We start from the raw sequence: 72089 nt of genomic DNA on the forward strand, positions 1-72089 counted from the left end.
TGTGTTAGGAAAACCAAATACTCATTACTATGGACTATATTGGCAGTGGCTAGAAAGATCATAACAAAAAATTGGATTTCAAAACATCCTCCTACATTCTCTGAGTTTACTAATTTATTAAAAGAAGTTAGTCATTTACAGATAAGAACCATAACCTCTAGAACATCTAGAAAGACATAGGAATATCATGTATGGGTTAACTTACAAAATATGTTGGAAAAAATGATCATTTTGCATAAAGGTAATTGACTTTCCTTGTCATTCATGAGAACAAGTTACAAAAGGAGGGTTATAGTGTATGTTAATGTATAAATACTGGATGCCTATGTACATATTTTAGTTTGTTTACTTTGTTATTCGTACATTCATACTTAAATGCTATAAATACATGTTATTAATTTGTAAATCTATAATGTAAATTATCTTATATATGTCTATGTGATTGTTTTCATTATAATCAAAATCAATAAAACTGTTTAAAAAAAAAAAAGACTGACATTTCAGAATGTTGACTCTTAAATGGTCAAAACTATATGGCCAACATTATAAAACCTCAAATGTAAAGTAGGACAGGAAGGCTATTTTTGCAGAGATCACAATAAAGCCGGGACCAGGGAATTTGTCCTTTTCCCCACTGTAGTGCAGTCTTAGAATTGGTATGTATGATTAGCAGGGAGTGTGGGGGAGAAATCACAGTTTTTTTTTTGTTTCTTGCAGTTTTGACATTTCGGAATATCGACCATATGATCTCAACCTTTTAAGATCTGACATTCTAAAACATTGATTTTCTCATATAAATCTGATGCAAATATACACGGATACAATAAATCCAAACAATGTAACCTGTCTGCTCATGTTAACTTCAAAATAAACACCAGTGTGATATTTCTTTACACTAAATAAAAACACATCTCCATAAGCAAGAAGCTTTATGAAGTAAAACATTTGCTGTTTTCTCAATAAAATTTTGAAATACCTAATTCCCTGAGTCCTGAGAACATATACATGGTTGTTTTATTCTAAAACTATGTTTCAGCATATATTTTGGTGACCCAACCTGATGTTTGCAGTGAGACAGATAGGTGAGTAGAAGCTAGAGATGAGGAAAGAGTCCAATTAGGCATTCCTAAACGTGGAGAAAGCATATGACAAGGTTCCAAGAAAGCTGATGTAGACAGTCCTGAGGTGGTTCAAAGTCCCAGAAACACTGGCAGAATCAGTGCAGGCTATGTACAAGGAACCAATGACTCAAGCATAAACAGTGTACAGTGTCACAGAGGGTTTCCCAATGGGAGTGGATATGCATCAGTGTTCAGCTCTGAGCCCACTGCTGTTCATACTGGTGACAGACTACATTAGCAAAGAGGTTGGAGGGGATAGGTCAACAAAGTTGCTATATGCAGATGATGTGGCATTTCAGGCAAGAACTTCAGAAAAGGATGGGGGAATGGAAAGCAAAATTGAAGAAACGTGAGATGAAACTTTGTGAAGACAAGACTATTGTAATAGCAGCAAATGGGGGAAATCAGAAGAAGATGAGAAATGAGATAGAAGAGAAAACAGTGGAACAGGTCAATATGGTCAAGTGTCTGGGAAAGGTGGTTGAGGAGAAGGGAAATCTGAATGAGGAGGTCAAAGCTAGAATCTAGAGGCTACAGCCAACTGCCACAGAGCGTCAGGGGTACTGTATGGTGAAAACCAGTAGTACTGTATGGTAAAGAAACCTGGGCAGTAAAGGCAGAGCAATTGGGGAAGTTAGAGGTGATGGAAATTAAGTGCCTGAGATGAGTGGTAGGATGCACACTTTGGGACAGACAAAGAAATGAGGACATAAGAACAGAAAGTAAGTAGCTCCAATTGCAGAAAAGGTCAAATATAACTGTTTACAGAGGTTTGGGCATGTTTAGCAAAGCAGAACCGGGTGAAGAAGCTTTGGGGCATACAGGAAGAAGGCAAGAGGAAATGAGGGTGTCCAGCAAAGAGCTGACTGGATTGTATGAGAGAAGACTTGTGACAGTCAGGCATGCGTGTTGAAGAGGAGAGTGACATTCAATAGAGACAGATGCCGACAGTTGACATGACACCCTAACAACATGTAGAAAATCCATGTTCACACACAGCTTCTCCATACACAATAAAAACATTTTACTGAGATTGTTATTATACATATTACCTACAATTGCATATACATGTGTGAATTCATACATCCCTGACACTGTACGAGTTTAATGTTTGAAAATCAAGTAAATGTAAGTATCAACTGCAGTTCTGGTGTTATATATTTATGTAACAAAAATATGGTATGATGTTAAGTTGCTAAAAAGTCAAGTAATTGATGATGAAGTCATAACCATGTGTGAAGAAACATTTTCAAAACTCTAGTATGCAAAATCTGCATAAAGAGAAGAGAAGAGCCAATCAGAAATGAAAACCAGCACAGCAGGTAAGTTGAATCATGTGCTAGTGAGAAGATAAATTGAAAAGTACATAGGATTTTTGCAAAACAGAGGATACTCAGTGATTACATGAAGAAACAAGGTATACAGTGACATATAGGAAAGGTATTTATTTAAATTAAGTGCATGATTTTTTGCATAACACAGCAACTAAGTAATGAGTAGTAGAACAATTCATATAGACATAATAGATTATTTGAAGGCAATATAAGGTAACTGTTTTTTATGGTGTTGGTGATAGTTACAGCTCACTTCATATAGACATGTTGCTTAGCAAATAAACTGATCAACAGTTAAATAAAGAGACCATCACCAAATGAAAGTGGAAACAAACCTTGTGTAGGATGTCTTACTACTTTTTATGCTGTTGCAGAAGGGTTGACTTGTATAAAGATAATGGAAGTTCACTGTATTGTTAATGGCACTAAAAATGAAAAGAAGCTTTCAATGTTGTTGTGTCTTTCAGCTTTTCCCGGTTAGGGGTCGCCACAGCGGAACTCCGGTCCGCTAATGATTGGCAGTACATTTTTGCGTACCGAGTTGCCGGCTCTGACACACAACCTTCAACGAAGGTACGCCCATTCACGTATGTCTCCACACAGAAGACGCTCTAGCTGAGAATCGAACAAAGCTTTCAATGTAATAGTGCTAAAATATATTCGCTGTTGTATAAGTTTACTAGCACTAGAAAAATGTGCAAAGAAAACAAAAAAAACTGCGGTGGTGGTGCTGCGGTAGCGTTGTCGCCTCACAGTAAGACGTTGTGCTGTTCGATTCTCAGCTAAACCGTCTTCTGTGTTGAGACATGCGTGAATGGGCGTACCTTCATTGAAGGTTGTGCGTCAGAGCTAGCAACTCGGCACGTAAAAATCTACTGCCAATCATTAGCGGATCGGAGTTCCGCTGTGGCGACCCCTAACCGGGAAAAGCCAAAAGACACAACATACAGACACTGGAAAATAAACATTAAAGCTCAAAAAGCTCTGCAGTCAACAGAATGCTTTTGATTATGCAACAAAAACAAATTAGTGTTGAACGCATGTTGCAGTATATGGTGAAATTATTTTGCACTGTCAGGCAGATGAGAATGTATAAGGCATGTATTCTAAAAGTACATGAGAAAAGCCGCTTTTTATACACATTAATTACTAGAGACGGCGTTAACAACTGGAGCCACCACTAGTCCTAGAAACACCTTAGTATGTATTGCATTTGTTCGGCAGCATTTAGTCATAACTGATTGACTAAGGAAAAGCTCACAATATATATAGTCAAGCCTGACAAACTACAAGTAAATGAAACTGTAAAATAGACTAAAAAATTATTCTGCAGAGGCCTAACTCTTGTACACCTACATTATTATTCTCATTCTGAGATCGGTGTAGTTCAGAGGAACAGTGATCACTGACTGGAAATAATAATCTGTCTTGCTCTTTCTCTGAGAGGCTGCAAGATAGAAATACCAAAAAATATAGTACAATTGACACTTCAAGATAAAATGCTCAGGCAACAGTGTAATGAGCAGATGTTGTGAGGTCCTCACTATAAGCTCTGAGAATTACAGTGTCTGTGGCAGCTATAAGGGGTGCATCTGAACTGTAAACTAGTAATTAAGTGTATGAGCAATAAGGTAGCTTTCTTGCCCACAAAATCAATCATGTCACCAATGTGGAAAATTACACATGATGTCAGTGAATGTCAGTTTAAGAGAAAACATTATACAAACTGCTATAACAGACGCCATGTTAAATGAGCATGCAGATGGAAATGTACTAAAAAAGGAAGTTATAGTGGTGCCTACGGACAGAAATAATGAGGCAGTGAAATTAAAGAGTGCCTGAGGTGCTTAAAGACAAAATACACTGTGTTTGGAGTTATATATCACAGAAACATAAGAATGATCCCAAGAGTAGCGCGGTAGAGTTGAGAACAAAGAAACAGAGGCAGCATTGTTTATTATTTCTGCTTTGGAATATAAGAAATGCTTTCAAAGATACCAGTGTAAATGTCAATGTATTATTAGAAACACTTACAGGTGAAACCGGATCCCTTGTGGGCAAAATTATTGTGTCATTGACCTTTAATCATATAATTCACGTTAAAGTAGTATGTGCTGAACACAGGAACACAATGTTAGAAAATGAATGAGAAAAATGAACTGGTTTGCAGCCATTGACATTAAATGTAGCTCTACAAAATGTAACAATGTGACTTAGTCATTAAAGTCTCTGCCTCACTTCTCCAGTGTTCAAGGTTCAGTCCCAACCTCTAATCACTGTCTGTGCAGAGTCTGCATTGATTTTCTCCTGGTACTTCACTTTCCTCTTACCTCTCAAAAACATGCAGATTGATTGTCTACTCTAAACTGTCCAAGTATTTTGTATTTACCCTTACCCTTGTGGTCTGGGTCATGACTACAAAGGGTCCATAATGGCCAGTTCGCTTATCTGGTCAACAAATGAATAAATAAAATGGTGGTTGCCAAACAGGTTTTTTCCTTATGAAATTCCAAAGGGCATTCAAGCTAGGACTGAGCTGGATGAAAATACTAGTCCAAAATTCCATATGTCCCATAGTGCACTGTATGCACTCTGCCCTTCAGCAATAGCTAAAGAGTTAAAGAGGTGCTGGAATATTGTCTAAGGTGCAAGGCAGTGAGTGGGTCAAGCTCTCAGTTGTTATACTGAAAGGAAACAGGGCTGAAGAAGAAGTTAATTATTTTGGAAATGTTAAAGTCATCATTGTATACTGAGCATTGTATCATAGTTGGGAAATCCCCCAAAATCTGTCTGGCTAAACTGCTTGTCCACATAAAAGGTTTCTTTATCAATGGCATAAAAAATATCAGCAATCCCATTGTTTAAAAAATAATTAGTTTGCAGTGACAAGCAGTGTCCCCAGAGTTGCAAACCAAATACTCCTGACGTTGCTTTATATTCTCACTCCAACTGTCTAATCAATAATAAAGGGTCTGTTGTCAAGGATATAAACTTTCCCACTATTTCCATTACCGGCTTGGTGAATATGAGCATCCTGAGGAAATGTAGAAATTGCCTCATGTTTACTGACAACCAGTTAATTCTAAAACTGATATGGTATGTGAAAGATGTATTGACACAATGTCACTGGAGGCAAAGCTCTCACATAAAAGTACTCCTAATGTCAATAAGGTTGCCAGTAGTGCACACTCTGCACCTACCACACACAATTCAAAGCAGACATATAGACCCACATAAGCTGAGGCACTTAACTGTAACCCTCCTAAACCCCAAAGACCTCCTAGATGAAGTACACATAACAAATACCCTCAGCAGCCTCAAACGCACTCTTTCAAAACAACACCCACATCAACAAATGCAGCCGTATCTCATGGAGCCTCTATTTCTAAGCCCATAAGGCAAGCCACCACACAATCCAACATTCTGGTCATTGGAGGCTCCATCCTGAGGCACAATGATGTCCCTCTCACCAGACTGAGTAAGGAGAAAGTCACGGTCAGTTGCTTATCAGGGGGTAGGATCTGCCACATTATGCACACACACACACACACACACACACACACACACACACACACACACACACACACACACACACACACACACACACGCACACACACGCACACACACGCACACACACACACACACACGCACGCACACACGCACACACACACACACACACACACACACACACACACACACACACACACAGACACACACAGGTCACTGGACCACAAGTACCTGAATGACTCAGTCATATTCCATGTGGGTGCAAATGACCTGAGACATGCCTCCCTAATCTGTATGAAGAGAAACACCATGGAGCTTTCGGAATATCAGAATATGTGTCCTAGGCTGGTGCAAGCCTAGCATTGAGCATCATTTTACCTTCTCCAAGGATGATGCCACAATACGAACAAAAAGATGAATATAATTGACTTAATTTCTGGTGTCATTCTAAGGGAGTGCAATATTTGTCAGCATGGAAGGAGATGGTCTACAGACCATGCTGCTTTGCCAGGGATGGTTTGCACCTCTCTACTCTAGGCTTTTGAATATTTGATAAAACATAAGTGGTTTCATTAAGGGCAGGCAATTCGGGTCTATATTAGATAATCGAACTTTCAAAAATTCGAGTATCATATGGTCGACACCATATGATCAAACTTTTGAAAGTTTGAAAATCTAATAAAAAAAATAAACTACACAAATAACCTACCTGAACATTTTAAGTAGGGAGACAAGCCCCCCCCCCCGCATCCCCCACACCCCCGTTCTTTAAATATGCCAACTCCAAGATCGAACTACAGTGCAAAAAAGGGACTTTTTCCCATTCCGCGCTGTACATTCGAACTTTCAAAAATTTTACAGTTGAACTTTTGAAAGTTTGATCATCTAATATAGTCCCGATAATTCCTACTTAAACTGGTGGACTTCTTTGAGAAGGTCACCAAAACAATGGATGATGGCAAAATGGTTCACACTGCCTACCTTGACCTGACCAAGACATTTGACACAATACCCCACTGGCATTGTTGACAAACTCAGGAGGTTAAGTACAAACCCTTATGTCACCCAGTGGATAATCAACTAGCTCAAGACAGGACCCAGGAAGTTTGAACTGGGGAGTCTACCTCTAGAAAGAGGCCAGTCACAAGTGGAGTCCATCAAGGATCTGTCCTTAGACCACTCCTTTTTAGCATATACTTCTCTGAAGTCAAGGCCAATGTCAATGGTCTCTGACTGACTTAATTTGCAGATGATTGCAATTTAGGAGCTGTCATTGAATCCCACACTGACACAAATGTTCTCCAGGAAGGGCTGGCATAGACAAACAACTGGTGCCATGGACTAAAACTAAATGTCAATAAATGCATAATAGTATCCTTCAGGAAGTCATCCATTCCCCTAGTAACTATAATATTGACAACGCACACCTTAGAGATGACCCAGTAGTCAGGGACTTAGGGATACACATAGATCGTAATCTAGCCTTTGACCCAGTAGTCAGGGTCTTAGGGACACACATAGTAATCTGGTTTACTATTAAAATGTCGCAGTGCAATTGCACGGCTATGAAATAGTTGAACAACAGATGTTCGAATACTTCATATGTTTGCAGGTTACATGAGCGAACGTCTAATTTGTGAATGGACTGTGCATTCGCAAATATAACGTTCGCTCATGTAAAGGGATCACAGTACAGTGCGGTTAGGGAAATACATCCCTTTTCTCACTGTAGTATGATCTCGGAGTTAGAATATTAAGTTGGGGGTGTGGGGGGAGCAGGGGGGCTTGCCCCCCTGCATAAATGGGATGTTAAGTGTAGGGATTAGGTAGTTACGGTAAGGGTGGCATTGTTATTAATGCCATAAAATGTTGTTGTCGACATTTTCGGCATTAACAGCTGTTTTTCGACAATAGGGCCGTTAGGTTAGTTGTAGTTTTGGTAAAACACTTCGGTTATTCGAACCACTTTTATTTTCGATATATTGATAGTAAACCCAGTAATCTAGCCTTTGACTATCATGTGTCTACAGTAGTGAGGAAATCATTCTATGTTGCACACCTTATAAACCGATGTATGGCATCTAGGTCCAAGGAAGTTATTGTTCCACTGTATTCAGCATTCATCAGACCTGTCATTGAGTACAATGCCCCCTTTGGTATGTACCTAACCAGACATATCCAACAAATCCACGAATCTGCTTGAGGACATGCACATAACTTAAATGCAGTCCATTACCATTCCCATTTACAGCAGTAATGTTATAAACAATATACAGTGACAGGCACAAAATGGTATTTGAAAGGTCAGAGCGCAGAACATTCTAACATTTCCTTTCTCCATCATTATATATACAGTTTAAGAACAGTTGCCACTAATTTTGTTAAAAAAAAAAAACTTAACCTAAAACCTCAGTTTATTTCAGGCATGGTTCTATTGTATTCAAAGCAGGAACAATCAAGTTTCACACTGACAGGTACAAATAATGTTGCATTAAAATTTCAGGTCTTAATATTAATTACAGACTCCAAGATAAACTGCATACTTTTGTAACCAAATCATATTTTTTTTATATTCAGAACTATGTTTGAAGTTGGCAGCTGGGGCAGAGGTTACAGTTGCAAGCTATAGCTCCTGTGGTGCAGGGTTTGATCCCTCAACCCCTTGTTTGCCTACTGTGTGACCTTGAGCAAGTCACTTAACCAGCCATTGGTCCTGAAAAGGGACTGTGTGTCCAGTGGGCCTACCTGGTTAAAAAATATGATTATCATTATGTATAGAAAAAAAATGTAAGTGCATCAGTTCTATGCAAATGTATTTCTTTTTGGTATAAATAAAAGGCAGTTAATCCTATTACTTAAAAAATCACATCAACAAAATTATAGTTGTAACCATGCATTATGAGTGGCTATGTGCATTCACTTAACTATTTAGAAATGAAATGGAGACTACTTTTCTTTACTGCAAAAATACCATAAAAATAAAATCATTAAAAAAACCTTTAAAAATAGCTGTTATATTACAGCTTTATATCATGCTGTTGGATATGAGTTAGAGTGGAATTTACTTGTATCTAGCTTGAAGTTTGGTCAAAAAGACTTTGTCTCATGGCTAAACTTCAGGACAGTTGAGAGTAAATCCCAGCCTAACCCATACTCAAATAGGTTCATAGGTTCATACTAGGCTATCTGCCCTAGGGCATTTATAAGCCTAGCCAGAGTGTGTTTGGCTTTTGCCACCCATTTTAAATTAATTTTGCTATGCCCTTTTTCGAGGTTAGTATACTGTGCCTCTGTCTAACAGTGACACAGAAGTGATACCCGGGGTAAACCTACGATCTCCCATCCACTCATCAAGATTCTTCTTGAAGGGAGTCAATGAGGGACTCTGCCTAACCTGGACGGTGATTTTATTTTAGAGTGAAGGGAGCCTCTGGGTTATGAATCTGTCCCTCCAGCATGTCCTATTTATTTCAGTGCTGAGGTTCAGGTCTCTCGAGCGCGTAGCTCAATGGGATTTGGATTTTCTGAGGTGCAGCATGTCCATTAATTCCGGGTTGGACATGGCTTTATACGTCAGGCACAGATCGTCTCTGAGCAGGCGGTATGCCACTGAGTAGAGCTGGAGTTTCTTTAACCAGGCAGCATATGGCATCTGTTTGAGCCCTTTGATCCTCTTGGTGAGGTACTTTTGGGGTCTTTCCAGTTGCTGCAGGTGTCTGGTAAGGTACATCCCAAAAGGGGCATTGTACTCAATTATGGGCCTGATGAGGGATGAGTAAAGAGGCACAATGACCTCCCCTGATCTAGATGTGAATCCCTTCATGATTAGGTGGGCTATATAAAATGTTCTTCTAACCACTTTGGCCACGTGGTTGTCAAATGAGAGATTGCTATCAACTTGGGTCCCCAGGTCCCTAATTACTTCTTCTGTACTTAATGGATTACCACCTATGTGGTAATTTGTGGGCACTTTGTTTTTGCCACAGGGGATGACTATACACTTTTTGGCGTTTAGCTTGAGGCCATGGCTCTAGCACCAGTTGTCTGTTTCTATGAGGCCCTTTTGGAGGATGCTTGTGTCAGCTGGAGAGTCGATTATGGCGCCCAGTTTGCAGTCATCTGCGAACTTGGTCAGCCACAGTCCTTCCGTGTTGGCCTGTACCTCCGAGAAATATATACCGAACAAGAGAGGTCCCAGGACTGAGCCTTGTGGGACGCCACTTGTAACTGGTTTGGAGTCTGACATGGCTCCAGCAATTCTAACCATGTGGGTTCTGTCCTTGAGCCAGTTTGCAACCCATCTAGTGACATAGGGGTTTATATTTAAGCTGGTGAGCTTATCTATAATGCCCGAGTGGGGTATTATATCGAAGGCTTTTGCGAGGTCCAGGTAGGCTGTGTGGACCACCTTCCCCTTGTCAATGGCCTTGGTGACTGTTTCAAAGAAATTGACCAGGTTTAAGAGGCAGGATCTGCCCTTAACAAAGCCGAACTGGGTAGGATCCAGTGTCTGTAGGTCCCCAATATCTTTATTTATGAGGTCCATGATGATCCTTTCCATAGCTTTGTAGACCAAGCTAGTCAGGCTTATGGGGCAATAGTTTCCAGGATCCGTTGAGGCGCCAACTTTGTGGAGAGGGACCACTGTTGCTGTACGCCACTCTTTGGGTACATATCCTGTAGTAAAGCTGAGATTGAACAGTAGTTTTATGTTTGGAATTAGCTCTTCTTGGAGTTCATGTAGGACGCAGCCCGGGACACTGTCTGGTCCCATTGATTCTGTGTTTTTTACTTTGGAGAGGGCGGCTCTTACCTGAGCATCTGAGATGTCAGGGGGCCAGCACTCTGCTGGGATAGATATTTGCCCTTTTGGTGAGGAGAAGTTTGCGCTGAACCTGTCAGCTAGGATGTTGGCAATGTCTGTGGGTTCGGTGTATTTTTTTGTCATTTTGGACTAATTCTGAGCATATCTGGGAATTCCCACCCAGGTTTCTAACATAACTAAAGAAAGCCTTGTGATTATCCTTAGTGTTCTGTGCAATTTTTCTCTCGAAGCTGGCCTTAGACGATTTTATGAGTGCCCGTAGTTTTTTGCTAATACTGATCAGAGATGCCTTCCCTTTTTGGGATTTTGCCCGATCATGTAGTAGCTTCCTCCTTCTATTGTATAGTTTGTTTATGGCTGGGGTCCACCAGACAGGACGTCTGCCTTTGGAGGATTGGGTCTTGGTTTTATTTGAGATTGCATGATCCATGCATTCCTGAAGGTGTTCATAGAATGCATTTATAAAGGATTCTGCGGTCTGGGCCGTATTTTCCACAGGCCCGGGGGCTTTGAAGGATTCCACCTCAGTTTTGAGGAGTGTGAAATTTGCTTTAGAGAAGTTTTTCACTGTGGTTTTATGGGCAGGAGGTGGGGTTGGGATGTGAATATCCAGTGAGATTAGTTTATGGTCTGATCTTACCAGTGAGGGATACACTTCTGGTCTGGAGCATAGAGTCCCCATGTTGGTGATGATCAGGTCCAGTATGTTTTCCCCTCTTGTGAGAGTGGTAACAAGTTGTTCCATAGCATTTGAGTTTATAAATTCTAGGAACCTTTGGGCTAGGGTGTTGGAGCTAGAGAAATGCTCCCAGTCTATGTTTCGGTAGTTGAAGTCGCCCAATATAATGGTGTTTGGAGAGAACTTCATATTTTCCAGTGTTCTCAGGAAGGCCGAGTGGGGTTCCTGGGTTTGGGAGGGTGGTCTGTAGCAGGCTATAAACCGGAAGGCAGTTTTACCCACTGTTAGTTGCACATGGATAGTCTCTGATGCTTCGTGCTGTGCCACCAACCTGGAGGTGTGGGTATCTTTGACGAATATTGATACTCCCCCTCCTTTTGTGGTTCGGTCCAAGTTTTGGGGCCAAAAAGCATGGTATGAGGTATAACCTGGTAGTGCTGGGGTGCTCTCAGGAGCCTTAAACCAGGTTTCTGTTACTGCACAGATATTGATGCTCTCCATGCTAAGGAGAGTTTCGAGTGCGTGCATCTTGAGGTTTAGACTTCTGGCGTTGAGTAGCATTACTCTTAGTTTCTTATCCCTTGTGATACCTATGGAGGTGGGTTTGTCTTTTGAGCCTTGCCTAAAAAAGGCACTATGGGGGTAGCAAGAGCCTTTTCCAATATCCGAAAGCCCAGGGGTGACAGGTGCAAGCCGTCCCTAGTGAAGCATCGTGGCTTGTCGAGCATGTCATCCCAGGCTGACAGGCATTGGATCCCCTTTGAATGACACCAATACTTAAGCCAATTGTTGAAATTGATCATCTTGTCTTCATATTGTGGTATCATTCTTGGTGAGGGTAAGATGCTACTCATGGTCAGGGTCATACCGGCCTGGGCTACATGCTCAGAGAGCTCCTCTATGTCTCTTTTCATGTAGTCCAGGGAGGTATGTCTCAGGTCATTCACACCAGCATGGACAATGACTGAGTCATATTTGTACTTGCCTTGGAGTGACCTGAGTGCTTGTGTTATGTGGCGGATCCTAGCGCCCAACAGGCAGCTCACCATGACCTTCTCCTTGTTCAGCCTGGTGAGTGGGACGTCAGTGTGCCTGACGATAGAGTCACCTATTACAAGTGTATCAGGTGTGTTGTTTAGCCTTAAGGGCTGTGACTGTTCGGCACACTGGCTTTGTGAGATATGTGTTGCACGTGTTTTGTTTTGGGGTAGCGGTTGCTTGGGTGTCTGCTTTGGAGGTCTCTGCTGCTTAGGCAGATTTTTATTTAGAGCCTCCGAGTATGTTTTTGTGTGTTTATGTGTTTGGTTTGCTGTCGTGGTAGGTCTATGTGAGTCTGGAATTGTAGTGAGTGTGGTTTCCTTCTCCTCCTGACTGGTTATGCCAGTACTGAGTTGAGAGAGCTTAGCCTCCAGTTTGGCTATATGGTTGCATCTCTCACATGTGTTGGAATTTGTTGGGAAGAGGAGAGGGTTGTCTGTGTACATGAGGCAGTTGTAACATTGCCTCAAGATTCCCAGATTCACCAGCTGGACCGGAGAGGAGATTGACAACTGACCTTTGGACATGCTAGAATAGTATTGGGAATTCCTTTATAATTGAAAAAAAGGGCCAATGGGGAACAAGGTACTCAAGGGGAGTTTGTAAGGGTGTAGTGCTTTTAATTTTTTAGTGCTGACTTAGTGAGCAAGTGCCAGGTAACTTAAATGCAATGTGTTACAGGTAACTTAAACACAAAAACGACAAACAGTAACTTTCTTTCAAGTGAAACAAGGAAATAAGTACAGTAAGCAATGCAGATATCACTAGGGATCCACAGAAGCGCTGAAAAGCCACGTTTTAGGTGAAATTAGCATTTCAGGGAAATAACAAGCAAACAAACAACAAGCAGACAAACAAAGCTAGATTCAGCAGGCCTGGATCTAGTCTATGCTACAGCAAACAAGGTGTACCAATTTCAGTAAGAAACAGTTCAAATATGCAGGCACTATAAGCCTTTAACCAGAAATTCCCAGCTCAGAAGGGTAGAGTCCAGCCTCTCCTCCCACAAGAGTGCAGACCACGAACCTTCTTAATGTAAAATAACTGGCCTGAAGCCCAAAGTGCTTAAACCAGAACTAATACACTTTTAGAATAACAGACACTGAGCCCTCAATCAGCAGTTCCCAACTTAGAAGGATGTAAGCTACCTGTCCTGCCACCACAGTGCAGGCCACAAACCTTCCTAATGTAAAATAACTGGTCTGAAGCCCAAGTGCTTAATCCAAAAGACTTAGAATGATAGCTACACTTTAATCAAGTTACTACCAAGCAGTAATAAATACAATTGAATACTTTAAAGAATGCCTGGATTAGTGCTCAAGTTATACAAACAAAGCTAGATTCAGCAGGCCTGGATCTAGTCTATGCTACAGCAAACAAGGTGTACCAATTTCAGTAAGAAGCAGTTCAGATATGCAGGCACTATAAGCCTTTAAATTCCCAGCTCAGAAGGGCAGAGTCCAGCCTCTCCTCCCACAAGAGTGCAGACCACGAACCCTCTTAATGTAAAATAACTGGCCTGAAGCCCAAGTGCTTAAACCAGAATTACTACACTTTTAGAATAACAGACACTGAGCCCTCAATCAGCAGTTCCCAACTTAGAAGGATGTAAGCTACCTGTTCTGCCACTACAGTGCAGACCACAAACCTTCTTAATGTAAAACAACTGGTCTGAAGCCCAAGTGCTTAAACTAAAAGGCTTAGAATGAGTTACACCAAGCAGTAATAAATACAATTGAGTACTTTTAAGATGACGCAAAAGCAAAATAAAGTAGGAAGAAACACAAATACAGTAAAAGCAGATACATTTTTTTTTTAAGTAGAAAGAGTGAAAGGAAAGAGAGAAAGGAGTAGCAGAAACTAAGCTGATTGGCCTTCTCAAATGTTCTCCCTGCACTGGGTAGAATGAGGTAATGACACTAGACTGGGAGGAGGGTCCCAGATCAAATGTACACTAGGAGAGGGCAACTGCAAAGCCACCAACTATAAAAACACTATACCAACAAGGAGGGAGGGTGGGAAACAAACTGCAGAAATGTTTCTCACAGCTGAAAAGCAGCAGTGAGCCTTTAAATGAAAGTTTTAAACAGCTAAAGGAGCCTCTAGAAAAAAGAGTTTAACTGCAACAAGTTATTAGAAACAAACAACCCAACAGATGCGTAATAAAAGTGGACAATTTCCAGTTAATACCTCACACACAGTGAAACTAGCTAGAAGAATACACAGTACACAAAGTGCTATAAATAACAAAGAAATAAAGAACAAAATAAACAAAAAACAGGATACTTAATGTTATATATTATAGCTCCAAGTTTCCTCAGTGTCCTTCTTTCGATCAAGCTCAGTGTGAAATGGCAGAACACTCACAAATGAACTTCTTAGGTAACAGAAAGTTGAAACCTGAGACAGTTTTTAAGAAAGAAATCTCAAAAGAACCAATGAGGTGCTTAGTCTAAGCTGTAGTCCAGGTGACCTCAGTCAGCCAATGACCTCAAACAATTCTCTCTCACTGAAATGCCTGATGGCTTTGGCTAAACCAAGATGTCCCTGAATATGTGCTCAGACACACAGCCTCCACAAACACTAGGCCCATATACAAGCCTGAATATGGAAATGCTACAAATATCTCCACTACTTAGAACAAACTGCAGAAATGTTTCTCACAGCTGAAAAGCAGCAGTGAGCCTTTAAATGAAAGTTTTAAACAGCTAAAGGAGCCTCTAGAAAAAAGAGTTTAACTGCAACAAGTTATTAGAAACAAACAACCCAACAGATGCTTAGTAAAAGTGGACAATTTCCAGTTAATACATGTGGTACATTGTTATACTGTCATCTGCCGAGCCTAACCCATACCCAAATGTGGCACATTGTTATATTGTTTTTCCCAGCCTAACCGATACCCAAATGTAGTACATTGTTATATTGGCTTCTGCCCAGCCTAACGCATACTCAGATGTGGTACATTGTTATATTGGCTTCTGCCCAGCCTAACGCATACCCAGATGTGGTACATTGTTGTATTGCCTTCTGCCCAGCCTAACCCATACCCAAATGTGGTACATTATTATATTGTCTTCTGCCCAGCCTAACCCATACCCAGATGTGGTACATTGTTATATTGGCTTCTGCCCAGCCTAACGCATACCCAGATGTGGTACATTGTTATATTGTCTTCTGCCCAGCCTAACCCATACCCAGATGTGGTACATTGTTATATTGTCTTCTGCCCAGCCTAACCCATACCCAAATGTGGTACATTGTTTTATTGTCTTCTGTGTTGAAATAATGAGAATTGTTCATCTTACTGTGAAAATATCTTTGAAACATTGAGTACAAATGAAGATAGAAAAATCTTTCAAGCAGTTCTTGACTAATAACATGCATAAGGGATTATTCCTGTACAGTTCTCTTCTTGTTGGTATAGCATCCATACCAGCCACTTGGCAAAAGGTGATGGATCAAATACTCCAGGTAATTCATGGTATTGTTTGTTACCTTGACAGACTCTTAATTGAATGCCAAAGATGATGATCGCTTGAATAATTAAAACAGTTACTTAAACTGGGTTAATGTGCATGGGCTTTGAATTAAGAGAAACAAATCTGAATTATTCAAAGAGTAGGTTTCCTATTGTGGGCTTTTGATTGACAAAGATAACTTTAGAAAACTCTTAAAACAGAGGCTAAAGAAATTTTACTGTGCTTCATATAGCTGGATATCTCATAGGTTCATAGGTTCATGGGTGTATACTAGTCTAGCGACCACTAGGGCCCTTATAAGCTTAGACATGGAACCCAAATGTTACTCACAAATTTGATTTATGTAGGGGGTGATTTACTGACTGCCTCTGTCCATCAGAAACATGGGCACTAAACAAGGGGTGAATTTCTAATTACTATCCATTGGTCTAAGTTGTGCTTAAATAGGGATAGAGAGGAACTCTGGTTCAAATGGATGGGGGGCCTGTTCCAGAGAATGTGAATTCTCTGAGAAAAATATATGTCTTTCCAACATGTCCTATTTATGTCACAAGCAAAAATTTGCTTTAGTCTAGTAGTTCTGATGTTGTTTGCTTTGCAGATGTGCAAAATGTTCATCAAAACAGGATCCAGTGATGCCTTGTATGCCAGGCAAAGATCACCTCTCAGAAGTCTGTTTGATACTGAATGAAGAGACAGAGCTTTGAGGCAGTCAGCACAGGGCATTATGTTTACTCCCTGTATTCATTTTGTAAGGAACCTTTGTGGATTTTCCAGTTGCTGCATGTGTCTGGTCAGGTACATACTGAAGGGGGCATTATACTCTATGATGTGTCTGATGAGGGATGAGTACAGTGGTATGATGACCTGTCTGGACCTAAATGCCATACCCTTGCTTATAAGTTGAGCAACATAAAAGGATTTTTTTATTACCTTGGATAAATGTTGGCCAAAGGCTACATTACAATCTACATGAGTTCCAGATCCCTGACTAATGAATCCACATTTGGGGTGTTTTATTGATGACATAGTTACCTAGGGCAGCTGACTTCCCAAAAGGTACTATAATGCATTTCTTAGTATTGAGTTTTAAGCCATGGCTTTGGTACCAAGTGTTTGTCTGTGTTAGACTTTCCTCAAGGGTGTTCTCATCTTGGGGGGATTCAATGACTGCTCCCAGTTTGCAATCATCTGTGAACTTTGTTAACCAGAGGTATTTGGCATTGCTTTAACATCCAAGAAGTAGATGCCAAAGAGAAGTGGGCCTAACACAGATCCCTTGGGGACTCCACTAGTGACTGGCTTCTTTGTGGAGGTAGCCTCACTGATTCTAACTTCCTGGGTCCTATCAGTGAGCTAGCTAGCTGTCCAGTGTGTTATAAAGGAGTTTATACCTAGTTCCATAAGTTTGTTGACAATACCAGAGGTGGATATTGTATCAAATGCTTTAGTTAGACCTAGGTAGGCAGTGTGCACCATCTTCCCCTCATCCATCTCCTTAGTGTCCTTTTCAAAGAAGTTCACCAGATTCAGTAAGCATGACTTTCCTTTGACAAAGCCAAACTGAAACGGATCCAATGTCTGGAGGTCTCCTATATTCTTGTCGATAATTTCCATGATAATTCTTTCCATATCTTTGCAAATAAGACTAGTCAGACTTATGGGTCTGTAGGTTCCAGGGTCTGTTGAAATCATACCTCTCAATGTCTTAGGACAAGAAATCTGGACAAAGCCTGACAAAGTGGGTGGACAAAGGACCAAAAATAGGGACAGATTTTAAATATTGTTCCTATAAACTTAGAAAGTTGCTAGAGTAACAGGGTTTGTGTTAACATGCATTTTCTGAAGAATTTGAAGTCTGAAACGCAAATCTATGTCATTATTTGGTGACTTCAGTCTTTGGATCATCCCAGTGATTTGCCAGAAAACCACAAATTTTATGAGGGATAGACCAAAAATATGAGGCAAATATATGGACATTCTGTGAAAATCTGGACAGGTGAGAGGTATGGTTGAAGGTCCCCTCTTATGAAGGGGGATGGCCATTGCACTCCTCCATTCACATGTCACAAGACCTGCTTTAAGACTACAGTACACTATAGTATAAGTCTCTTTCCTTCACCTTACGTGCAAAGATATAAATAAATTAGCTTTTTTTGGTAAATTTGAAGGCCAGCAGCATTTTAAAGGGTCATGACCAGCACAATGATAGCAGATTTGAGAAAAGGTGAAGAAATTATTTTGGAGAAAAAAATGGAAAGTGAGGTAGAATATGAGGGTATAGCCTAAATATGAAATTCTGGCAAAGGTAAGAAGGCAATGATAATGGCCATGATAATTTAATAAAGGTGTTTCTTGTTAAAAAAACATGTTGACGTTGCCTTAGAAGAGTTTATGCATGGCAAAAGACATTTATCTAAATTGCTAGTTGGATATTCCAGAGAACTGGACTTGAGTGAAGCCAGATGTTCTGTGCCAGTGCAGAACCAATACAATGACATTTTTCCTCTGAAACATGAATCTGGGGAAGTATGCCTCCCAGAGTTATAGAAAGCAAAAACTACTTAGGCAAAAATCCCCAAGTTCAAGTTAGATACTCTTCTTAAATGTTGGTACTATTATCTTATAACTTCTCAAAAACTGTCTAATTTAGAAGGGATAGAGCATAAGCTTGACACTAAATTAGAAGTGTCATCCCAAAATCTGATCAGTTGAGAGGTATGCAAAGAATTTCAAGATAAGGCAAATGAAATCTATAGGCAAATGGTGAACAAAGATCAGCAATTACATTCACTAGGAGATAAAGTGAGAAGGAGAAGGAGAAATCGAAGTCTGAATGGTGTGTCAGAAGAGGAAGAAGGCACAGACTGTTCATACTTTCTTAAAAGCAAGATGATGGCCTGGACTGGATTTTCTAGAAAGTGATTGTGAATATACGTGATTTACCATCTGTCTTTGCCTCTGGTTTATAAAAGGTATGGTAAAGCCAGGATAACCTTAGGAAACTTTGCTTTATGTAATGAAAATAAACAGGTATTGAGGGAATTACGGCAACCTGGAAAGAGGGGAGTAGTAAAAAGATTATTTTTTATGGATCAATACTTTTCAGAAAAGTTTTCAGAGGTGAATGAGGAATGTATAAACAGACTCCTCTGGCAGTTTTGTAACTGCATTTTTTTTCATCTGTAGGGCAATTAATCAGCAATGAAAAACCGTCAATGGCAAGGCTAAAAGAGTCACCATAGTCAATGGAGTTTGACCTGGAAGAAATGGAATATTTAAACCCTCCCAGATCTGCTGAGTCCAGCATAAGGGGTGCTTGTTAGTAGGTTTGATATTGATTTTATGAAGTTCTTGTTAAAGGTGTCGGCTATTTGTGATGGAGGGGTATCAGGTGATGGGTTGTGCTGTCAGTTTGTACCAAGGTTAAGTGCTAGGGTATTAAGTATGTGAAGGAAGGTGTTATTAAAGTATAGTACAGCATCATTAAGGGGTAATTGTTTAAGGGGTGCCCAGTCTATTTTACATAGGAAATAGTGAATTTATGCTGTCAAAAATTAGTTGAGTTCCTAACCGATTTTACAGTGTGTACTCTTAGTTGTTGGGAGTTTAAGTGAATAAGCTGGCACATGATCACTCAGGGAGCTAAACAGTGTACCAGAAGAGGGGTAATTGGCGGGGTGGGATATTAGGATCCAGTCAAGAGTGGACTGGCAGGTAAGATATTTGCTGTATCTGGTTGGAGTGTTGATAAGCTGAGAATAACCATTTGGAAGCTATGGTTTTCCAATCAATATTTACATCTCCTAAGATTATTGTTTTGAGGTATATTGTTTGGGATATCCAGGATAAAATATTTTCCAACACTGGTATATTTTGACCTGGTGGGATATATATTACTATTATGCAAATTATTTTTGATGTGTTGAGGTTTAAAAAAGAAATTAGTACCTCAGCATTAGAAAATATGGGTATATTACTGGTGCAGGGTGTGATGTTGAGTGTAGAGAGATATAGAAGGGCTATCCCACCCCCCTTTTTTAGATCTATCTCTTCTGGCTATTGCAAGGTTTGGAGGTATAATGTCTATGTCTTTTACACTGGGATGTAGCCATGTTCCGGTAAGGGCTAGTATGTCAGGATTATTTTGATAAATCCAGGCATGCAGTGGGGTTATTTTATTACATATACTTCTAAGGTTCAGTGTAAGTATGTTTAAATCTTTGGGGTAATAATGGTAGTTTGGGCACATGTGCAGAAAAGCAGAAGACAATTTGATGAAGAAAATGTGGCAGACAGGAAGAAGGAAAGAGGAAATTAGGTCATCCAGCAAAGAGAAGACTGGATTGCGTGAGAATGGAGAAAGATGGCAACAGTTGACACACCGCCCCAAGTTTATATAGAAAATGGGACAAGTGGTTTGATAATAATGATAATGATGTGCATGTTAAGATATTTTAGCTTTTCGTATCTTAAATTTTCACATCCATGGATGCCCTTGGAATATTTCTGCTGTTTTCTTTTCAATTTACTCATGCTTGTTTTCTTATGAGGTTTCCATATTGTAATTCCATACTCAAGTTTGGGCTTACTGCAACTAACAAACAATGATTTCATAATTTCTGATTTTCCAAACTTTATAAATCTTTTTACACAGCCTATAGTTCTATAACTATGATTAACCAAGTGAATGATGTGATTTAAAATACTCAAAGTTGGATCTACCCAGATAACCAGGTCCTTAAATGGCATATTGTTTGCCTGTTATAAATGTTTGTGAAAAAGATTTGCATGTTAAATTAGCTCATGTATCACTGAAATAGTTTTGAATGCAGTAAATAATATAAGGTAAATATTTTTACAATATTTATTTTGGAACTAGTTTATGACCATTAATAGATATTTATCCATTGATGAAATAAGGTTCCGTTCTATGGGCAAATAAAGATGACTATATAATATTTGCCTTATGAAGACTTTATAAGATAGGAAGCAAGAGGGGCTTACTTTATTCATGAGTGTGCACAATCTGAACTGTAACTTTACTGTTGTAGTATGGCTGTTTTCCAAAAATCTAAATGATATCACAATTTTTGATGATGTTCGTGTCCTAGACAATGCAATATCTATGACATTTTTTTTTTGGAAACAGCACATTGTCATTAAAATAAGAATCCTTTCTATAGGGCAACAAATGTATAACATTTGCTTATAAAGCAGACTATATTACATAAGAAACAGGAGGGTTTGCTGTATAATATGATTGTTATCTATTTGCACAGTTTTATAGTTACTCATACTGAAGAATTTATTAGATGAGAAGCATGTTGGTTTTTCCTGCTATTAATTTATTCACATTATAATAACTATGTTATTCCACAGGAAGATTATAATTTATATGCAATAACTGCAAATGAATGGTGAATTGTAAAGCATCCGACAAGACAGTGCACTTTTTTAGTAAGTCATTTGCAGGGATTTAGAAATGTCACACGAGGATCATGGCCAAGGCAACACTGTTTACTATGCATGTGAAATGAGCCCTGAGGCTAATTAACAATGCATGCAGCCAGGAAAATGTGTGTGACAAACAGATTCTTGGTGCAGCTACATTAGGGACCAGGGGGAGTTCATGTAGGAGTTGGGAATGCTTGTAAGCTGATCTGTTTTTGTAGCTCAAGGATACATATATGCACAGAAGATTCTTGTGGAAGGTTGTAAGGAAAACATGCATTAGATAGGAGGTGAGAGGTGGTAGTTAGGCCACAGAAACAAGCAAATATTGGATCCAAGACTGCAAAAGGAAGAGGAGATGACAAAGCCAGGGTTGTAGAAGACAATGAAGAAGGGGAATGAGTAACACAAAGATAACAAGTTCAAGATTATTGTGGAAGGTAGTAAGGGAAGCATGCATAAGATAGGAGGATAGAGGTGATAGCTACTCCAGAGAAACATGCATATAATAGATCCAAGACTGCAAAAAAGTCAGGGATGCAGAAGACAATGAAGAAGGGGGAATGACATTGGATTTGCTGTGACCTAACATCGGGTGGCATGATGCTAGGGCACTTCTATGGGCTAGGCTTGTAAAGGCTCCAGGGCCATTAGCCTAGCATACACCTATGAACACACACAGAGATAACAATCTCATGTAACAAAAGTTAAAAAAGAAGTTAAAAAATGTTAATATCAAACAGGATAGGTGGGGTACAAAAAAGTAACAGGATTTACTGACCAAAACCACTTATGATATCAGTAGAGCCTGATCACTGTACCTGGGCTATCATGCAAATGTCATGTCAAAGACACCAATCCAAAACTGACGAGATTTGATACCAGTAACCTCTTCACTGCCATATTACCACTTTATTTAGAAAGTAATCCGTAGAATCAGTTATACTAAAGATGAGAATGAAGCATACAGCCGGTAATTGGTACACATTCATAGAATGGAAGCATAAAATACTGGAAAAAAGCATACAGCCCTCAGTGGATTTGAACTGTCAACTCTCTTCACACAGACTTTAGTAAGCACTTCATTTACAAGCTGAGCAATAGAAGCAGAGTCACTGTAGGTGTCAGTGACGCAAATAACAGGTGACTGTTACACATTCACAGAATAGAAGCAAAAAACACAGAAAAGACATACAGCCATCATGGGATATGAACCCTCAACTCTCTTCACTTAAGCAGAAGGTGTAAGTTTTACCTCTATTTGCAAACTGCCACATGATGATACTTAGCACATCTGTGCAACTGATGGCAGCTGAGGTCAATACACATAGTAGGTGACAGTGACTGGGCTTAATCTTTGCTCTATAAAGAGTAGTGACATTCTGTTCTGGTAAACATGACCACCAGTGTGCACAGTACAACCACAGAATGATAAATTATTTAGAAATCCTTTTTGGGCATCAGTGGGACTCTTCATGAGCCATTGTGCACAGTACAACCACAGAATGATAAGTGATTTAGAAATCCTTTTGGGGCAGCAGTGGGACTTTTCATGATCCAGTGTGCACAGTACAACCACAGAATGATACGTGATTTAGAAATCCTTTTTGGGCATCAGTGGGACTCTTTATGATCCAGTGTGCACAGTACAACCACAGAATGATAAGTGATTTAGAAATCCTTTTTGGGCTTGTGTGCTGTTTATCTATTTTTTTTACTAGATTAAAGGTTGAATGTGGGAGTAAAGGACAGAGATGAAAAGGGGAAGCAAGCAGAGGGTAGAAAAGAAAGTGAGCAGATAAGAGATGAGCAGGATCAAAGTGTGGTAGGAGAGAAATAATTTTTTGTGGGACAGTTGCCCTTTTTATAGATAGATAGATAGATAGATAGATAGATAGATAGATAGATAGATAGACAGATATTAAGAGAAGGGCAAGGGCTAAGTGAAGAATGATGTAAGGGAAATAAGAGAAAGGTAAGAGGATTAGGTTTGGGTAGGTAACAGAAGAAGACAGACAAGGCTGACAGAGTGTGTATTAACTCCATGAGGGAGGGGAACACAGTGGTGAAGGACATCAGAAAAACAAAAGGAAGACTATGGTGAGCGCAAGACTGAATGACCAACAGGGTTAGGCATAGACACAGAACAGAGGGTAACACCAGGTTTAGCAAATATGACTGGGTTCTCACATCTGCAGTCTCTGTCAGAGAGAGAGAAAGGGTGGGAGATTACTCACCTCTCTGGGTACTGTCACCACTGAATCCTGGCAAAGATGGCCGACAAGCAGGTGGCTGAATAAGTTGACAGAGCAAGTTCTCCATTTGGCTTATTCAGACAGCCAGTCTTCATCTATAATATCCCTCACAATGTCTTCCAGCTGTCAATGAGTGAGAAAGGTGTCACCTTCACTCACACTGCTACTAGCAGGTACAGCTTGTACCAGCTTCCCCTGCAGGGCTAACTACAGCAGGTGGTGCAGTCAGGACTGGAGATGTGAGGGCCATTGTGGCAGGCTGGGACCAAAATGTGCTGGGTGATAATGCTGGTAGTAGCTCTACTGCTGCCACCTGTAGGTGGATGTCAGGCCTTGCTGTTGAGATGGGTACAAGTTGTACAAGTCAATATTAAAAAACAGACAGAAACAAAAAAAAAAGAAAAAAGAAAAATAAATGCATGTAAGAGAGAGGATATCATGGTCCTTACTATGTTGATACTGATACAGTTAAACATAATATAGGTATTAGACCAAAAAAAAGTATAAATTTATCAAGCCTTTTACTAAACTATTATAAATGCAGGAGGTAACAGCCATCATCATGTGCTGTCTGACAGATAGAGGATTAACGTAATGGGCTATTTAGACAGAAAGGCAGTCAATTGTAGTCATAGATACAATACTGATGTCTGAGACTATTATACATATACAAAGAAAACATGCTCAGACATGCATATTTCACTCACAGGTGATAAGCAAAGGAAACAACTTCCATTTTATATTGAAACATGTCCATTCAATTAACAATTATTTTCTTACATAGCTGGCCCATGTAATGGTACAGTTATACTAATGAGACAGAAAAATAAACTTGAAATATTTTTCAGGATAACACAACTATAGGGTGGGGGACTGAACTCACAGGCATCCTCCCATTGTGAGAACAAGCCTTATCATCCTGACCCACTGGTCTACCTATTCAAAAGAATGCATGCATAAACACACTAATAACATTCAACAGTCATACTGTTACTTTTGAGTTATGGCAGTCACGACAGAACTGGCACTGTTTGTCAGTACTTGAAAATGTGGTAGCTCAAGTGTATCAGTTATCATCCTGCAGGATTATTAAGAAGGATGTGAGACATACTGCTGAGCTCGTATTCTGATTATTGTTCAATACAGTTTTAGTGTTGTATGCTTTGCACATATGTCATTAGCCAAAATATTTGTAACAGTGATAGTTAACAGTCACTTGTCCTTGGCCAATTGCAATCCTGTATTCGTTTAGCAGGGTGATATGTGCTCAGTAAACCTAGGTGCCTGGCATTTACTTAAAGAGTGTGGATACATATATCCAATTGCCAAGCACTAATGCAGAATACTCTATGGCCTAGGAGGATAGTAGTAGTGTTAGGATTTGTAAGGACCATGTAGAAACAAGGATGTCAGTTCTACTGTTTTTTTCCATATCAACAGAGCAATGCCTGAAAAACATGGCACCCAGAAAAAAGTAATGCATCTGCTGGGCAATTGAACCTACCTGTAAGTGCAAATTCTCTAATGTTGAGAATGAGGTGGTACTCTAGGCCCTTCATCTCCACAGCTGATGACTCATTGACATGCATGCAGTTGACCAAGTCTATCATGACTGTGCCTGGGCTGAGATAGTCACCAGCATGGATGCAGTTGGTGGGTAGGACCACAGTTATGAAATGGGGCATCACAGAGCCACCAATATGATCCATAGTGCCACCCACAGAAGATAGGTTGTGGCATGGGAACAAGGGCAACAAGTGGGAGCCATCAAGTGTATCCCCACTCACAGAGATGCAGGAGTTCCTTGCCTTTCATAAAGGCAGTATCACATCCACAGAGCCCCATAGTTCAGTGCTGCAAGTTGGGGCAGAGCTGGACAGGCCCCAGAGAGTATCCACTGCAGATGGCCAAGTTATATCATACTATTTCAGTGTATCAGTACCTGCAACTCCTCTGTACTCCTTAGTCACTACAAATCTTAATGAATCTGACTTACACTATACAGGTACAATGGGGATTTAGCTGCCACAACCATCTGCACAAGGTATGGCCATGGGTGTTAACTTTCATCATGTTTATAGCTGTATAGGTATCAGTTAAATGCATAATTGTGCTACTGAATATTTTGGGATGTGATTCTTTATCTGGCACCAGCACTGTGGAACTGCACCCGTCTAATGTTGAAGGATCTGCAACCTCTGATAATGGTGGTGGGATGAGCTGGCACAGTAAAGGGGTGCAGAATGGGCGCTGGACACAGGAAATGTGACCACTTTAACCCCAACACAGACCAAAGACGCAAACTCTGTGCCTGAAAGTTCTCAGGAAATCCAGACATCAGAGAGATGACAGGTTGATGGGGACACTATCAATCAGAGAATTGTGCTGGAGTCCAGTAGAGAGATGTCTGAATCTGTGCCTAGCACTCAGGGACAAAAAAGGCTACATGGGGGGAGTAATGGTGCTTTCTATACATATGGTTACTGCTCTACCCCCCAGGTTGGTGTGTCAGTGGCTGCAGCTCAACGTATGTGCAATGCTATCAGGAAGTACATGCTAGTGCTACCACAGCCATGACATAGATAATTAGAATGATCCAGGGTCATACTAATGTATGTGAGCTCATGCCCCTTATGTGTGATTCATTGAGTAGACTGAATCGCATACTGAAACATACAATGTCTTCTCTGTCTCAAATGCCAGAGATGAGGGGCTGTCTTTGGAGATGGTTATCTGCTATATCCACAGATATTAGCCAACATAACTGTGAATGAGTGAGATCCCACTCCCATAGAGCTAACACATCCATAGCAACATCTATTGTGGAAGTGTCTACTCCCAGGAGAGGATGTCTCAATGGTCATGGCTATTGCCATGCTGGCATATCTCTCAGCAGATGTTGCTCTAGGTCATGCAGCACACTGGCATCTCGACAGGGTCATGGTCCATCTTATGCAATTCCTGGCAAAGACAGCTGTTGTGGGTGGGAGTACACAGAAAATGCTGACCCCTCTGCCAAGCACTCCCTGGCCCCATCCAGTAGGCCAAGCCACAGTGCTGTAACTACTTATGAGGCTGTGTCTCTTGCAGATCCACACTCGTACCACCACAACTCCCAACACATCAAACACCTCCACTGACCCTGGCCCTTCTCAACAGTAAACCCCCATACCAGTGATGAGACTTCACATAAAAGCTTTATCCACACATAGCTCCAACAATTCTAGGTTTGTTCACCCTGTCAAAAAAACGATCCAAAAATGAACCAGCACAAGGTAGAATACGGCTATATTATCATTTATTAATCCAAAAACATGCCAGTTTCGGCTACATTGAGCCTTCATCAGTGTAAATAATTACAATAATGAACAACGGCTCCATCCTGGTATGGTCTTTATATAGAAAAATGTATTGATATACAAGATGTCTTAAAGGCATATCCCCTAAATTGAAACACATTCAATATGCATATATCAAAAGCATGAGTTATGTTAAAATAATATTATAATTCACAATTTGTACTGAAAACAGTATTATATTCATATAGAATGATATATGCGATGTTAGATATGTGATAATATCCATATTATAATACATAAAAGATGCATTCTATAATATATAGGAAATATGCATATTATAATGCCTAGAAAAGTAGGCTGACGCTTATTCCAATTCATTTAATACAGGTTTGAAAAGAGTCCCTAACCTGGTAATCCAAGTTGATTCCATATTGTTAAGTCTATCGTGCCAGCCTGCTTTAAAGTTTCTATGCATAGAAATCTTGTCAATAATAATAAATTTAAATTGTGAAGTGGGGTGACTGATAGTATGTTTGTATAAAGCATTGGACAACCTGCAATTTCTGATAGCACTAAGATGTTCACTAATCCTCAATTTTAAAGGTCTAGATGTCTGACCAACATAAAATGAAGAACAGGTACATGTTGCTAAATAGATGACCCAATCTGAACTGCAGTTGCCAAAAAATGTATGTAAAAGATTCCATGGCACTTATCAAAAAGAGTAGAAGCTCACCATTGTCCTGTCCAAATTTCCCCATAGTTAGTATGAACACTACCTTGGGTCTCCTCAGAAAAGAGGCCCCTGACCTAGTGGGACTAACCTGATCAACAAAGTATAAATAAATGAAGTCTACAAGTCTCTCCATGATTCATCTTATGACAACCTGAAGGATTCATTTGTGATTTAAATGTAAGGTTTTCTTTTGTAAATGGTGAATGTGAAAATGAACATTTGCACCTAAATAGGACTAAGATGCCACTGTTGGAAGAATAAAGTTGGTGTAGCAGGCTAAATTAGGTAGCAGCTATGACTTCCGATACACAAGTAGCTGACATGAAGAACTAATGCTTCAAAACACTATAACGTACTGTACAGCATAATAGATAAGGGAACAAAGCTTTCCGATACAAGAAAAGTGTAGGAGAGGAAGACCTGTGGTGATGCTGGCCAGTGAATTTTGACCATTTGATATATTGGATAAATGTAAAACTGCACATAAGCTCTGTATCTGGTGTTATGTAAAAACATTAGCAGAGAAATTAAATGGCATAAACTAAATCGCTAAGAATAGGAAATAACTCAGCATTAATAATTACAATAAATAGAGAGAGAAACCTTAGCATAATTATCCCTGTGCTGTTAGACTTTAATACTGACGAGTACTACTTAGCTTTATTTAATTAGGACTTCATTACTTCTTTGATAGTCAGGAACAAACCATGTAGAAGAATAAAATATATCTAAAATTAAACTGGCCTCTTTTATTTCCTACAGAGAATTCAAAAATAAATTATATTTTGTTAATTTGTTATTCAAGTAGCACTTCAAGGCAAAATGGCCCTGTAAAAGGTAGGCCAGGAATACTGTCTAATTAAGTGAGTTGCTTTAAGTCCTACTATCCGTGGTGGTGCAGCAGTAGTGTTGTTGCCTCACAGCAAGAGGTTCTCCCATTCGATTCTCGGCTGGAGTGCGGGGAGTGCCTTCTATCTGGAGTCTGCATGTCCTCCCATGGTTGGGTGGGAGTTCGAAGGACATGCCTTCGTTGAAGGTTGAACGTCGAGCTGGCACCTCGGCATTCGTTAAAATCTACTGCCAATCATTAGCAGACCAGAGTTCCGCTGTGGCGACCCCTAACCGGGAAAAGCCGAAAGACAACAACATGTACAAATGAAGACTAAGAGAAACAAACCAAGTGCTATTTAATAATTGTCATTAGTAACTTACAGTCTTAACCCTTTGTGCTATATTGTCAGACAAGTTAAAGGAGTAACAGACTACAGGAACACTGCTTTTACTTGTGGATTAATGGCTCAAGCTCTGGATTCTTGCTTTCAGTGATCTGAAGATGCTATTTTATTTATAAAAATATATATGTGTAACAGGATATAAAGCTTGTCATTAAGTATTAAATTGCTACTGGCTTAAAGACACCTCTAAACTTCAATAAATACCCGCTTTATTCATGCAACAGATTCTACTAGCCATACTCACTGGCTGTTGCTGTTGTCCTGATATACATTTTCAGTTCTCATCTTTAAAATCATGGGCGATAACCACAAATTCTACATGTTTTAATAGTTTTTTGACAAACCTTTGCACTCAGATCACAGCCAGCTGTTGAATGAAATTAAATTATGTACATGCCCACAATCATACGTGATACATTGTAATATATGCTGCAGCTGGTAATTGAGATGAGCAGAGAACTGTGACTGTAACACAATACAGAATTGTGAAAGGGTGGAAACATGGGTTGAGTGACATGTTTATTTATTTAATTAACATTTGTTGACCAGGAAAGTCCGACTAGGTTCCACAGAGCCTATTTTCAGCAGAGGCCCGGGAAGAAATGCTCCAGATGCATGTTTGGAATGTGGGAGGAAACCAGAGTACCCAGAGGAAACCCATGCAAACACAGGGAGAACATGCAAACTCCACACAGAAGGCACCCCAGCTGAGAATCGAACTGGAGAACCTCTCGCTGTGAGGTGACAACGTTAACCGCTGCACCACTGTGCCGCCCATGTTTATGAGGTTGGGAATGGAACCTCTGTGGTGTTAACAATTTCATCTAAATCTAACACAGATTAATTGAACCTCTTTATTTAATGCATATAGTAAGCAAGGTCAACATGACCTCATTCAGTCATACATATCTTAATTTCCATTGTAGCACCTGGCAAAAAGCAAGTTTCGTATACTGTGGTTTATTTTTTAAGTATTAATAACTAGCAAAGAAGCTTGACCTTCCACACCAGAAAGACCACATACCATTTTTGTTTAAAAAATAACAAAAACAGTGTGATTTACTAGTTGTGGCAACAAGAAAAAGATATGACATCAGTCAATGGAATGGGCATTCAGATATACTAGGATCATTCATTTTAGATACACGAATACCACAAAATGTATTTTATTTTATATTTTGATTTTATTTTATTGATTTTTAGATTATAGCAGTTGAGTCAGAAGCTAATTTACAAATGAATCATGTCAAAAAGATACAAATGATTATATAGCAAGGATACAGGCAATGAAATTACGTAAAGTAATAGGCATGGATTGATGGGATTAAACAGGTAGTAATTTCCAAGCACTAAAAAGTGCATATTAAATTCTACTAGACAGTGAATAACAGGACTGAACAGGTAGTAATTTCAGTTTATTGCAAAGTGCATAATAAATTCAGGTCCGTTTATAAATCACATTCAAAGAGCCCTCAGTTGGCAAGATGTACATCTGGGAAATAGCTTGCTGTTGTCATAGAAAAGGCATAATTGACAGAACATATTATCATTGAGACAGAAGTAGAAATCAGAAGTAGAGATCTGACTTTTAGCAAAAATTCTTGAAGTAGTTCTGAGAAAGCCTGAAGGTCAGTAGGACATTTTATCCTACTGGTCAAGCTGTTATTGCAATGAAAATGTTTTATAAGGAAAAGGACTCTGGTACAAACATTACAGAAGGGAAGTACTGGTCACTGTGTGTGTGTGTTTGTGTGTGTGTGTGTGTGTGTGTGTGTGTGTGTGTGTGTGTGTGGTGTGTGTGTGTGTGTGTGTGTGTGTGTGTGTGTGTGTGTGTGTGTGGTGTGTGTGTGTGTGTGTGTGTGTGTGTGTGTGTGTGTGTGTGTGTGTGTGTGTGTGTGTGTGTGTGTGTGTGTGTATTGTCTGCAGAACTATATAATGAAGTGGTGGGGATAAGAGATTCTTTTCAGCAGTAGAAATAATCTCTCAAATAGTGCAAGCTGCTTTAGCTCAGAGTATGGCAAATGTTTTCATAGGTGGTTATTAGGCATGCAGTTCAGTAGACCATTGAAGAGCTTAGCCTATCAGTTCATAGGTAGTTACTAGATATGCAGTCCAGGAGACCATTAATGAGCTTATCACAAATTCCCAAATCCCCCACGCACTGTTTGGTTAAGTGATTTGCTCGAGGTCACAATACAGGCTCATTAACAACTTACAGGTTCAGTCCCCTTCACTGGCTGCAATACCATTTCAGGATCTTGTTACGCACATAGACAGTAGCCTTGCCTTAGACCATCAAGTGGCCACACTGGTTAGGAAATAATTTTCTGTTGTACAACTTATAAGTAAGAGCATGGCATCTAGGTCCAAAGAGGTCATTATCCTACTCTACTCCGCCCATATCAGACCAATCATAGAGTACAATGCTTCCTTTGGTATGTACCTGACCAGGCATATGCAGCAACTAGAATGACTTCAAAGGTTCCTTACAAAAAGAATACAAGGCATAACAAAACTGCCTTATGCAGAGTGCCTTAAAGCCCTTTCCCTCTTATCAGTCTCCTAGAGAATGCTGAGGGGTGATCTATGCCTAGCTTACAAGGCATCCAAAACCTCTACACTAACAAATTTCCTACATATTCGTAAGACAAAAAGTACTAGAAATGCAAGGTCTAGTGACAGGAATTTTGTCTGTGACTTAAACAGAGCATGCTGAAGAGACAGATGTGTGCCACAGAGACTGCCCCTCCTATGGAGCAGGCTTCCCATCCATGTGAAGCTGAGTTCATCTATTACCCATTTTAAGTGCAACCTAGACCAGTGGATGGGGAACAGGAAATTTACACTGGGCCTGGCACCCATGTCCCCTTTGGGCAGAGGTAGATTATAAATGTCTGTCTCTCAATGTCCTGTTTGGATCCAGGACATCGTTATTCTTTCGGAAAAACTTTTCTGGGCTTAGAAAGGCCCCCCACATGTCATTAGCCTAACAACAATCTATGAATCAATGAAACTAGGAATCTATCACTTCCCTGCTTAGTTTAGCAGAAGCATATCAGTGTCAAGCAAGAACTGAAATCAAACTAGAAGCAGATAAAAATCAGGCAGCAAATGAATGCACCAAAAAACAAAAGAAATAATATAAGGTGAAGGATCAGATGAGAAGGTAAGACCTGTGGAAAATGCATAAATATATTTATTTACAGAAAACTCCTGGAGCAACCTCATGTCAGTCAGGATCGAATACACGCATCATTAAGGAGAGGTAATTTTAAACCAGAAGATGAAAGGTTAATATTGGTGGCCCAGAATAGTGGACTACATACACGTTGGTTTACAAAGTCCACTGAACATGTCGGACAAACAGACAAACTCAGGTTTTGCAAAACAGAATGGGAAACAGTTGCACATCTTGTTGCTGGGTGAGATACACTAATAACAGAAGGCCTGTATAAAAGGCATAATAATGCAGCATGACTGTCGCATTGGGGATTGTGGAAACATTATCATACCGAAGTAGCTGAGAAGCATTGGAAATGAGCCACAAAACATAGAAAATGATGAAGTTTATATCACATGGGATTACCCATTACCAACAGTTCAAAATATAGATGTGAGAAAACCAGATACAGTAATCCATGAAAAGAAGAGAAAAGTAGCATTGATCATATAAAATGCTACACCCAGCAAGTAAATAAGCCAACATATGCACTTCTGTCTAGCCTGGAAAAGAAGGTAAAGCAACCACCAAACGTATTCATAAAAGTACATGAATCCAGCAAAGATCAAGCCATAATGTCAGAAAGCCCTAAAGATAGAAGATATTGGCAAAGGCTACAGAGATAGGAAGAACCTACACTATTTAAAGAGATGTACCAGTACACATCTGGAGCAGAACAGGTAGAAAGAATGGTGTTACACAGTAAATTAATGCAACATGAAAGTGTTTTAAAGCAGAGGGTAGAAGTTTTATTGTAGTCTGAAAACATGCACAGCATGGGCAGGAAACAGCTAGCAAAACTGTAGAAAATGAGTCACACAATGTGAGGGTGTATTCCAAGGGAAGGAAGTTAAGGAAAAGAGAAAATACAAAATCTGAGTAGAATTCAAAACTTTTTGTCAAGTTAAAACAGAAAGCCCAGAAATGGAGAATTATAAGCAGCAGGTGAGTGTTGAGAAAAGGAACTTAGCAATAATGATTAATGCACCGAAGTAGTAAAAAAGGAATAACAAATACCTGGTTAGAGTTTTAACACATTTCTCTCAGTGTAAGACAAAAACCTCAAGGCTCTAGTCAATAAGTATCTGTAGTAAGGAAAAGTGGAAAAAGTGAAACTGATGATAAATCCTTTGCTAAAGGAAAACAACTCAGTGAAGGAAAAATAAATTGAGAGGGTAAATTATACTGAGATACAAGATTACCCTGAACAGAGCCATAATGATATTCCCATTAAGCCAAAAATATTGAATCCTTAAACAGAAACAGGATGCTTTTTTTTTTTTTTTTTTTTTTTTTTTTTTTGCATCTGGCTCATACAGAAAAGGAACAAGAAAAAATAGACAAGGGAAAGTCAGCAGCTGACAATAAAGAGGACTGGCATGAATAATCTTTCTTAGGAAAAGATTTAGACAGTGATATTCCAGTGCCAGGTTTGGTAAGGGAGTATATATTGCCTTCTACTTCATGACAGACCGACTCAGAAAAAACTTCAGAGTTAGCAGATATCCAGCCAGATAAACATTAAAAAGTCACAATGGGAAAATGACACTTTGAGCAGAACAAAGAAAAATATAACTAGAGCTGTAAGAAAAGAAATTGAACAAAATACTCCTACTCCTTACCAGAACTTTGAATTATGAAAATATTTATTGTACAGACTAAGGAAGGACAGAGAGGAAACAGTAGGTCAGCTATTAGTGTATAAACCATCCAGAATCCTAATGATGACGTTAACACATACTTATGTGTTAGAAGAACACCTAGGAATGGACAGCCAAATTTGGGTCATAGCACAGTTCTACTGGCAAAGAAATGCCAGAAATCAACCCTTTACCCAAGCTTTAAAAATCCTCTGAATTCAATGGTTATTTTACAGGTCCCATTTAAATGTATCACTTTGGACATTGTTGGGCTATTGCTAAAATCCACCAATGGGTTTCAAAACAGCTTGATTATTTTGGACTATGGAGTACCATGAGGTATAGCCCCTCATCTAAGGCTAATGCTAAATTTCTAGTTAGGGAGTTAGTCTTATTACTTTCCAGAGTAGAGTACCTATGGAAGTACTCATTGACCAGGGGACTCCATTTTACATTCAGAATAATGCACCTTCTGTGGCAGTACTTTAACTGATTCAGGTCTGTAGTTTTTGTATGCTTCCATTTAACATCCATAGCTGCTTATGGCATCTGGACCTTTTTCATGTCTGTCTTCTTTAACTAAGGGACTTACCAGCTAATAATAGATAGCATTAGACAGAGTAAGGACTAATTAACAAAATGATACTAAGACTGTTAATAAAGAATGCCCTGCAGTAGAGAAAGTAATCACTGTTTGCTGCTTATTATTCATATGTTCATAATTATGTTCATATTTTCATAACTGATAGACTTACATACTAATGATTGGCATAGTGTGAAATGCCATGGTGGGAGACAGGAAAATTAATTTTCAATGTCTATTTATATCACACTAGACAGAAGACACTTCTAGTTGTCAGCAATTATGAAAATAAGCAATATTTCTATATGCACTTAATAATACAAAAATAAGTGACTTAGAGAGTATCGCATGGCATCAGGTGAAACCTTAGATGTTGAAGAAAACTGTCATTGATATTTGTGTTGTAAGGGGATACTCAGTTTTATTTATATTGGTAATCATACAATTATGCATATATATTCATATTTCTGTAAATATGTCAATAAATGTGCATTCAGAGAGGAATTTCTTGTTGTCACGTGAAAGCTTATATCTGGTTAAAAAACTGTTCTAACAATATATCTCTAGGTTGTGCAGTTTCTAAAATATGATAATGCATTCATGAAAGTCTAGCAAAAATATAATTCCGGGTTTGAGTGTATTATAATATTTTATAATATTTATTGAAAACATTCGATTTTCGGCTGGAGTGCCTTCTGTGTGGAGTCTGCATGTCCTCCCCGTGGTCGAGTGGCCTCCAAAAGACGTGCGTGAATGGGCGTGCCTTCGCTGAAGGTTGGGCGTCGGGCTGGCAACTCAGCACCCTAAAAATCGACTGCTAATCATTAGCGGACCGGAGTTCCGCTGTGGCGACCACTAACCAGGAAAAGCCGAAAAGACAAACATTGAAAACATTTTGAATACACTGATTATTGTCGCTGTAAATAATACTTTTTATTGATAACATTGCTATTTGTAGATTTTTAATAGCTTTTATTGTTCACAGAATATTTACATTTGCTTATCTTATGCTTTTTAAGTTGATTTGTCAGAAAATGCACTGGAATGTAAGGACGTGTTTAGGCTCTAGAGGTGTGACTTTCTATGCCACATACGTGTTAATGAGTAAAGGTCACAAAGTTGAAAACCCTCAGTATAGCATCCTTGGACTGATGGATTAGTGAAAACTGAACATTAACATCCATACTGGGAAATGTTATTGAGGAAGATAGCAAAAACTGAGACCAGTTAATCAAAAGCCCTTGCTTGCCATTAGACAAGTACCACAAGCCTTGACGGTACCTTTGAGTTATTTTGTGGCAGGCACACTTGTTGGCTATTAGATCTTGCCAGAGAAACTTGGGAAGCAGAGAAAATCCCATTAAAAAGTAATTTTGAACATTATACATACTTACAAGGTAGTCTGAAAGAAGTGATGCCCTTTGTATGGGAGCACAGGGAAAGAGGCAATGCTGCATAGCAAGGCATATGTAATAGGAATGGAATGGACATGAATTCAGAGTTGGATACAGGAGTACAGTGTTAATTTTGGTCTCAGTGGTGCAGCAGTTAATGTGGTCACCTCACAGCAAGAGGTTCTCTGGTTTGATTCTCGGCTGGGGTACCTTCTGTGTGGAGTCTGCATGTCCTCCTGCATTCGCGTGGGTTTCCTCCAGGTACTCTGGTTTCCTCCCACATTCCAAAGACATGCGCCTGGAGCATTTCTTCTCAGGAATCCACTGAAAATAGTGTCTGTCCTAGTCAGACTTTCCCAGTTAACAAATGTTAAATAAAATAAATAAATAAAAATAAAACCTCAGAAAACAAGTTCTTTACATAAATGGCAGGATCTGAATGAAACAGTGGAAAAAATAAATGATGTACACTTCATTGTTAAACAGACTGCTAAGAAAATGCCAGAACAGATATACTAGAAAGGTAGAGAAAGAAAAATTAGAGACAGGGGAGTAACTGCTAAAAATCAGGAATGTGTTCGGCAATGGCAAATGGCAAATCAGGTAATGGTGTGGGTGCACACTACTGCCACTGGCTTATGAAGGCTGATCTCAATATGTAGAAGGATTCTTATAGAATGATCCTATACTTTTTCTTGGGTGCATTCCAGTATAAAATATATATATATCAGTTGGCTTTCATCTTCTTTCACAAAGTCTTTATCAATGTGTGCTGATGGTGGTGGAAGGATGCTTCAGAAAATGGGCATCATAGTATTCACATACTTGGATGGCTGGTTCATGGTGGTTTACACTCATGAGAACTTGCAGGTTACAATCAATGCAGATAACTATCATGTGGCAGAAATCCTGTTTGCATCTAATGAATGGAGATTATGTTAACTTGATATGGCTCAGTTCTTTTTCTTCCTTTGTCTGAAGACAACCCAGTAGACCAGCTTTAGGGTCATTACTCCCTTCCGGATTTTCTCCTGGTATCAGAAGCATGTCACTACTACATAGAGTAATGGGCGTGTTTCTTCCAGCCTAAATATAGTTTCTCTTCATCATGCCAGTTCTGACCTAGTCTGTAATGATAGATACATCATGGATTAGTTGTAGATCAGGGGTGTCCAACCTTTTGGCTTGCTGGGGCCACATTGATTGAACAGTAATTGTCTTGGGGCCGCATATAAAATATATAATTTAGTTAACTCTTTTACTGCTGTGGGCAACCAAAGTCGACCTCCTGGCTGTACTGTAGGTGCATTCGAGCAATGAATAAATGTTGATGCTTGGTGCAGAACACATTTGTACACAGGTAACAGCAGTTCTCATGGCTTGAAAAGATTGGACTTTCGTCTTTAAAAAGTATAAACACACACAATGAAATGGGTAATAACGGCTCTTGCCCAACAGAAGTAAAACAAGCTAAAGCAAAATCTCATTTTTCATCTTATCTTTCAAAGTCCTGGCTTTCACTGCCCCCCCCCCCCCATCTTAGTCCATTGACTTAAGGAAGGATTTGAACTCAAAACACAAATGCTGTTTAATATTAATGGAGGAAAGAAAGGTAGTCTGCTAATTTGCTATAGTTTTTATAGTTTGTGAAATTTCTCTCTCTCTATCAATACCAATGCTGAATAAAAAGACATATAAAACCATCAATCGACATTGCAATCCAATGCACAATGACTCCTTTCAAATGTTCTTTTCTCAGCATTCTAATGGTGTAAAAAATATTTTAAAAAAATAAAAGTCCTGCCCCCTCTATGCCATGGTATTCTCACAGTGATCCATGTTATGGAGTGGGGTGAGTCATAATGGGTTATATTCCATTTTGCTTAGAGCATTTTGTTCTTTGGGCTTTGTCATCAAAACCAAACCTTACTGATCAACAAGGAAAAAACATAAGTCAGACACATGCCAATGCTTACTTCTTTAATAATATTGGGTAAAGTAGTGGGCTTAGACAGGATTACACATCGTGCCTTGTGAAGGTAGCTCAACCATGCTACAGTCTCAACATCAGGCCATCCATTACTATGGAAATACCAAAGAAACTTGCACCTCATGAACAGAGAAGAGGAAGGGCAATTAAATATTTCCTTTATACTTTCAAATAACATACATTTTACCTTGTGCAGTATAAATGATTTGAACCTAGTACACTTATTAATGTTTTTATTGAGTCATATCTCATGTAAACCTCAGCATGCAAATGCATTTTAAGGGCTTACCATTTTCCCCATCACATTGACTTAAAAACATCATAACTTCTGATAAAAAGTCGTAGAGAAGCCTGCAAAGAATACTGAGTCTGGATAAAAAGTATGCCTTTTATATTGCTGATTAACAAATCAGGGCTTACTGTATATCTGTCCATTCTTTTTTTTTTTTTTTTTTTTTTTTTTTAAAGTCACCAGTTAACGACAAATGGCAGAAGGGATGACAACTGTACTTTATTTTGGATGATGCAGTGTTAAGAGTATGAAAGACAAGTGTACAAGTCAAAAAATTCTGTCAAATCTGCCTTCATTATGAACGTTTTCCTTTGTTAATTGTGGTGTGGTGATTCTTGCAACCAGATAGGACCAAACTTAAGCTACTATTCTGTTTATCCAGCTGCTTTCAGTATTTTGTTGTCTCACATTTCTATAATGCAGTTTGCTGTGGTGCAGCCCTGGAACATTCAAGGTTCTGCAAGAAGATCTCTTAAGTTCAGGATTATGCAAATATCTAAGTATAAATAGATTTTAACAATAAGTTTACATACACAAGAGCCAGAAAAAAATAAATACTATTTTTAAAGTGGAGATTGTTAAAACAGTAGGCCCACTTAACATGACTGACACACATACTACGAGCTAAAGATTCTCTGAAAAGTATGATGCATAAATCATAGCAGCAACAGCAGGATTTTATTTTATCTGGTTCTTACCTATTAATATAGTTAGGTGCTGTCCCTCTCAAAGTCAGTGATGGCAACTTCATATATTGTTCAGTGCAAACACACACACACACACACACACACACACACACACACACACACACACACACACACACACACACACACACACACACACACACACACACACTGATTCTTCAGTGCGAACACATAGATCCTACTTCAATGCAAAACAAAAAAAAAAAAAAACAGGAAGGGTGCTTTGGCACATGCACACTGATGTTGCTGTTACACATCACAGGCATGGAAAAAAACCCAGAAAAAAGTGTTTTGGCACATGCATACACTGAAGTTGCAGTTAAAGGTTGTGGGCCGCATGGAAGAGCCCTGAGGACCGCATGCAACCCGTGGGCCACAGGTTGGACACGTCTGTTGTAGATTTTATTTTATGCCAGTTCTGTTTTAGAGGATGTGGAGCTGCTTTGAAAAATAAATTGCTTATCAGTCTCCTAGGCTTTAGCTTTGGACCTAAAGAAGGATGTTTCTCACTGTCACACTTGTGGTAAAACTTACCTCATCACTGCACCTGTTTGGGACCAAATTTACATTCAGTGCAAAGTGAAGAACATCTTCCAGATGGAGCCTTCCTATTTACAACAGACTCCTTATGAGCCAGATCAGCATCACTACTTCTGCACACTTCCAGTGTATTTGTACACATTAAAGCAGATTTATCATCATCATCATCATCATCACTAACTCCCTTTTTCCCATTTTCTACATGGGGTCAGGGGGTCGTGCCAGCTGTCACCATCTCTTTCTACTCTCCTGCCTTCGTCAACAGTTCTGTCTAGCTGTCGCAGATCCTCTCTTTACACAATCCATCCACCCCTTTGCTGGGCAACCTTATTTCCTCTTGTCTTCTTCCTGTCTGTCGTAAATCTTTTTCATCAGATTGTCTTCTGCTTTTCTGCACATGTGCCCAAACCAGCGTATTTGTTCTCTTTGACCATTTCTATAATTGGAGTTAATTTGGTTACTGCTCTTATGTCCTCATTTCTTCATCTGTCCCACAGTGTGCATCCTACCACCCATCTTAGGTACTTCATCTCTGTCACCCCTAGCTTCCTCAACTGCTCTGTCTTTAATGGCCGGGTTTCTGTACCACACAGAAGTACTTGTTGCACCATTGTTTTGTACACCTTACTTTTCACCTTCTTTGGCATTCTTCTGCCATACACTACACCTGACATGCTGTGCCTCTCTGGTTCTATCTTTGACCTGTTCATTTAGACTTCCCTTCTCCTTAACCACCACTCCCAGATACTTGAAGCTGTTAACCTGTTCCACTATCCTCCCTTCCATCTCAGTTCTCTGCCCTTTCCTACTTCCCTCCTTTGCTGCCATTACACCCACTCCCACTGAGAAACCCTCTGTGAGACTGAACATTGTTTGTTCTTGAGCCATTGGATCTTGGTATATAGGTTGCATTAATTCTACCAATGTTTCCTGGAATTTGAAACACTGCATGACTATCCAAATTAGCTTTCTTGGGACCTTGTCATATACTTTCTCCATCTCTAGGAATGCCCATTTGGACTCTTTCCACATCTCTAGCTTCTTCTCAACTGTCTGTCTCACTGGAAACATCAGGTTAGTTGTGCAGCATCCTGATCTGAATCTAAACTGCTCATCTTCCATCTTACTTTCTGTGTATTCATTCAGTCACCTTGTTCAGAACTTTCATGCAATGTGACAGGAGTTGATGATACCTCTGTACTGCCCACAGTTGTGAATGTCCCCTTTGTTTTTGAACATTGGCACTAGTATTCTTATTCTCCAGTCATCTGGGATGCTCCTTTCTCTTGACACTGCTATGAGTACCCTCAGAAGCCATTTCTCACCTGTCAAACCCAGCATCTTTATCATATCTTTTGTGACCTCATCTGAGCCTGCGGATGTCCCTGACTTCATTTTCCTTAGTGCTGTTCTTACTTCTTCTCTGGTGGGCTCCTCTTCTTCTCTCATTGTAGGCTGTGTCTGGGGTAGTACCGCTTCTGTGGGTTTTTCTTCTTTTAGAAGCTGCTGGGAATAATCCTTCCATCTCCTTTGATGTCCTGTGGACTGGTGAAGAGGTTGTTGCTGGTATCCCTTATGAAGGGTGTCTGATTATCTTCTTTATCTTTCTGTCTTTGCCTTGCAACCTGATAAAGTTTACTTGTGCCACTTACTGAGTCACTTTCCAGAAGCTGGTAGAGTGCCACTGCTACCTTGTTCTTTCCTACTGCATTTCCTTTCATAGCCTTTTTGTTAGCCAATCAGTATTCCCTCCTAGCCTGGTCTGTATTTTCTATTTCCCACTTTTTTCTGAACTCCTTCTTTCTTTTGATGACTTGACGGACTTCTGCATTCCACCAGCAGCTTTTCTTATGTACCTTATTTCCATACCTAGCACTGCCAGATATCTGTTCTGTAGTCCTGACACATGCTGTTTTAAGCCGCTGCCATTCTTCTTCAACTCCACTTATTTCTCTTCTTCTTGAGGTGCTATAGCCCTTAATAATTCCTTGAACTGTTGATCTTTCTCTCAAGTCAACTTCCAGGTCTTCATTCCAGTCTGTTTTGACCTTAGAGCCTTCTCTGACCACTGCTTGTAGCTGATGACAACCAATGGTTTATGATGTGGGCCATCCTTTTCACTGAGGATGACTTTGCAATCACTGATTGTATCCCAGTGCCCTTTCCTTACTAGGAGAAAGTCTGTCTGAGTTGCTTGTTGAGCCCTCTTGTATGTGATCTTGTGACTGTCTCTCTTACTGAACCATGTATGGCTACTAGCAAGCCATTTGCCAGACAGAAGTCTAGATTCACTGCTCCTTCTTTATTCCTGTTGCCACATCAACGTGGTCCCAGGCAGTCCTCATACCCTGTTCTGTCTGTCCCAATAAGTGCATTCAAGTCACTCATTATCAGCATCAATTCATGCTTTCCTGCTTTATCTAGTAGTTCCTACAACTGCAGTCTGAATGCACTCTTTTCTTCACTATCACATCCCTGTTGTGGGGAATAGGCTGAGATTATGAATACTACATTGTCATTAGGCTGGAGTCTGATCGCCATCAGTCTGTCACTAATTCTGATGACATCCCTCACTGCCTATTGAAGCCTCTCTGTCACCACAATTCCCACACCATTTCTAGCCTGTCTTCGTCCTGAGTAGTAGACTCTGGATCTCAAGCCAAGTAGCTTTGCTGTACTGCCCTTCCATCTTGTCTGTTGGATACATAGGATGTCCAGCCTCCTCCTTACCATCATGTCATCCACTTTCAAGCTCCATCCTCTCAGTAAGCTACACTGACTGTAGCAATTCTTAGTTCATGTTTGGTAGGTTGATTGGTTTTGCGTCCAGTTTTCACTGAACACAGCTATCCCAGGTAACCCAAGCTGGGCAACTGGACACTGGCCAGCAAGTAGCTTGTTGATCCATGGCTGCTGGACTTTATGTCAGGCACACACTGACCAATAGGGGCACATATACCCTTCTTACTGTTAGCAAGTGTCCATGGCATTGGTCAGTGTAGGAAAGATCCTTAACCCACTTTTTACCAGCAAATACCCATGCCCATTTGGCAATATTAGTCAATGCAATCGAATCACCTAGAGCCATATCTTACACTGTCAAGTAGCTAGCCCTATCATGGCATGCAGTCTGTTATCCATTTTCTCCTAGGTTGAGGATACTGTGCACCGCAATAGATGCCCAAAGCAGTTGGTCTAGACAACTCTTCCCCCTACAGGGCCTCATCTATAGTCTGTGCTGCTGCAAGCAGCTCCATGTTTGGGTGAGTTTTGAGATGGAAAAACTCAGCATGTTTATCTCTAACTAAAGCACAATTTAAACTAATGCAGGTTTATAGTCTTATCTATTTCTGCAAACTAATCTGTGTAGTCTTCTAATATCAGCAGTGAGCATGTGCAAGGTGCTAGGCACTCTCTCACTTCTGAGCAGATGGAGAAGCCTATCTCCACAATAAAGGCAATAAACATTATGTGGCAGACAGTTCACAATATTCTTGGATAATCAAGTAGAGAAATCACTTCTGGATGCCTGTTGGGTTCAGTCTTGGATAAGAAGGTTGAACATCTCCACAAACATTATTTTACTATAAAGGAATCATTCATCAAAATCATCCAGTTAATAAAATAAACACAGTCCCAGGTATCTAGCATCTCAACTACTGCAAAATAATCTTGAATATCCAGCAGATATAATAAACACAAAATCCATGTCATTTTCCAAACTATCTCACATTATAGTCACCCCACTGCATGCAGCTGTGCACAAAAAAGCAATTATTTTCATGTAGATGGAGACATATTCCTTTCAAACTGTTAATGGCTTGCCATTATTGTGAGATACATTGTATACAGAGTGTTAGCTCATATCAGCTGAGTGATTGCAAGGAATGGCACTAGATGCCAGGGAATATGTGATCGTATTATTTAGTAAGATATTTTATGGTTATGGAATGTGGACACTATACAAAAGCCTGAGCATTTAATAAAAACAATGTAATCCAATGCAGCAGCAGATAAAAGAAGCTGAATTCATCAAAAATAGTCTACATATATTTGTGTCTTTTGTTTCTTTTTTGTATTCTTTTTACCCCATGCCTACCAACCCCAAATGAACTTGGCCTATTTGTTTCCCTGTACCGGTATCCCTAATAAAAGCTGTCCAGAGAGGCAATTTTCTAGGAATTCAAGGGGATGCTAGTGCCCTAACTTGCATTCTGATAATGCTGGTGTTTTTAAGGGCAACTGAAATGTCAGGACCTGCTAGAGTGAGTCCTAAAATACAGAGACTGAATGGCTGAAGGATCAGACTCAAATATGTAAAGTCCAAGATGCCATTTCTCAGAATATTCCCTTTTCTCCATGGTTTGCTGATCTCGGAGTTAGTATATATAAGTTCACAGAGTGTGTGTGTGTGGGGGGGTTATCCCCCACATGGGAGGTATGGGGGGCATTGCTCCCCCATCAAAAATGTTTTAAAGAGAAAAGTGATCTTCAAGATTTTTCCTATGTTTTTTGTTCTTTTATTTCTCTATGTCAGCACTCAGAATTTGAAGTGCTGACATTTCACTAGGGAGACATTTTTAAGGCCCAAATATCTTGCATCACTGTAGGGCCACATTGTCTTCTCATGCATGTGCCAACTTCTGTGCACTTGCTTAAGAAGCTTACTGTTTTCATGGCTTGCTGGGTAAAATGCACACCTCTGTCCCCAAACTTCGCAGCTCCTCTTCCAAGAACTTATGGCCCCCTCCTTGAAGGATAGACACATCAGTCTTCCCCATTCTAGCTCTAGTAAATGCTGTGCCACAAATAGAATACAGGTAATCTAGGTCATGGTCAGTGCTTTTTCCCTTTATGCAGCCTGAGTGGATGGTCAACTTATATTTTTCATAAGCAGAAAGGTCATACACTCTCAATATAATGTATAACAGAGGAAAGAAAACTATGGCAAAAATTAGGAAGTATAGCAGAGGTAAAATAAAGTTTACAAAAGCCACATTTAAGGTAAATAGGGGCTCCTAGGTCAAGGGAAACCACAAGGCATTCTTTAGCTATGTCTGCAACCTCAAAGACAATATACAATTGTATGTGGAACTCATTGTTAATGGAGTCACTTATACAGAGCCAGAAGATATAGAAAACCTACTGGCAGACAAATTCAGCTGTAACTTTAACCATCCCCCCCCCAGCCTCCCCTCAAGAAATACCATCAGCTATAGCGCTCCCTACTACAATTAGGGAACAGGTCCTCCATGATCTCTCTAAGGCCATGAACACTGCATCAATTGACCCCAACAATATCCAAGGCTACCTTCTAAATAGCATGAAACATGACCTATCAGACCCTCTGGAAGCACTCTTTAAACACAGCCTTCAAACAGACTTCATGTCTCACAAATAGAGAACAGCAACCATCATTCCTCTCACAAAGGTGGGACATCTACAGACCCTGGTAACTACAGACCTATAAGTCTCACTGGTCTCATATGCAAAACCATAGGAAATATTACCCTTGGAATGATCAATAAAGGCATAGGAAACCTCCAGACAATGGATTCAACCCAGTTTGGTTTCTTCGGGGGCAGGTCATGCCTACTCAACCTGGTGGACTTCTTTGAGAAGGTCACCAAAGCAGAGGATGAGTGCAAGATGGTTCACACTGCCTACCTTGATTTGGCAAAGACATTTTACATAATATCCTACTCGGGAATTGTTGACAAACTCAAGAGTTTAGGTATAAACCCTTATGTCACTCAGTGGATAGCCAACTGGCTCATTAACAGGACCCAGGAATTTAGAATTGGAGAGTCCACCTGTACAAAGAGGCCAGTCACCAATGAAGTTCCTCAGTGATCAGACCTGTAACCGCACCTTTTGGACATTTCCTTCTTTGAAGTGAAGGCCAATGTCAAGGGCCTCTGGCTGATCAAATTTGCTGATGACTGAGTGTATGACCTGAGCCCCCACTGACACTAAAGTTCTCCAAGAATGGATGACACAGACAAATAACTGGTGTCAGAATCATGGACTAAAATTAAGTGTTAAGAAATGCATATTAGTATCCTTTGGGAAGTCAGCTGCCCCTGATAACTATCATATTGACAACACACCACTAAGAGTCAACCCAGCAGTCAGGGACTTGGGGACACACATAAACAGTAATTGAGCCTTTGACTATCATGTGTCTATGGTAGTGAGGAAATCATTCTTTGTTGTGCTACTTATAAACAAAGGAATGCCATCTAGGCCCAAGGAGGTCATTGTTGCACTGCATTTGGCATTCATCAGACGTGTCATTGAGTAGAATGCTCCCTTTGGTATGTACCTAACCAGGCACATCCGACAACTGCAAAATCATCAGAGGTTCTTCACTGAAAGAATACAGGGTTTAAATAACATGTTCTATACAGATCACCTCAAAGCCAAATCCCTGTAGTCTGTGTCCTACAGGCTGTTGAATGGAGATCTACACCTGGCATACAAGGCATCATTAGTCCTCATTCTGATGGAACTTCTGCATATCTGCAAAACAAACAGCACCAGAATTATCTCTTCTAAATACTTAAACCTTTCCTGTAATACAAATAGCACATGCTAGAGAGTGACGAGTATGTACCCCAGTGACTAACCCCTCTCTTGAATAGACTCCTCATTCATGTGAAGCAGAGTTTTTCCCTAACCAAATTCAAGTGTTACTTGGACAGATGGATGGAGAACAGGAAATTCATCCCTGGTTTGGCAACTGTGTCCCTAATGGACACAGGCAACCTGTAATTGTTTCATCTCCCAGATCCCTGTTTGTAAATATTTCATCTCTCAAGCCCCTGTTTACACTTACCAATGGTAATAGAACTTGTTAGAGATTTTGAATGCATGGCTAGGCTTAAAAAGGCCCCAGTGGTCATTATCCTAGTACACACCCATGAACTTGTGAACCATTGCCCCTATTAAAATCATCTCTGGGGTTACTGTATACCAGGGGTGTCAGTAAATTCCTCACCTGAAGTGCTCTCCAGAATAAAAGCAATGTTCTATGAATTAGTTGGAAGTTGCAATTTGCACAAAAAAATTCTGGACAATTCACGTACTTCCTCACATGTACTAGGGACTCTGTATTTATTCTATTTTCTGAGCTGTTGGAAAGGGTATTCTCTTGTAATTCCAAGGGCCATCAATCTGAACAATGGAACTGTAAGACTGTTGTTTCTACAATATACAATAAATATAAGTCTGAGATTGTAATATGCATGAGTCTTTCCTTACTTCAGGATTCAGTAGCCTCTGACTTAGTGTATATAGCTAATAGTGGTTTGGGGGTGCAGCTACCTGTAATGCCCCATAGAAATACTTAAATGGTGTAGGAGTAAATACCAAAATTTAGCAGAACTCTGGTAAATTTTTCAACATTTTGGGACCTGCAATATTTGCTCCCACACTTGTGTGACTGAAAGTAGTTAGAAAGATCAGTGTGTGGATACCATGAGACAATAAACAGTGCCACCAGGCAGCAGATAGCTGATGGGAAAGACAACTGCACTCTGTACAGTAAGATATCAAACTCATGGTCATCAGGCCTGAAACAGCCATCAAATAAGTATAATTCTTGGTGAGAGAAGACACCATCTTACATTTCTAGCTGCACTGACTACCTTTTGTTTTGCTTTGGAGATTATATCACTCTACTGGGTGTACTAGTCCTCATGCAGCCATATTGGTCACTTGATTGAGACCCCTGCTATGCAGACTGTTCTCCTACTCTGCTGTATAAAAAATTTTGAGCCACTTTACCTCTGAGCATTCATAAAATGAACCCTGCTGTAGGGATGGTTTACTGGTACTCTTCCAGCTTCCTCCAGTGGGATTTATCAACTTGAAGACAGATGTCCGAGTTGCAATTATACCTCATGTCTTAGGTATCAGCATGGGTGGGGTCATATGTCATGGACTTGTTCAGCACTAGTGTTTGTCTGTCAATGTGTTATAAAATGTGCATGAGAAACTTGGCTCTTAACATGTCATTTTTATTTATTTAAACATTCTTTCCCTATTTTTCCTAAAAAATTCCAGCTTTACTCCGTAGCATATCGCCTACTCCGGGGTGATCTCTGCCTAACATATAAAGCTATGTCAAACCCAGAGCTATTGGACATGCTACACCTAAAGAAATCCCAATCCCTCCAAGCTGCACGCTCTAGGGACCTAAACCTTGTCACCACAATAAACAGGACACGCTGGAGGGATAGATTCCTGTCCCAGAGACTTCCTATACTCCGGAACAAGCTACCCATCTATGTCAAGTAAAGTTCTTCATTAGCACTCTTCAAGAAAAATCTTGATGAGTGGATGGGAAATAGGACATACACCCCAGGGATCATTTCTGTGTCTCTGCTGGACAGTGGCACAGGAAAATAACTTTCTTGGGTGGCGTAAGCTATGGTACCTTGCTGGCTAGGCATACGTAGGCCCTTGGGCCGATAGCCTAGTACCTACCTATGAACATATGAAGCTATGTTTCTCTAGATAAGAGTATTAAGTTTTGCACTATTCCCAGCTGTTTATTACTTCAGGCTTCAGCTATGGAAGCAATCTTCTCAGACAATCTAGTGTGACTACCCAGTTAACAAACTAATAAATATAAGTATAAAATTAATTTGATTCATAATTATTTTAATTTGGCTTTATTGCTCAGATAACATGGTAAAAGTGAAATCTCAGTGAGAACCTGAGATAAAGCCATAGTCATATTTGTAAAGCTGTTCCACAGAAATGTTTTTCCCATGGTACTTCACAATACAGAGTTTGTGTTACTTGCACAGGAAGAAAGTACCAGAAAACAGGAGTTAGTGCTACATGCAATTAACACGAGACACTGCTCAGTTCATTTCTGATTTATCAACAATAAAAATGAAGTGCCTTCAGACATCAAGGACCTTTCAACTTTTATGTCAAATTTCTAGTGCCCAGGTGTAAAGAACGGTTACAAAATCAGGAATACAGATAAATGAGAAACATGCTTAAAAGAAAGTTCTGGGTTTTAATTTGTGTTATAGTACAGGTTTTCCATCTCTACTCTAATGACTCTGTCAGAATGTTTTCCTCTTATTCCGAATGGCATGTCCTTTCAAAAGATTAAAAAAGAATGTGTAACTGGCTGTCAGAGGAGATCACTAAATAAACAAACTGGATAAATGAGCCAACTTGATTTTTGTTTCAGTGGCAAAGGTCTATAATGAAATGGCAGGGAGAATGGCTAAGGTCATCCAAAGAGTATTCAGACCAAGCATTCATATAACATTCCACAGATTCAGTGTTCTGATGATGTAGCACAGTTTGTTCTTTGCAAAGGTTGCCATAGTGATTCTGTGGACATTGCTGTGCAGCTTCCATGGTAACAGGTGAAAGCATGTGATCAAGGTAACATTTTTTAACATAATAGTTTCTCAAAGAGCTCTACAGGAGTTGCAATACAAGAAAATTAACCTGAATCATGTATCAGATCTGTGGGAAATGACTGGAGAACAAGTTAGCCGCGCTAATCGTCTAAACATAGCAGCAGTAAGTAGCAACGTTCAACATATGGCCCATTCAAAGAGTTAGCCCTTATTTCATAACTAAAGCTCATCCCAGTTTGCTATCAGAAACAGGCCTTAAAGTCAGAAAAAAATTTTCTCGGGTTTGTACAATTAATAAACGAACAAAAATACACAAATATGAATACTGTCAACTGGATATTTCCAGAGGCAGCAAGCTATGATAATTTAGTATCAGTTTCCTTTTTAAATAAAGTATGTTGACTCAGTATAATGTTACTACTTCACATGAAGTCTGATCACAGACTTGTGAAGTAGGCAGATCAATTTCTCTGTATCCCAAATCTAACCTCTCAAGCTCTGGGAGTATTTCAGGCATTGTTTTACAATAGTATCCCCCCAATGCGCAGTAGCAACGTCTGCTCAAACCCCGCCCAACAAGCTGCCATACGAATAAACATAAAGACGGTGAGAAAGTCCATATGAATATTCATTTCTTATTACCCGCATGCGGTAAACATTCAACTTTTTGTTAGGGCAATATTTACAATCTCTCCTTATTTGCGCAACCTTTAATCCCTATTATTTTGTCTACAGTTATCGTACAGGAACTGTTGACAGACATACCTTCAAACAACTGCCATTTAAATCTAAATTGAGCGTTACCCCTCTTAGAACTGGTGATTATTATAGAGAAGGTGATGAATGTCACGTAATAAATGAGGATAGTAATTAAAAATGTTTAAATGCAAATGTTAACTTCATTAAGTATACAGTAAGCTATAGTAATTCACATTTGATCTGCAACTGTGTACTTGTAGTTGTAATTGTAAACTGTAACTGTGACACAACTGTAATGCAGATGTCGAAGTATAGTACTTGCTGTAAAGGAAATGCAATTTTTGGTACTTATCTGATGCTCTTTAATGTATATATAACTCACAAGTTACACGCACAGGTGGTAACTTCTGCAAGTACGAAACTGCACTCCCATGTATATAAATACAAATATACCAACTCCGAGAAGGAACTCTTTTGAGGAAGCAGGTAGACTACATTATTATTTTCAGCCTCTTGCTTCAAGAGTTTGTGGCAAAGACATCCATGTATCGATGTAGCTACCTTTTTTTTCCCCTGTGTTTTTTGCAGGGTAGGCAGCACCTCTGCACCCCCGTGTACGTAAATACAAATATACCAACTCCGAGAATGAACTACTTTGAAGAAGCAGGTAAACTACTTTAGACAATGAATATTCATGATGGCACAAGCAAATCTGCATGACACATCAATCATGCGTCATTTGCATGCTACACCACAGCCATTAGGCATGTTGATCACTATGCCCACGCCCATTCCTGCGCAAAACGGCTGCTGGGGGTGCTGTTGCAAAACATCACTGCATTTCACTGGACCTTTTTTGATAGTGATAGGACAGATAAAAGATTTCTCATCATATCTCACTACTGGCCCACTTGACACAACTCTCAGATTTTTGATTTATAGAAAAGGTCTTTACTATACTCCAAGCACTGCAGTATGAACAAACTCCTCTGTCATGTCTTTTGCTGGTTAAGAGGATTTTGACAGTTGCTGTACTGACTCATGCTGTCTTCATCTGGGTTGAAGAGGATTTTTAGCTACTTGTCTGTTCTAGCAGGAAAAGGCCACTTGGCAAGTATAGCCACCAGCATGTTAAAGTAGTAAATATAAGGGCATTGCTTTACCAAGGAACAACAATGGTCACTGCTAATTTCTGACATACAGTTCAAAAGAGTGTCAGTCTTTGAAATCCTCTGCTTGCCATCACTTTGTCAACTGACAAGAAGACTTTGGGGGTTTCAAATTTCACAGTGGACTATGATATAAAGATGCTTATAATGAATTATTGTACTATGTAAGTAATGTCTTTTGGCTTTTCTCAGTTAGGGGGTCACCACAGCGGAACTCCGGTTCGCTAATGATTGGCAGTGGATTTTTACAGTTCCGGGTTACCTGCCCGACGCCCAACCTTCAAAGAAGGCACACCCATTCACGCATGCACCTACCTGCATGTCTTTAACGTCATTTGACTGCTGGGAGAACATGCAGACTCCACACAGAAGGTGCTCCAGCCGAGAATCGAACAGGAGAACCTCTTGCTGTGAGGCGACAACGTACTATGTATGAGAGTTTATTGACCTGAGGGGACATTTATAGTAGTGATGTAGAATTATTGGCAACTCTACAAAAAAATGTCTGGTTCGACCGGCAGCCTCAACACTTTGTAAAACTCACTGAAAACTGTAAAATCTAAGCTGTACTTAAGTCCGTCCTTGTTTAATTCTTGGTATCTGCTTCTGTAATGCTGCCCATCACAATATCAGAATAACCTTGAACTAGTCAGCACCATGATACCTCTCAACCTCTTAGAGCAAGAAATCTGGAGAAAGCCATAAATAAAAGTGGGGCAAAGGCCCAAAGATAGGGACAGTTTTTAAATATTGCTCTTACAAACTTATAAAGTTGATAGAATAACAGGTTTTGCATTATATGAATTTTCTGAAGGGTTTGAAGTGTGAAACTCAAATGTATGTCATTATTTTCTAACTTCAATCTTTAATAATTTGCCACTAATTTGCCAGAAAAGCTAAATTTTATGAAAAACAGATCAAAAATATGACGCAGAAATCTGGACATTCTGCAAAAATCTGTAAAGTTGAGAGATATGTGACATGACATAGAGGGATAAAGCCCTAACTACCTAGACCAACCTATGCTGAAGCACTAAAAAGCAACCTTCCCAAACCTCAAAGACCTCCTAAGCCTATAAACGGTAATGATTATCCTCAGCAATCTCAAAATCACTCATCTAAAGCAACACCAAACACCATATATACTCCGATAACCAGTGGAGCCCTAAGAGCAAAGCTGAAAAGGTAAGCCAACATATTACGCAGGACTGTTGTCATAGACGACCCACTATATGAGACAAAAATGTCCCACTCATTAGACTAAACAAGAAGAAGATAATGGTTAGTTGCTTATCTGGATCCAGACTCCACCAAATTACTCATACACTCAAGTCACTACACCACAGATACCAGTATGATTCTATCACAGTCCATATGGGCAATAATGATCTGAGATGAGCGATTTGGAAAATATGATCTGGAATATATGAAGAGAGACATTGTTTATCATTCTGAATATGTGTCTCAGGCAATTATATGCCTTGCATTGAGTTGCATTCCACCTTCACCAAGGATAATGCTACAGTATGAAGAAACAATTATTGACTTCAATAATTGGCTTAGTTTCTAGTGTGTTTCCAAGGGGATTCAGTATTTGTCAGCATGGGAGGACATTGTTAACAGATCATATTGCTTTGCAAAGGATGGCCTGCACCCATCTCCCCTAAGTTTCTGAATATTGTCTAAAACTTTATCCACCACCCTTAGAGCCCTTTTGTACGCAATGCCAAATTGACAAACTTACCAACATAGCAAATAAAACTGAAAAAATACTAAAGGTGTTACTCTCAATGCTAGGAACCTAAACAAGAAACTCCACACTCTACAAGCTCTCCTGGCTCTGAAGAATATAGACATTTATGCTATTACTGAGACGTTTAAATCCGCAGAAAGAACTCTGGCAGTGCCTTCCACACATTTAGACCATCAGCTGCATGGACAGGGACAAAGGTGGAGAACTCTCAATCCATAATTCTACATTGGTTAAACAGGTTGATGTCCTGGAATTTATCCACATACAAACCATCACAGAAGAAGTCCCATACCATATCCTAGTAAGCTGTAGGTCACCCTTTATGTCTCTCGAATCCCATAACTTGTAGCTTGAACTACTGGAGACACTCATCATTAACCTAAATACCCTATTCATGGGAGACTTTAGCTAGCCCTCTATAGAGTGAGAAACATACACTGCCTCATATTGACAGGCACAACAATTCCTGGACTTTATTAATACAAATGCCCTTAACCAAATAGTGCACACACTCACTAGAGGTTGAAGTATACCAGACTTGGTAATCACTAATATAGGAAGTGCTGCCCTCCCCCATGTCATGTCTTGACTGATGACAAAGCTGTCTCCTACAAAATAAACATCAACTTGGTAACCCCAGCAAATCCTGAAACAGGAACCATTACAAAGCAAACTACACACTATTAAGTGATAGTTTATCAAAATTCATTGCCCCTCCCAACCTTAAGTTCACAACAAACTATGAGGAATTGTTCACAGAGACTCAGTACAGCCATGTAAATTGCTGTATAGAGGCTGCTGTACCTACTATAAAGTAAGCCAGGGATTTATATTTTGTTTACGACATAAATAAGACATGTTGGCTAGACAGATATGTGTCTCAGAGGATCCCCATTATCTGGAACAGGCTCCCCATCCATGCGAAGCAAAGTCCATCACTTACCCAATTTAAACATAACTTCACCAATGGATATTAAAATCACAAATTCACCTTGGGTCTGGCCCCCATGTATCTGATAGACAGAGGTAAACAGTAATGCCCAAACTAACATATTCCCTCCCCACATAATCTCTAGAAACGTCCTAACTAACATATCCCCTCCTAGTAAATGCCCATGATTCATAGGGACACAATTGGGTTGGTTTGCATTGCTAGGCTTATAAAGGCCCTGGTGGTCATTAGCTTAGTATATAACTATGAACCTATGAACTATGGTTCAGGCAACCCAGGTCCAATTAGTGGCTTGAGCATCTGAGGTACTGGCAGGGAGGGATGGTCATCTCCATCCCAGAAGAGAGGGAGCTCAACTAAGGTAGTCCATACAGAGATGGGGGAGTCCATAGTTGCCCCCAGATGTAAGTAGGTGAGCACAGGGGGCAGGGATAGGAAATTAGGGATAGGTCACAAAATAAAAAAAAAAATCCCTTTGTTTAAGCAATGACAGAAAGCACCCCCTACACCTATGCTCCATACCAGCCCCAGCCCAGAATCGGAATTAGTCTGGGGGTGAGATGAAGGGCCGGTAGACCCATGCTAGACATGAGCAATGAGGTATATGTTCGACCTATGGTGCAAGGGAGCCAAAAATACCTTGATCTGTAGTGCTTTAAATCTGAATCTTCTTTCACTTTTCAAGCTGGACCCCAAACATGCACACTTCAAGCATTCTAGTATCAAGCTGAACAGAACAGTTTCCTGAACAGTTGTATGTTTGCCTAAAATAAACATGTAGAGTTTGTTATGGATTTCTTTGGACAGCTATTTGCTTGTCTGTTGACTAATACTGTGTATTTTGAGACATAAGAATAACATTACTTCCGGGATCTATAACATTAAGCAAGGTTTAGGGATTTAAGCAACCTGTGAGGATAGGAGATTAAGTACCTTTATGGACAAAATGGGATCAGACATCTGTTGGGACAAAACAAAAGAAAGCAGCCTTTAACATTAGAATAATTTGGGGAACTATCAATAAAACATTCTGTTCTAGAAAGAAGGGCTGGACACAGGATCTTTGATTCTAAGCAGTTTAAAGCAGCATAAAAAATGGTGAGGAAAAGGAAACTAGATGGGGAAACCTTCAACATACTTAACAGGCGACAATGACTGTGTTGACTTGTAATAATCTTACCAACAGGATGATTGTTTTTCTGGTAGGAGCACTGTAACAGTAAATCATAGCATTTGGCTTTTAGCCACCTGTCTTGTCTTCACCTCAGTCAACATTTATATAGTACTTCAGTGTTCCATATGAAGGCTTAACACTGGTCCTGGGTCAGCATTCCATGGAATCTTTGTAAGTGTAAGAGGCAGTCATATAAAGCCAGCAGTGCACTAAAGATCATCTCATTTTTTTACTGCGTCACTTAACTTGTATCAGTTTCAAAACTTTTTGGCTGTGTAGTGGCTTCTATTTAATTTGTCTTTTTTTCAGAGACTTTCAGTCTAACCTATAAGAAAAATCCAGCTATGATTGTGGCATGCTGTTACCAATCTTTTTACCACAAGTTTCTCAAATAAGAATATTTTACTTTATTTTGACACTCTTTGTGAGGGGAGGAACGTCACAAGGGACAACAATGAATTACAGAAACTGGACAAAAAAGAGAAATTCTCTAAATGTGGCAGAAGAGAATCATCAGATAAAGCTGCCAAAGAACTGAAGAAAACTTCCAACATTTCTGGGAAGGGTACAAATTTTCAGTCAACAACTGTACATAAGGACATTAAGTCATTTTCGAAAGAGCAAAGTTCTCCTTATTTATGCCAGTGTTGTCAAATGCCAGTAACTCAGCTGCACCTTTGTTGGTACCTGCATTGGTAAACTTAGAGTCAATGAGAGTGTAGAAATGTTAATTCTGGGGGAACCTACCACCTCACTGGTTGTTTTTGAATCTGATATCATCATGTTACCATCTATTTCAGGTTCTGATGTACTTCTGTTTTCCTTTGACTATAAGTCCTTTGCCAAGGAGTACTTTATTATTGTAAAAAATGCATTACAACAATGCATACCTAGGTCAGAACATGACACAGACTGACTTAGGTCTATGGCTAAAATATTAAAACACCAAATCTTCACTAGTATCTGGGAAGGTTCAAGAAGGAAAAAGATAAATAACATTGTCTCCATATTCATCTAGTAAAAAGGTAGATTTTTATATGAGAGCAATTTGTTCTACTTCCTGGCAGAATTATGATATTGGTAATTCTTCCTCTCAGTACTCAGGGTCTTTTCAAGGAGACATTTCCTGTTTGTAGATGAATTCATTAAGTGGCCTGCAAGGAGCTCATCTTCATTTGGAAAACAATACAAAAAAGTGATGTTTCCTGATGCAATGTGGATTGTGCCATCACCATTTTATATTTTTATGTATATTTTAAAAGTGGACCTTTCTTACAAGAACATAAAACCAGACCAGTGCTCTAGCCACTCTTTTTCTACCCTTGTACCCAACTCTGAAGGCATCTTCCCTCAAATCTTAAAGATCTCTATAAATAACACTTCCTTTCCTGCACAACTTAAAGAACATCTTAAGCACAAGCTACTTGTAAATGCTCTGCTTCAGGCCTCATAACCTACCCTCCCCAATCTGTGACATACACTGCCTGTCATTTTCTCTTTAGCATCTCTTCTCTAACACCTAACATGTTGCTACTCTACCTGATGTAAATAGTGTACATAGTGGTTTCTGATGATAATATTCTTAAATAATGTTTTGCTATTTTATATTAACTATTCCTTTGTTTTTAGCATGCTCTTTTAAATGAGCTGTTGTATTTAAGACAGCTGTCAGGACGTAGAAAACAGTCTTGGACACGTAGGATCTCTATAACACAGATGAGGCTGATCCTACTGCTGTTTATATCTGATAAAAGAGTGAAAGCTGTGCAGCTTGTGACCTCACTCATTGATGGGGATGTAGATAAAGATGGGAAGACGGTATATACATCGTGTACATTGCCTGTTGACACACATGGGGATCTTATTTTTTACCTATTTACATTTGTTGAATGGGAATGTCCGGCTTGGAAGCTGAATTTTCAGTGATGTTCCAGGGAAATATCTCCAAAGGCAATAAAACAGAACAATATAGACACTAGAATAAGGTAAGCAAAATTTACAACCTCTAAATACACTGCTAGAAAAACAAGTCACACAGTGATGGAAGCAGAGCAAGTTGTACAATGATGGAGGCATAGCACGTCATATAATGATGGAGGCATAGCGAGATTGTCCATGTCAAGTCCCATAGTAAATTTGTGCAATAGAAGAAAACAGTACTATTGATGAAGAAACACAAATACAATTAGACAAGACTGTTTTGTGAAAGGTGGCATATATAATTGTTTTAGACCAGTTAAAGAAATGTTATAGTCTGTTTCTAGTAGGAATAACATTAACAGCACAGGTAAGTTAGCTGCTGCTCTAGATAAAATAGAAGTGCATTTGGTAACTTCTGCTTGAGCTACTGCTGCTACCACAGAGGATGCCATGTCAGAAGCTTTTTTGAGAAGATTTGCATGGCTCAAAACTGAATTTTATAATGACGATGTTATCAAACATTGCTGTGACACAAGACTTTTTATATAGTTAACCAACATATTTACCAAATCTTATAATGAGGATGTTATTGAACATTGTTGTGACACAAGACTTTTTATATAGTTAGCCAACATAATTACCAAATCTTATAATGAGGATGTTATTGAACATTGTTGTGACACAAGACTTTTTATATAGTTAACCAACATTATTACCAAATCTTATAATGAGGATGTTATTGAACATTGTTATGACACAAGACTTTTTATATAGTTAACCAACATTATTACCAAATCTTATAATGAGGATGTTATTGAACATTGTTGTGACACAAGACTTTTTATAGTTAACCAACATTATTACCAAATCTTATAATGAGGATGTTATTGAACATTGTTATGACACATGACTTTTATATAGTTAACCAACATTATTACCAAATCTTATAATGAGGATGTTATTGAACATTGTTATGACACAAGACTTTTTATATAGTTAACCAACATTATTACCAAATCTTATAATGAGGATGTTATTGAACATTGTTGTGACACAAGACTTTTTATATAGTTAACCAACATTATTACCAAATCTTATAATGAGGATGTTATTGAACATTGTTATGACACAAGACTTTTTATATAGTTAACCAACATTATTACCAAATCTTATAATGAGGATGTTATTGAACATTGTTGTGACACAAGACTTTTTATATAGTTAACCGACATTATTACCAAATCTTATAATGAGAATGTTATTGAACATTGTTGTGACACAAGACTTTTTATATAGTTAACCGACATTATTACCAAATCTTATAATGAGGATGTTATTGAACATTGTTGTGACACAAGACTTTTTATATAGTTAACCAACATTATTACCAAATCTTATAATGAGGATGTTATTGAACATTGTTGTGACACAAGACTTTTTATATAGTTAACCAACATTATTACCAAATCTTATAATGAGGATGTTATTGAACATTGTTGTGACACACGACTTTTTATATAGTTAACCAACATTATTATTACTGTTATTTTTATTATTATTATTATTTATTTTCTTTTTTAGTTAACTAGGAAAGTCCATCTATGCTGCTATAGCCCCTTTTCAGCTGAAGCCTGAGGAGAAAAACTCAAGCAGAAAATAGAATAAAACAAATGATATTACAACAATATTTAAAGTGTAAGTACAGATAACTGCAAAATAGCATTAATGCATAATTATAGTATCAAGTAGTAGAAATAGCTGTGAATAAAATAATTTAGCACATATCAATAGATAACAACAACATACAATAAATATAAAACATAGAGAAACGTATCTATGGAATAAAAAGGTTGCAATGTAAATTTGGATGAAAAGCAGATTAGTAAAAGGTACAACAGAATTTAGCCAAACAAATGTACAACAGTTGGTAGTAAACAATTAAAAAATAACTTAAGTGTTCAAAAAAGTGAAATATGGTGAAACAGATGTTAATATTGTGGATCCTAAAAAAGAAATATAAACACAGATCTTGCATGTAAAATGTTATGTACATGCTACTCCAGTACCACAGGACTTTAACTCTTAATAAAATAATTTCCAAAGAAGTATTTTTCTCAGAATTTTTACAGCAAAAGCAGTTCAAAGAAAATAATAGTTCAATAGACCATTAAGTTGCACAGGGAAATGAAGATAATCAAAATATTCCAAATGACAGCTGCATGCTTCCTTCCCCCTTTCTTGTCCCAATGCCTCTAGAAGGCACATGTCCTCCCCATAGTGCCTTTTTTAGGCAATGTCAAAACAACAAAACTTCCGACTTAAAGAAATCCAGTAGAGACAAACTCAAGGTCAAGCTGCTTAATGCTAGGAGTCTGAACAATAAACTGAACTCCCTGGAAGGATTCCTCACCTTGGAAGATGCTGATATCTGTGCAGTCACTGAGACTTGGTTCCAGGCCACAGACAGCACCCCAGCCATACAAGGCTACAATGCTTTCACATGTTTAGACCTCAAAGCGAGGTGTATCCATCTTCATTAAATCCAAATACACCTCAAGACTGGTAAAACAGTACGACTCTGTTGAGCTACTCCAGGTCCAAATAACTATAGACAAAATACCCTATCACATTATCGCTAGCTAGCGGTCCCCACCATTAACCAGGAGAAGCACACTGTCTACCTGGACTTGTTAGAGTCACTCAGTATACAGCCATACACGTTGGTCATGGGAGATTTCAACTATCCTTCCATCGACTGGGCAACTTGCATGAGCTCAGACACGTTTTCTCTCAGGTTCCTGGATTTTGTTAATTCAAATGTCCTAGAACAGTTGGTCTGCACCCCCACAAGAGGCTCAAATGTCCTAGACCTAGTGCTCACCAACACAGGGGGGTCACTGCACTACTCCCTTTGTATTGCCCTCCCTGGTAAGGTCAGACCATAAATCAGTCTTGTCTGAAGTAAAGATCAGACCTGACACTCCCACAGGAGCAAAAAACATGAAAAATTTCTCCAAAGCAAACTATAGCCTAATAAGCGATGATATAAAAGTTTCAAAGCTCCTACTAACACAGCCAACAATGACTGCTATGCAGAAGAGTACACAAATGCCCTTTAGAGCCACCTAAACAAATGTATTGACTCAGTTGTACCTGACAGGACTAAAACCAGGTCCTCCTGAAAAAACAAGCTGCCCCAGTGAGCTGTAAGTATAAATAAGTTATATAACAAAAGAAAGAAACTGATATCTAAGAACAAGAGGGAACTTACTCAACAGAGGAAGAATACCCTCCACAGCTTGAACAAACAAATCAGATATCTTGTAAAGTCCTCTAAGGCTAGTTACAAGAATAAATTAGCATCCCTAGCTAAAGAACATAAGGCATTCTTTAACTATGCCGAAACCTAAAAGGCAATGCTCAGCTGTGTGCCGAACTTACAGTGAATGGTACCACTCACACTGAACCTCAAGAAATTACCAACCTGCTAGCTCACAGATTTGGCAATAACTTCACTCCCCTGCCCTCACCAGCCATACCCCAAAGCATTCCTGACACCAGTCCTCTACCGAGTATCTCCAAAGAACAGGTCATACAAGTGCACTCCAAGGTCAAAAACATGGCCACTATGGGACCAGATAACATTCCAGATTGCTTACTAAACAATCTAAAAGAAGATCTAGTGGAACCACTAGGCACTCTCTTTAACTATAGCCTGAGCACTGGCTTTGTTCTGGCAGAGTGAAGAACAGCTGTTTCTAGTTCCTAAAAACGCCACACCTCAAGAAAAGTTCCACAGATTTGTTTTAATATTGAACTGTCTATCAAAGTATTTCTTTGTTGGAACATAGAAATACCATACATATCAAAGAACTGTACTATCTGTGAATATCTTAAATTATTTCTGAGTCTGTGATGCTCTAGACTTTCTAATAATTGTATGAGGATTACATATGTATTTATAAGATGGGAAGAGTGTGAAGGTGTAGCCTCCTGCAAAAATGTTTGTTATATGTATGCTGTCTATTTATGTTCTAAATTGCTCATGTACTTCATTTCTGTTTATGCTTTCAAATGTGTTACGTGTTTGAAATGCTAAAACATTGCTAATTAGGATTTTCATTAGTCTGACATCACTTTTCTGATCTCTGATGTCAATATCATTCAACATACATTATATTAATTGACCACAATCAGGTCAAAAGACTTTGTTCTTTCATTTCTAGCAATACAGAGTAGAAGAAAGATACTTACTCCTCTAGATAAACTTAAACCCTAAAGTATAACACAACACATCCTTTTTCCAGAGTATATTTCCTGCTTGCAAAATGATGACTATACTACCACACATTAAAAAAGCATGAATTAGATGTATTTTCCTCTCTGTGGCATTTGTACACTATTCCATGTCGTCAGTGCAAAACATGTTAGGTTGGAATGAGTTGTTATGATTTTTTATTTCTTTAGGAATTTGTCTTTTTGCCTTTATGTCAGCTTATCATCACATTTAAAGTTTCTGATAAAGAAAAATCCCTTGCAGTGAGGTATTTATAGCTGTTTTTTTCTTCCCTCTGGAGTCATAAAACTATTGAGTCTCTCAGGATTCACATCTCTAACTCTGTGGTATTATTTTTTCAGCTGCATTCTGTCTTCACAGCAAGAGGTTCTTCTGTTTGATTCACGACTGGAGTGCCTTCTGTGTTGAGTCTGCATGTCCTCCCCGCAGTCAAGTGGCCTCCGAAAGACATGCTTGAATGGTTGTGCCTTCACTGAAGGTTGGGACATCGGGCTGGCAACTCGGCACCATAAAAAAAAAAAAAATCTACTGCCAATCATTAGCGGACCGGAGTTTTGCTGTGGCGACCCCTAAATGGGAAAAGCCGAAAAGACAAACAAACAACAACATTCTTAGAGATCATAAACCTGCTGAGCCTGTAGGAGTTTATGACTGTTTTGCTGTGTAGAAGCAGAATGAAGAAACCTTATACCAATGTCTGAAACAGACCAAAAGAGAAACTATTTGATTTTAAAAAGCACTATTTCATGGGTGAAGAAGAAAGGGCTTATTTTTGGAGTTTGTTAAAATATGGCAAAGAACACAAAACAGAGAGTGTGGATGAAAGTTGCAAGCAGTTTCTCCAGACAATACCAGGATTAGCAATAATTCTGAGTTCTCTTAATCAAAGTTAATGCAAAGAGAACCTTGCACAGGAGGACAGAGCATGATAATCACATCTTTTGAAGGCACAGACTGCTTAGCCAGGAAACACAAAACCATGATGCTATATCTACTCTCTCAGGCCATTTTGGGTTAGAACTAAATAAACATTAGAAATCACCCAGACCTAGAGCCATATTTTATACCATCGAGTGGCTAGCCCTGCCACGGCATACAGTCTGTGATTTATGTTCTCCTATCTTGAGGATACTGTGCACCACAGTAGATGCCCAAAAAGGTTGGTCTGTACAATCCTTCCCCCTATAGGGCACTATGTAGAGTCTGTGCTGCGGCCCACAGCTCCATTCATTGGTGAGCTTGAGATGGAAACACTCGGCATGCTTTTTGGACAAGGGAAAAACCCCACGGAGACACAGGAAGAACATGCAAACTCCAAACAGGCACTGGTCAGAGGTTAGGATTGAATCTTGTACCTTGTGCATGGGAGACAAATACCTTAACCATTAAGTCATCTGGATCTGGGCTGTACTGTGGTAGTTTGAAGTCCCAGAAACATTGGTAGAATTAGTGCAGGCTATGTACATGAACCCAGTGACTGAAGTATGAACAGTGTTTGGCCTCACAGAGGGGTTCCCAGTGAGACTGGGTGTACACCAGGGTTTGGCTCTGAGCCCACTGCTGTTCATACTGGTGATGGACTAAATTAGCAAACAGGCTGTATGCAGACAATGTGGCACTAAAGGCAGACTCTGAGCTAGAACTTCAGCAAAGAATAGAAAAATGGAATGCAAATTAGAAGACACATGGGATAAAACTAAGCACAGATAAGATGGCGGTAATGGCAGCAAATTGGGGAAATCAGAAGACGCTGAGAAAAGAGATAGAAGGGAAGATAGTGGAACAGGTAAACAGCTTCAAGTATCTTGGGGGGTGGTTGAAGAGAAGGGTAGTCTGAATGAAGAGGTCAAAGCTAGAATAAGAGGGGCTGCAGCCAACTGGCATAGAGTATCAGATGTAGTCTATGACAGAAGAATGCCAAAGAAGCTGAAAAGTAAGGTGTACAAGACAGTGGTGCGACCAGTAATACTGTATGGTACAGAAACCTGGGCAGTAAAGGCAGAACAGTTCAAGAAGCTACAGGTGATGGAAATGAAGTGTCTGAGAATGGTGGTAGGATGCACACTGTGGTACAGACGAAGAAATGATGACATAAAAGCAGAAGCCAAAGTAGCTCCAATTGCAGAAAAGATCAAAGAGAACAGATTACAGTGGTTTGGACATGTGTAGAAAAGCATAAGACAATCTGGTGAGGAAGATTTGGGACAGAGAGGAAGAAGGTAAGAGGAAGTTGATGAGTAAACCAGGGGTCATGAGTTGGGAGATCGCAGATATACCCCAGGGATTACCTCAGTGTCACTGCTCAACAGAGGCACAGCAAAATAATGGGTATAGTTCCCCATACTAAAGGGGTGGCGTAAGCCACAAAACTATGGGCTAGGCTTGTAAATGCCCTCGGGCAGATAGCCTAGTATGAACCTATGAACCTAAGTGAGGACATCCAGCAAAGAGGTGGATGGATTGTGTGAAAGAAGATCTGAGACAGTCAGACATGAGTGTTGAAGAAGGCAGGAGTGTGGCACTGAATCAAGAGAGTTAGTGACAGTTAACACAATACCCTGACCACGTGTAGAAAAAATGGGAAAAAGGGGGCTGATGATGATGATGATGATAGTGATGATGAAGAAACATTAGAAATAAATTCTTACAGTTCTGCAGGGACCTTAGTACAACATACAGCATCAAGAAAAAAAATATGAGTTTGTTCAGTTTCTGGCTTTAGTCGTCCTTTAATATGTGTCTTTCATGCTATAGCTGTAAAGCTAGGCTACTGAAGATCATGAGCATGCTTATTGTGGGAGGGAAGGGTAACTTCAGGACTGTCCAATACCACAGTTGATCAGGGGAAGGTCAGCAGTCTGGGTGGTCATTTGCCTTCAAGCCACTTCTGCAGTAGCTCATATTGCATATGCATGGGAGTGTGCACCCACATCAGTGCATCGTGATCCATGTCATGATGTGGATCATCCATCCCCTTGCTCAGAAGAGGAGTTAAGCATAAATAAATATGCCATCATTGATGTAATGTGAACAAGGGCTCACATCTCTGCTGATGATGTCTGTATGATTGCCTACTGCCCAGCTCTTACCCTCAGTGAGGAATGTCCACTGTGGGAGAACAAATGGGCATAGCTGATGGGTAGGCTTGATGGTCGGCAGCCATGACAGTAGAAACGTACATAGAAAAAGGAAAAAAATATCTCCTTAAAGCAAAACAAGGCAAGGCCAGTTTAAATTTGTGATCTTTAATAAGGTATAAAGTCTTGCTCAGTTAAAACTCAGAATATTGCAACTAAAATAGCTAAACTGACAACACAAGTACAAAACACTGCAATGTAAAATATCAGAGTAAACTCATTGCACACCACTTTTGCAAGGGGAGCCCTTTGCATCCTCCAGAAATGAGGCTTCTGGCTTCCTAACACCAGTGTTCAAACTACTGCTTCTGAGGCTGCAACAAATTAAGAAAAAAAAAATAAGGAAAAAAATCACCCTTTCCCTTTACTCCAAGTTGTCTGCCATCAGACAGCATTAAACAGTATGTGAGAGTCGACTATATAACAACTGATACACTCAAACATCAACAGGTCAGGATTTTACTTGTGCACAACATTTCAGATGTCAAAGTGCTCTACATTGCATTCCAGTGTTTATAGCTCCAGCTTATCCAAAATAAATTGCAATATTTTTTGCTAATGAATTGAATTATACAGCCACCATGGCTTTTGACAATATGCAGATTGTTACTGACAGAAGAACAGGCCAAGGTGTTGCATCTCCAGGCTCAAAACTTTAAGTGTATCATGTGTTACACATTCTAAAAGGAGCAATGAGACCTTATACAAGGAGATTTTATATCCCAAACTGTCTGAGATTAACTCCATGAACTACTTTGCAGGATCCATTCCAAGATTTCCGGATTATTTACATTTTGTTTCTAGCTTATCATTTCCACCTGTTAATGCCTAAATATCTGCAGTTTCTGCTTGTTTATAAACTTTCCTACGGAGTGCAGAACATCCACCTGTTCTGCATTATATATCAAAACCTCCAGAAGGAAAAATTTCCCATGTTAGACTTGAATTTTATGTAGGGAAATTTAGACTTTGCCTCACTTTTTAACTTGCTGAATTTAAATAACTTTCTTGGAAGATCATTTTTCTAGTTGATAATTTATTTGGCAGAGTCAATCCAGAGTTAAAGGCCCTCATCTGTAAAGTAATGTATTGTTTTTTCATAGTGAAAGATTATTTAAAGGCAAGTCCTACTTTCATGCCCAGAATAGTATCAGCAGTAGCTCTTAGCCAGTTTCATCAACTGTCAATTAATGCAATCTATCACAATGATGGAGACTATTGTTTACATTTTTGAGATGCGTACAGGCAGCTGAGATGTTACACAAAAAGAATCAAAAAATTCAGCTAGCATCAATGGTGTTGAAGGATAGAGCCTTGTTTATGGATCATAAGTTCGTAGGTTCATAGGTAGGTACTAGGCTATTGGCCCAAGGGCCTATGTAAGCCTAGCCAGCAAGGTTCCATAGCTTACGCCACCCAAGAAAGTTATTTTCCTGTGCCACTGTCCAGCAGAGACACAGAAGTGATCCCCGGGGTGTATTTCCTATTTCCCATCCACTCATCAAGATTTTTCTTGAAGAGTGCTAATGAAGAACTTTGCTTGACATAGATGGGTAGCTTGTTCCAGAGTGACCAGCGCTTGACTTGTGGCTCATGGGCTTCATGGTCCTGGCAGGGGGCTGGGCATACCTATCCTGCATGGGAGGAAGCATGGTTGGCATCTCTTTGGTGGAGTTCTAACAGAAGTCTGAGCATACACAGAAGATGATGGACTTGGGAGGTAAGAGGACAGAGTTGGTGTGACTGGTATATGGGCCAGGACTAGAGCACATAGTTAATTACTCTCCATTGCCTACTCAACCTGAACATGTTATCAAAACTCTGGAGATGAAACAATTCCAGGATGCTTAATGTTCATTTCTAAATGAAGTGTAAGTAAAATATAGTAGATAGTCAATTATCCAAACTAAATGGGACCTAGGGTAGTTCGGATAATCAAACTGTTTGAATAATCAAACATACAGTGAACCAGGAAAACAAAATTATAAAATCTTGTTTTTTCTGCACACAGGGAACATACTTTTCAACCATTCAGGGATTCCAGTGGATACTGAATATTTTTCACATATAAGCGAGCTACAAGCTCAAAAAAACATAAACAAGCAAATCCGTATACTGTTTACATATTCTGACTTTATGATTTTTCCTACCCAAAAATTTTGGAAGACTGTGTTCGGATAATTGACGTTTCAGACAATCAACATTCATATAATCGACTATCTTCTGTAAGCTGTGATGTTGGACCCCAGACCTGGAGGAATGAGTGAGTCAGCAGAGCAGCAGGAAGGAGCCTTGACAATCAACAAGCACTGTGAAAAAAAAGAACCAAAGAAATCAGAATATTGGTTCAACTATTAGTTTCTTTAAATAAATGAAAAGAAAGCCTACCAGTTAATAAACAGATAATATATGAATGGTTGGCTCACTACATTTACATGAAATGACATGTATAATAAACTTTTACTCCACAAAATAAAAATGCTTTCTGCTATGGCAGGACTCAGGAGCAATGTGCATAATATATTTCAATCATGATTCTGCACAAGGCATTTTAGAAGATACAACACAGACCACAGTGCATACTTTCTCCATAGTAAGTTGGTTACACAGTTAAAGGTTAGTACAGTCTTTGACAGTGCTGTGATATTGGGGGTCCTGTAACTGTCTACCTCCCTTTGTTAAAATGCCACTTCTTATTAATCTACCCATATATATATTTGATTTCCTCTTACAGGCATTCTACTTGAGGACGACAGTTCATTTGTGTACAAGTACACTTCCCATAACAGCAGATGTTAGAGGAGTAGTCATTGTGATAGTAAAGCTACTCTCCCTCCCTCTCTCCCTCTGTCTCTCTCAACAAGAATATATAGATAATTATACCATGACCCCCCCAAAACGTGCACGCTGATTGGCCAGCGTGCACATTGTAAATCGAGTTATACTAATGGAAAAAGGTCCGGTCGCCCGGACTTTTTTCCAATAGTATAACTCTACTTTTAAAACACTGTCTCGCTATGTTAAATGGGTTTAACATAGCGAGACAGCTTTAAAATAAGCAACAGAGATCTCCGTTGCTTATTTTAGCTGTCTCGCCATGCTAAACCCATTTAACATAGCGAGACAGGTTTAAGCAATGGAGAAAGCAAGATCTCCGTTGCTTTTTTTGTTTTATGTTAAATGGGTTTAACATGGCGAGACAGTTTTAAAATAAGCAACGGACATCTCCGTTGCTTATTTTAAACTGTCTCGCTATGTTAAACCCATTTAACATAGCGAAATAGTAAAAAGCAACGGAGATCTTGCTTTCTCCATTGCTTTTGCCCACAGCGTGCAGTACATCAGAACTGCAGCGTATGCCAGACATCTGCGGAAGGGCAGTAAACAGGCATTATACTATGCCATTATTTAAGAAAAGTAATAGTTTCTTTTCTTAAATAATGTCATAGTAATAATAACCCACTTCTGGTGGTAATGCTGTATTACCCACTGTTGGCTTTATTTGGTCCCTTGGGCTTCGCCCTCGGGACCAAACCATGCCAACCGTGGGTAAATCCAGCATTACCCACACCCAGGCGTGGGTTATTGCTATATTATACTTTCATAGTAATGTGTTATTTTTTACTTTCATTTAAGCATTTCTTAGTAATTAATGTTAATAACTTGCTTCAATCACAATCCACTATGGTGATAATGAGCAGAGGAAGATGCTTAGAAATGCTGGTTTGCACCAGTACCTTGCAAACCTACTGCATTTTCATGGGACATCAACATGGAACCTGAGTAAGCCTTCCCAGTGAGTAGTGGACTCCCTCTTTAAAACTCTTACCATGATGAAGACAGGGTAGGTGTCGTAGAACCCATATGCTATCATTTACTATTATAATGTTCTCTCTTTGAAGATATCCTACTGTGATAATTATATTGACACACATCTGTGCTTTCATGGTTGAGCATTCTGTCATCAAGGCAGGTGGCAGTGTGGGCAACCCTTACTAAGATTTAAATTGAGACAGTTTGCTTTATGTACGTGCAACTCAAGGACTAAATGAAACTTAAGGATATTCACTACCATTTTGTGTATTATTCAACCTAGGTTCAAGCACGGCCTCATATTACTGTAGGAGCTGATGCAGAAGGACGTACCATTTCATTGTTCTAAAAAGACACCAAAAATCACCAGAATGTTTAAGATCAGAGAAAGTCATGTCATGTTTTCATACACAGTACAAAACAGTACTGTCAGCAGATCTCCATTCAATAGGACAGGAACAGTCTCTATGCTTATAGATTATTGCTAGGTACACAAAATTACTTCTTAAACCCATAGCTTGTTGTCAGATAGAGAGAAAAGATACTTCCAAACTTAGAAAGAACTACTACCAGTAGCGAGGGCCTGTGTACATTTTCACATTTTGTCTGATAAGCTGTTTATACTATTTACAGATGGCAAAACTTTTAGAGGCAAACACTAAGCAACTTCAAGTAAAGCACTCCACTTAGAATGGAAAATAAGTCACTAAAGTTGCAATGGTCTCAGTTTGAAGATCACTATAAAAAAGGAAAGGGTCATATTTTTCACTTTCCCATTCGCCATCCAGCACGTCTCCGGTCCTCTGTTTCATCCCTGCATTCCCACCTGCTCTTTCCAGGTTCCCCCCCCAGCTCCTTTCCAGCAGCCCTTAATGTATCTCTTTGCCTGGTGAGCTGAGACTGTTCAAGCGATTGGTCTTATAAAGCAAGTTATAAGAGTTAGCGGGCAGGGCCCCTGTGAGGACCTGCAGATTGGGCAACTGGAGCCTTCATCTTGCACCTACTAAACAAGATCTCCACCCTAGAAGGAGTAACATGAAATGACATAAACATTCCTGGTGCATTCAGTTGCCAACCATGCAAAAGGATACAATGTCATTCATTTCTCTCACTAAGTCTGTTAGCCTGTAAGTCTCCTGGACTTTAACCAAGGTTGCACAGGTAGCAATCTCTGTCCACCTCTCCCCTAGGGATAGGAGAGCTGGCAGTAAACATTTTCATCCTTCCCAACTTTATTGACACAACCAGTGGTCCTACTCTGTTTCCAAACATGGGTTACTCACAGTGCAGATATATCTTACCTTTCTGGAGGTGAGTTGGCAAAAGGAAAGAATAATATAGGTGATCACATATCAAACCATTCTACCGTATTTATAAAAAAACTGAGACATAGACGAAAATGTGGTCGAGGAGATTGTCAAGTATAATAGCTGCATATCCAGTCACAATTGTCCTAACAGTGAAAGTGACAAAGGGTGAAATAGAAACCTATAGACTATTACAAAATGTAAAATAAGTTTGTTTGATAACATATGGCATAAGAAAAATTAAGATAATAGAGATGTAGAGGTCATAGACAGATATGAAAAGTATAAAGATGAGATAACAGATTCTGTAAATGGCAAGTACTTAGATAGATAATATATACAATACTCAAAGAGATGTGGAAGCAGTACATTATAATAGCTCATAAAGCATACTTTAATGCTGTAAACTGATTATTAGGTTAGTACTAGGCTAACTGCCCTTGTAGGCTACTTCAAGCCTAGCTAATTACTCCATGTGAGAATCAAACCCTGCACCTTATGTTTATAAGGTAAACACCTTAACCATTATGCCAACCTCCAGTCAGAATATTTCACCCCTGATGGGACTCAAACCCACAATCTCTGAGTTAGGGGGCCAATGTCTTATCCATTAGGCCACTATGGCCTATAAGTATTAGGCTATCTACCATTGTAAGTCTAGCCAGTTTCCCTCAAAGGTGAAAGTCAAACTCTGTACCTTGTGTTTGTGAGATAAACACCTTAAACATTATGCAAATCCCTCTATTTAAAAAACAGAAGCAATAGTTCAGGAGAAGATTCTGTTCCTAAACCTAAATAGCCAGGCTGACACATCAGAACAAGAATATACCTGCTCAGATGTGTGAGTTACTAAAAACACCATGGACAGTGTTAGTACAGGCATCTATGTGTCTATATACAGCATAGATTATTTACCTGCAATGACTGTTGAGTATTTAAGATTCACAGCTATGAAACTTCTCATCCACATCAGTAGATAATCCTAGCTGTGGATAAATCGTTTGCAAAGACGTGGGGGATGTGGAGCCAACTCTATAGCCTATATATATATATATATATATATACATATATATATATATATATATATATACATATATATATATATATATATATATATATATATATATATATATATATATATGGGTCTACTACTGGAGATTGAAATTACACTACTTCGAAATCTAGTAGTAGATGCCCACTAACGCAAAAGTGCACTTCACCGAAAGTGCACTTTCACGAACACCACTAAAATGAACGGGCAATGTCCTCCACTGTGGTGCAGTAATCACGGACCTTAGAGTTAGGGCTTGGGTCAAGGATAGTGGATAGCCCTAATAGGTATCCACTATCCTTAACCCAAGCCCTAACCCTAAGGTCTGTGACTACCACACCACAGTGGAGGACATAGGTCCGTGACTACTGCACCGTGGAGGACATACAATTTACTCCACTGTGGTCATGGACCTTACGGTTAGAGCTTGGGTTATGGATAGTGCATAGCCCTACTAGCTATCCACTATCCTTAACCCAAGCCCTAACCCTAAAGTCCGTAACCATTTGCTCAAGTGGTGTTCGCGAAAGTGCACTTTCTGTGAAATGCACTTTCGCGTTAGTGGGCATTTACTACTGGATTTCAAAATAGTGTAATTTCGATCTCCGGTAGTAGACCCATATATATATATATATATATATATATATATATATATATATATATATATACATGTATATATATATATATTTACCGGGAACTTCCAACTGGACACAGGTCCTTTTTCAGTGGACGCCCAGGGAGAAAAGCTCCACAAGTAAATATAATCATATAATGGAGAATGTTACAATAGTAGTTGAATTACAGTAAAAACCTTGACATGCAGAGTACAAAAAACAATAGTAGGATACAGAACATAGAATGGGTAATGAATATTAGACTGATATTAAGTTGAGTTGATAAAATTATGACACCTAACACTGTACTAAGAGGCTGGGAGTTTTGTTAGTCAGAGTTGGAGCAAGGGCAGAGCCAGTGCATTTTTAGGTGAGATTTGTGAGTGGTTTTGAATAGAATGCAGCATGATAACTTGGTAGGGAGGTTGTTCCACAGGTTAGAAGTGACACAACAGAATAGGGCTTTTTCCTGCTAAGTTTTTAGGTTTGGTGGCGAGAAGTAGATATTTGCTATTGGATCTCAGGGGTCTGGAAGAGGAGTATGGTATGGTTGGAGAATGTTTTGGAGTGATGGGATCTTATGGGGTTGGTTTATTAGTTTGTATACAAGTGAAAGTTGATTCAGGTGGAGAAGCTGAGGGAGTTGAATCCAATCAAGTTCCCTAAGTGAGTTACAGTGGTGGCTGCGGCAGGATGCCCCTGTTGCAAATTTAGCAATTCTATTGTAACAGGCTTCTAGTCTGTTTAGGTCAGTCTGTCTACAGTTGGTGAGTATGGGAGAAGCACAGAGTAGGGTGGAGATTAGCTGGGAGTCTTGGTTAGGTATTGTTTGCTTCTATATAGTGCCTCACGTTTTTGGAGGTCACATTTAAGATTGTTGTCAATCTCCACACATAGAAGTTTTGTGTGACCTGATGGGTAGATAATGATGTTGTCCTTGCCATGAATGTTGAAGAGGGTGGTAGACTGGTTAGAATTAGAGGGTTGAAAGATAAGAAGTTTTGTTTTGTTGGGATTGAACAGACATTGAGCATTGGAAAGCCAGCTTTCTACAGATATGAATGACTTTGGAGATCTGATAGAGTGGGGGCAGAGCAGATGAGGGTGGAGTCATCTGCATATTGTATGGCTGTGGCATGTCTGGTGGAGGTATGAAGGTAGTTGATGAAAAGAGAGAATAGTAGGGGGCCAAGGATGGAGCCTTTGGGGACCCCAAAAGAAACTGGGAGATGAGAGAATAGCTGTTCTTTCCAAACAACAGATTGCTGTTGGCCAGAGAGATAGCTGTAGAACCAGTTGGTGGCAGAATGGGAAAAGGAGAGATTAGTGAGGATAGAGAGAAGTATATTGTGAGATACAGTATCAAAAAAGCCTTTGATAGGTCCAGAAATATAGCAGAGGAGAATAGGCAATTGTTTGTATGATGTAGGATTGTGTCAGTAAAGGAGAGCAAGGCGGTGGTGGTGTTGTGATATGGCCTGAAGCC

This window comes from Protopterus annectens, chromosome 8.part0, assembly GCF_019279795.1.
Source record: "Protopterus annectens isolate FY-2018-M chromosome 8.part0, PAN1.0, whole genome shotgun sequence".
Taxonomy (NCBI): domain Eukaryota; kingdom Metazoa; phylum Chordata; order Ceratodontiformes; family Protopteridae; genus Protopterus; species Protopterus annectens.